The sequence below is a fragment of the Rhipicephalus sanguineus genome, chromosome 8 (assembly GCF_013339695.2).
Source record: "Rhipicephalus sanguineus isolate Rsan-2018 chromosome 8, BIME_Rsan_1.4, whole genome shotgun sequence".
In the NCBI taxonomy this organism is placed as follows: domain Eukaryota; kingdom Metazoa; phylum Arthropoda; class Arachnida; order Ixodida; family Ixodidae; genus Rhipicephalus; species Rhipicephalus sanguineus.
The window spans coordinates 85,358,378-85,430,466 of record NC_051183.1 but is presented as its reverse complement, the minus strand read 5'-3'; the positions used below and the strand labels follow the sequence as shown (position 1 = coordinate 85,430,466).

Here is a 72,089-nt window from a genome sequence, read left to right as displayed (position 1 = left end):
TGAAAAAAAAGAAAACTTGGATTGGACGCTCACCATTCATTAACGACCGATGCTGCCTACAAGGCTTTCATTTGTGGTTTCAAACGTAAATATTTCGGGCATTTTAAAGAAAAAATGTCGCCAAAATGTAACAAAGCCGGAAACCATGGAACAAGCGCGAGTGTCTACACATAATAAAAAAGAAAGCAAGATTGTTACAAAAATTTCGTAAGACCAGGTCACCAGAGGATCTCGATATTTACAAAAAATACCGCAATAAGCTTCACACTTTTCTAAAAAAGTGAAAAGCGCTGTTTTGTGCACAATCAGTTTAGTAAAGAGAAATGTAAGGACAGTGCCCAGATGTGGTATAAGCTCAACAGTTTGCTAAATCGCACGCCAGTCTCGCCAGCAGTCCCGGAGCTAAACCATCAAGGACCTCATATTGAGGGCTTCGAGCTTGCTCAACAATTTAATAAGCTTTTCAGAGATGTTGTGTCAGGTCCGCGAAGGTCAAGTAGCACAAATCATGCTATAAACAGGAACCGTTCGAGCATGTATCTCGAACCAACCAATGAGGCCGAAACATATGCTATATCTAACTCATTTAAAACCAGCAATACACGTGATATTGATGACATAGAGATAATTCCGGTTAAACATGTGGTTAAACTAATAGCACCAGTATTGGCTTTTGTATATAACTTTTCAATATCTTCAGGTTGCTTTCCAAAACTGATGCAAGTAGCTAAAGTCAGTATGCTTTTTAATGGTGGTGACAGAATTAACGTGGCCAACTATAGGCCAATTTCGAATCTGCCCATTTTTTCCAAGGGCTTGGAGAAGATAATTTATAAAAGGCTAATGAAATTCTGCATGAAATTTAGCTTGATTACTTCTTCATAGTATGGATTCCTACGTAAATGGTCCACAGAAACAGCTCTCCTAAAGCAAAAAAGAAATAATTGTTGAATCAATTGAATACAAGGAATGGTGCATCGGTGTATTTGTAGACTACTCGAAGGCGTTCGATCGAATCAATCATTAAATTCTTTTGGAAAAACTGGAATTATATGGTAGTCGTGGAAACGCAACTCTTCTCCTAAAAACTTATCTACAGTATTGATGCTAGCGTGTGGCGATAGGAAACCACGTGTCTACTTGCCAGAGTATCACCATAGGAGTCCCCCAGGCAAGCAACTATTAGCAACGATCCAAGTTATATTTTGTATGCGGATGACAAAAGCCTCCTATTTAAAAACAGCGACATAGAGCACCCCACCTTGGTGATCAACGAAACAATGGAAGAACTTAGTATATGGAGCGCTGCAAACTGTTTGTTAATAAATTCCAAAAAAAAAGCTCTTCTGCTGCATGCGCGTCAAAGTTCGCCTATTTTAGAACCAATATTAAAGTTCGACAAGGGTAACACTGAAATAGTGGATACTGTAAAAAGGCTAGCAATGCTTTTCAATAAAACATGAGCTGGGATCCCCATGTTAGCTCAGCCATATCTCACCTAACATGTGTGTAGGTGTTCTAGCGAAATTTCGCTCATACCTTCCCGTACCCGTAAAATCGGTAATCTGTAACACAATCTTCTTTTCGGACATCTATTATTTTCTGGTTTGGCCAATAACCACATCTTCTAACATTAGCAAACTACATGTGCTACAAAAGAAGTCGTTACGTCATATATCTAATGCTGATTACAATGTACACACTGCTGAACTGTTTAGCCGGTTTAAAATTGTTCCCGTGCCTAAACTTTACGAGTTTTTTTTATGTATGGGCTACAAAGATCCCTGTAAAATTGCGAGCATGCATTTCTTGGCGTATCGTCGCTGAAAACGAATACCTCTGTGTATCCCTTTCGCAGAAAAGGGTATTGGTTAGTTCCATTTTGTCGTACTCAGCATGAACAGCAAATGTTACGTCATGCACTTGCAGTTCTGTTGCACAAACTGATTTTCCAAGACATTCATATGGAAAAGTGCAGGATACGTAATATACGAAAGTGTTTCATTATATCATGTCAGTGGTTTGGTCTTCCAGTAATGTTAGTGTTTTTGTGTATTTGTAATTATTGTCAAGCTGTTAGAGTTATATAATATAACAATAGAGGTTGACTTGTAATGTTAAACCGTTAAAATTTCTTGTTAGTGTATATTGTAGCCCTTTTTGTGTGCCTTGTATATGGGGGCTGAGGCGCTTCTCAAGTGAACTGATTTTCACTTTTTGCCCGAACATTCCTGCATTATGACGATGAAAATAAATTTCATCTTCAACTTCAAATTCAATAGAGTAGTTTTCTGAAATCGTCATTCATTTGTGCGCTGTGCACTTCTTGCGCTGATGTTTCAGCCTAATGAAACACCAACTAGCCCACTCCCACACTCCTTCTTCAAGGGCAAGCTGTGGGGTGAGCGGAATGTTGACTGGCTTCCAAAAGACATGTCTACGCTACACTTGGGAAACAATATTTGATGATACAATAGAGATTTCAAATCAGCTATTCTTTTTAGGAGCGGAGCTCCTTATAGCATCACCTTGTCCGTCGTCGCTCATTCCGGCGTGCCCTCGCCGTCGCGTCTCCCGTATCATTCAATAGATGGCGCTGTCCCATTAGAGATGCATGCAAACTGCAGTTGGGTGACGATATACTAGATGGCGCTGTCCCATAGAGACAGAAAAATAAAATAAAAATAAAAATAAAATACAAATCAAGAAAAAATAAAAATATAAAAAATAAAAAATAAAACATAAATAAAAATAAAGAACCAAGAAGGAGAAATAATCAAAACGGCGTATCGCTTTCATTATTGCTGGGCGAAACCACTGAACATTTCAGGGTGTAACCATTATTGCTTCAGGAGCTTCGCCCAAGCTCTTCATCATTCACCCGAGGATATGCTGTAATTTTTAAATTTCAAGCCTGCTCGGCTGGATTCATCGAAAAATATTTCGTCTCTTTGTTCGTAGTGTTCCAACAACTAGGCCTATCCTGTTGGCAAGGCGATGGCAAAATACCTCTCACAAAACATTTCATCTCCGGACACTTCCTTCCTTACAAAACAGCTCCACGGAATTGATTCAAAAAGAGCGCAGGATGGCAGAAAAACTATACTGACACGCGCGCTGCTTTTGTTATTTCATGTCACTAGTTCGTTGCGCGCGTAGCCGCTGCCTTGCCAAGCCGCGCCCTAATGCCTGGGAACTTTTTAGGTTATTTTGAATTCTTCTGTTATGCTTGAGCGCGCAAACAAGAGATGTCTATCTTATTCTGGAACTCATGCGGCCACCAGCGATAAAGCTCAAATGTTCGATGCCACATGTATAAATGCCGACGAGCCTTACCGCAGATCAGATTTTCGACGGCCGACGCTCTGTTCGCCGCTATAAGTGTAAGCGTGTATCTCATGTAGTTTGAATTCTCGTTTGCTGGGCATAGGTTAGCTCAAATAAAAAGTTCAGTCTTAAAAAACGCCAGGCCTGCGCTGAAACCGCAGCACAGTCGCAGCGAAAGCTGGAAGAGCGGTGTTTCTAGAGCCCGTTGTGAGCTCTCTTGGGGCTAAAATACAAGTACACTAGAAAGATACCCACTACGCCATAAATCACAATTTTTGTGAAGTTGGGAAGCACCTATTAAGCCATTACTCGTCATTCTGCGGAGAAGCGAGGCACCAGCTACACGTCTGTAAGGCATTATGTGCACTTTGTTGACGCGACGACTGATGACGATGAAGAATTATGGCTCAGCCATTTGTAATGAGTTGGAAGTTTTAAACGGCCCACCAGTTATGTAATTTGCATTGGGTAACGTCGTGTCGCTATTTCCCTCTCCCGTCATGCTGTATAACATACGTTGATGTGGAAGAGAGACGGGGGGGGGGCGAAGAACTTTACTGAGACCCCGAAGAAATGGATCATGCGCTTATGGCCTTCGTTGGCAACCAATACAAGTGCACTTGCGAGGAACCCACTACGCTATCAATCATTCTAATTTTACTGAGACCCCGAGGAAATGGATCATGCGCTTACGGGCTTCCTTGGCAACCAATACAAGTGTACTTGCGAGGAACCCACTACGCTCTAAATCATAGTAATTTTACTGAGACCCCGATTAAATGGATCATGCGCATTATGGGCTTCCTTGGCAACCAGTACAACTGCACTTGCGAAGAACCCACTGCGCTATAAATAATTGTAATTTTTGAGAAGTAGGGCAGCAGGCACTGTGCCATTTTTCGTCATTCTACGGAGAGCCGTGGTACCTGCTTAACGCATGTGAGGCATTATGCGCACTTTGTAGGTGCTGTGCCTGATGACGACGAAGAGTTATGGCAGATCCCTTTGCAATGGGTTGGAAGCATTCAACAACCTACTCGTTGCGCAATTCGCATTGTGTGACGCCTGGTTACAGAATTCGCGTTGTGCGACGCTTGGGGCTTACTCTTCTACCACGATATATTGCATATGCTAATGTGGTTCCTTCCCGACATGATGCCTGTATAGGACCTTTTTGCAAAGCAGTTTCAAGCACCGGCATGGCTCAGAGGTTGAATACTGGGCTCCCACGCAGAGGGCCCAGGTTCGAACCTCGTTCTATCCTGGAATTGTTTTCTTATTTCGAGCGATACTGGTTACGGGCACCGGCGGCGGCGGCGGGCAACTACGGCGCCAAAAACGGCCGGTGAAATGATCTCATAACAGCTTTCGCTGTAAAAAAGATGATTACTACCTTCGTCTACGTCACGACCTTGTGGCAATACTATATGTAAGAGCACATGTGCGTTTAGCCCACCTATGCTCATAATGTGCGGCGAGACTGTGAGAGTTTTTCAAGCCTACCATACGTAATCATATTGGGCATTAGCGGCTAGGGTTGCCGAGCATTGCTTACTGTGATTCCATTCTGGCTATCTTTGGCCAATATTGTGTACAGGAGGTTAAATACGGGCTGTTAAGTACTGTTGGCGAACTGCACAAAGCGTTGCCATCCATTGCTCGCATTATCTAACTATAAGTAATCCCTAGGCACAGTGTGAGAATGCGCCAAACAAAAGCTTCTTCCACCTTGTCATTGAGCAGACATTGCGATGTTTGAGTCGTCGTTTATTTCTGATCGTACGACAGGCGTAACACAAAAAATTTCAAAATATGTGATCAGCCCTTGCTGCAGTGTATTTCTGGAGCATAGAATGCAAATTGAACCAAACAGCGTCAGTCAATGTGCTGAAGATAGGTTGCGCTGCTTTAAATTATTGTAACAATATTTTTCAAACTTGCCCACAGTTGGCGTACTGTGCAAATGACTAATGTATCGCTGCCTATGCGACCTCACGTGATGAGTGCAGAAATCGCAGTACAACACTAATGACCAATTGGTCATCACTATATCTTACGCAATACCAACTTCAACATGGAATTTCACACTGCCGATGCCATTGTGCTGAGGCATAAACGAAATTTTCTGGTTATCAAAATACCACGGCTGTTACTAGCTGTACACCGCACCCCATAGTCTCCATTACTGCAATTGCATTTTCCGACCCACGCACTATAGCATAGAATTTTGTTTCTACAGCATTTGACTGTTTTCAATTATTATGGTTACTCTGCTGCATCTCCTCAGTGACATTATTCGCTGCGTTTATGGAAGTGGTGAAAGAAGGAGTAAGTTTATTAAGGTTTTGAGTGCGCAGCACTTTAGGGGCCCGGCTTGTCGTGCATCCACAGATCTCATGTGGTGTGATCACGCTCAACATCAAGTGGTCAGTACATGCACAAAACAAGGCTAGCAGTACTCCGACAAACAAGGTCTAAAATATTAAATTGAACAGTAATAACCAAGAAGTAATCGCAACAATTAACTTCAAATGAGTAGAAACCCTGCGGAAACATGTGGCTGACACTCGCATCGCGCAAACGAGGGCACCTCCATCTCGCCAAGCACGAAACTGCTCTTCCTACCGGTGCGTCTCCGGCGCCTTCGCCGTACGTCTGAAGTGGGAAACAACCTCACGGAACACGTACCTTAACTGTCGTAACAAGTAGAAAGTTGATGAAGCACATAAAAAAGCGGCGCTCATTTCGCACACCGAGTTTGCGAATCTCCTTAACAAGGTTCTCCTGGTGCCGGGAAAGCCTACTTGCTTACCACAAACGTTCACGTCACCGACGATTTGGTAACGGGAACAGGAGGAACTCTACGAACGCGAATTGCTGGCTGCCCATGCTATGCACTTCTTCAGGTTTCAGAAACGTGGAGCTGCATTTAGAGCATAATATAGAACTACATCAATCGTTACATTAAATTGGTGTGCCCTCGAGCGAAACTGACATATAACGATTGGGCGAGTGATGGCACTCGGTTATTCGAACATTTTTCTATTGAAAATAACGCAATATTCATAATATGATAGAAACCATGGCAAAACACTCTGCTATCCCATGAACGATTCGAAAGACAAGTGCTTGACAGACTTAGAGCCCGCGACTATACTGAACAGCATCTAATCAACATTGTAGCAGACGTGACCCTCTGTTTTAGAAATCAGTTAAACTAAGTAGGTGGGCCTTATCTTGAAGAAAGTTTAAAACTTCTTCAGACATCATGGTGTTATAAATGGTTAATAGGCAAAATAATCACTCAATCATAGTAGTACAGTAATATTTCAAATCTTTTAAGTGGATATATTATCGATAGCAACGCCTTGGGGAAAAACAATCAGGCAAACTGTGGGCGCGAAATGCGACTGCACTGAGATGTTCTGAAACTACGCGATGGCGTAACGCCTTTTCAGCATATGTTTATTTATTTTTATTTATTTATTTACATATACTGCCGTCTCATTACGAGACATTGCAGGGGTGGGTACAGAAGTTGGTTGCAAATCAGACATAACATAAAAGAAATTAGCATACAAATGGACGCTAAACTGCGTGATTTAAGAAGCACAGAGAAAAGCAAGTTATACAAATGCGCGGATAACAAATCAACATTGCATCGAATAACACTTGTGAGATGGTAGAAAAGCACAAATATACAAAAAGGGCACCGCGCATTTGGAACTCGAGAGGTACATGTCGAGGAATTTCTTCCGCAAATTGTGGGGAGATAACTGGCGAAGTGCGCCGTCAAGACCATTCCATAGTTCTACTGTGGATAGGAATGAGTATTTCAAACTATATACTTGGGCGGAATGACATAAGATTAAGGGGGTGATAGCTTCGAGTAGCACGAATAGCACGCTTTATAAACGAAACTGGTGCTGCGATAACCGATGATTCATGTACAATCTTATGTAGAGTGAAAAGGCGTTCGCACGTGCGTCGGTGCGCTAGTGTTTATTGCGATAAGTTATGTGCGTGCGATGAAGGAAAAAAGTGGTGATCGTATTTGCAAGATATACACCTTATGGCTTTCCCTTGAAAAGGTTCCAACTTGGCTACGTCACAAGAGAAGTAGGGGGACCAGACAACCGGCGCGTACTCCAAGATTGGCATGATTGGGTTTTTATATGCAATTAGTTTGCAGTCCTTGGTAGCATCCTTCAATGTACCATTTCAGTAGAACAGTTTGCGAAGGGCCTTCGAGTGAATGCGGTCTATATGTGTTTTTGCCATGTCAAATTATGCATGAAAATCACCCCAAGGTAACTCATCTACGTGTGTAATGTTAGTTCCACTGTGACCATCAGAAAAACGTTACGGCTCAAACTTATTACAGAAAGTCATAGAGACTGTATTCGCTAGATTAGTAGATAGTTGCCAGGAATCGCTCCAGGTACAGAACCTGAAAGAAAACCTAATTTATTAGGAACTGGTCAGCACTCTTGGAAATTAGTTGGTCTAAAATGTTTGTACTTTACAAAAATCTCATTTCAGGGCGGTGTGGAACGGCAAGAAGCAGGTGGGGCATTAATGCCACGCCCGCTTCTTGTTTTATTTTGATGTATTCGGGTTTGACCAGCAAGGACGGTTATCAACGCTCGACGCTGACCGCGCCGCAGTGTTCGAGAAGCTTCGCGATTGTAGTAGATCGCTTTGTTAAGATTGCGCGCAAAACGCGAATAGTCTAGATTATTACAGAGTTTGCGCAACCACCAGTGACAAGACTGGAAAGTTCGATGCGTGATGTATAAAAGACAGCGCGCCCCAGCCATAAGCAGTTTTTCGACGACCGATGCCCTGTTCGCCGCTATCAGTGTACAGCGTGTATTGCTGTAGTTTGAGTTTTCATTTCCCGGCCGCAAGTTGGGCCAAATAATCAGTTTCATCTTGAACACGCCGGCTGCTGTCTTCGTCGAGGTCACGACTACGTGGCAATATCTAAGCACTTGTGTGGCTTGTTCAATAAAATATTTGTAACGTGAGCACGATGCACCATCGAAGAGGATTTCCTCTAGGTAACAATCACGAATATGAAAGGCTAAGCTTCGTTGTTAGAGCACGAGATCCAATAACAATAGACGTAAGCACGTAATTGATGCCATCTTTAACAAACCCTGCACTGTTCAACCTACAACTATTCCTTCGTGCTTCGGCTGTGTTCTGGATGAGGTAAATGCACGTCACCGCTTGCTCATTGTTTCGTACAAGCGGCGCCAGCTAGGCAATAGAACGACTGCATCTAGGCAATGTAATGACTCCCGAAGTTTTTCTTCTGTGTAGTGAGATCGAAACTGGGACTGGTAGTTGTAATCCATGCTTACACAGCGGCGCGCTCGCACATCGGCAAAAGAAACGACATTTTTCCAGTAGGAACACTTGGCATTTGTAAGTGTCTCGGCTTCTTAAATTGGGTGAGTATTCTTTAAATATTGAAGACCTTGCTGTTAATCTACTAGGACGAACTAAACTCGTATTTTTTAAATGAGAACGTATGATCTTTTCAATTGCTTAGCTTGGATGTAGACCTGTTTATACAGCAGAACTCTTATGGTCGAGGTCTCCCGAGGGTCGTAGACAGAAAATGTTGGTCATCATATAGTGGCACGCGCTCGGTCACCGCCCAAGCAACTGGTGCAGGTGGTACCATGAGAAGGTGAAACATGCGGCCCATAATTGGCGTTCACCGCCCGTTCTTTCTCTTGATAATTTATAGTGGACCATTGTGGTGATCAGTGGAATTTGCCCAATTTCAGTGGCACATACGCGATATAAGAATTTTACAGCAGAGCTGTATTCGTCATGGTTTGCCTACATGCATATAAAAAACATGGCTGATCCCTCCGTCATAGAAATCGGTGTAACACGAAAGTGAAACGTGTCTTTACAGAAGTAGTGCTTATTATGTAGTGATATATGAGAGCTTGTACAATGTATATTCGTGTTTGGCAGCTGCAGCACCGTTTTGACGTGGATGCACCCATGTCGACGGCATGTCTCCATCGCGACGCCTAACGCCCATGATCATGATTAAACCGTTGTGGTAGCTGGCGTTGTGAACATATATTTCGACACAGCGAATCGTGAATCCCGCGTAAGGATGATATCAGCTAGCTCATAATCAACATTGGTACCCGGTATGCCTTTCTTCAAGGCGTCGTCAATTAAGGAGAGAAACGGCACGGTGTGCGCTTTCTAGCAATGGGTGACCGACGCCTGCGCTCATGCATACACTAACACACACTACGCTTCAGCAACACGGGGGGTAGAGTTTCGTAGCCTGAGCCGCAAACGCGCGCGTCCCGCTGGCCTCTGTCTCGCAGGCGCTAGTCTCGCTCCACCAAGGCACGACATTCGCCCGTCGAAATCGCGTCCTTTCTGCAACGCGTATTGCAGCAGTTATGTTAGTCGGTGCTCTCGCAATCGAAGCAGTCGGCTGCAGAGAAATCCCGTTGGTGCATGTGGAAGCTGCACTACTCCGATGAGCCGACGCACGCTAACACGAAGCGAAAGGCAAAGAACGTAACCAACGTAACTGCGTCAAGGGTGCCTCCGCGACGCCAGCGCGGCCAGTGTACCTCGCTGGCATCGAGGCGCTTTAACCATGACCTCCGATATCACGTGCGATCTCGGAGTAAGCGCTAGTAAGTGTTGATCGTGAAGCATCTTATTTTCACCTCTCACAGACGGCGGCACCGCACCGCTCCGCCCCGCCTACCTACACCGCTGACAGAGAGCACCGTGCGAAAGAGAATGTGTGAAAGATATAAGGCGCGTTCCCGCCGTGTCCAGCATCTGCCGATTAGCTTAGTCCGTAGGGCGTTCGGCCCTTCCCGTCGCGGCCGCAAGGTCGTGGGTTCGATTCCCAATAGGGGATCTTGTTTTTTTTTCTTTCTCGCTTGTTGGCGTCCATTTTATCAACGTCATATCCGTAACGGATGCACTTGGTAGAACCCGGCATAAAACACTTTCGTGTTAAAAAGAGATATAGAGACACATACCATAAAAAGATAAAGAGAGAGCAAGCATGGCCATGTATATTATAGTAAAGCAAGAGGTGAGAGAGAAAACATGTGAGAGCGTAAAAGAGTAGCGAAGCCGGGAAAAGCTAACTACCTACCAGGTCTGCTGTAATTTTAGCAGATTTGTGCCAGCTGCGTTATTTTTTTTTCCATTCCGCAAGACAACAAGAATGAATGTGTGAAGTTGTGCAGGTCCAAACGATACTGATTATTCGAAAGCCCTTTAAAAGGGCGGCATTATCTGCTGACAGTTTTTACCACGTAAAGTGTCATAACATCCCAAAACCTCTCGAATATTGGTAGCAATGAAGTCCACCATCGCCGGGGCCTGTGTCAGCTATCGCGCACAAGAAAAATTAGGATACATTATATTAACTAGGGGTTATCTAGCAAACCCATGACGCGGCGTGGAGGCAGGGTCTCCGGACCTCCAAGGGTGTGGCTAGGGACCGGCCACGATTGTGCTAGAGTTCGGCAGTAAGGTTGTCACCACCATTAAACTCTGTCAAGGCGGGTGTAGCTATACAGCATACGACACAGAGATCAGATATAATTTCGAACTATAGCCGATCGCACATCCTGGAACTAATTCTGAAATATCTGCCACGAAATGCTCATTAGAAGTGAGCGCGTGGTGCTTGAATGTTTTTCATTTGAGGAGTATGTGCCTTTTAACGGCGGTGGAGCTGTTAGGCTCGGAGTAAGGCCGGCATTGTAAAACACTCGGCCGGGTATGCGTCACAGAAATTGTGCAAGCTCTACTAGGGAGTACAACAGGTGCGAGGGAAAGCAAAGACAGTGGAGGGAGCAAGCGGAGAGAAGGAAAGTGAGGGAGAGTGGTGGGGTAGGAGGGCGCAGCCTGGGTTGAGAAACAGCGAAACCTAGTAAAATGTGTTGTGCTGTGGCAAGGAGCTGGGAGTAGTGATGCGAGTATTAACGGAAAACTGTGCTCGGGAAAGTGGAGAGTAGAAAGGAAAGGAGGAGGACAGGAGAATATAAGCAGAGAGGAGAATTAAGTCAACCGAAGTAACATTTCGGTTAGAGCCGGGATTCGAACCCGGGTACGCATGATCTGAAGGCGACCGTCGTAACCACTTGGCTAACCAAGCACGCTAGCCGAAGAAATATTTATGGCAGCCATGTGATTGCGTTGCTTTGGGACGTGATCACTAGAGAAAGAATGTTGTGAATAAAAGAAAGTAAAGAAGGAGAGGAATAAAGCGATACAGAGAGAGTCGAAGAGCATCAACTTGGCTTTCCTGGGCTCCACCTGGCTTTCTCAGGCCTAACCGCCACTCCCTGTGTTGGTGCGGCATTATCTAGGTTTAGCTGGCTGTCTCTATGTTAGGCTTTTCTGATACGCGAAGGAAGGCCGCCCAGCTCCCCTGTTCGCCCAGGCATGGCGCCACCAGGGGAAAGCTGCCCTGAATTTTATTTTTATTTTTGTACCACGAAAGTGTTTTATGCCGGGGTCCACTACGGCTCCGCTGACGCATTTCCATCACGGATATGACGTTGTAAAATATAAAGACAACATATGGCAAAGAAAGAGCTAGAAGAAAAAGTTCCGTCACCGGGAGTCGAAATGCGACCCCTCGATCCCCAGCGCGAAACGATTCCGCCACAGACGGCACGTTCTTCGTCATACAAATGGCGTGCTATTTATATACACCATTTGCCTGTGGCGGTACTCAGAGATTCGTGGTACATCAGCTTGTTTTCGTTATCACTAGCGCGAAGGGCCCGAAGAGCGCGCTTTAAAAGTCGCCGCTCCACGCGTCGCGATGAGCGCGCGCGTCTACAGGGCATGGTCACCCGTGCGCGCGCGCTTATCTGTTATGGCGGTGGTTTGTACGTCTTGTACTCTCACCGCAAGCTTACGTTAAAGCTACAGAGAGCACGAAAGCCACGTCGCTCACTGCAGCGGCCGCTTTTGCGAAAGGAGAGCACTGCTCACAAACAAATAAGGTACAACTGTCACAGTTCGCGCTCATCCTGTGTATACTTGTGCGCTCGTTTCGTGCGTCCTCCTTTGTATTTGACCAACGCGCTTTAACTGTAGTGCAGTGAATGTTGTTAGTTCGCGCTCATCATGTGTATGTTCGTTCCGTGCGTCCTTTCTGCTTGAGCAGCGCGTTGCTGCTCAAGCGACGTTTCGAGCTGCTTGCCGGTGTTCGCGTGACATTACAACTTGTTGCTATAGCATTCATTCTTTCGCCCTCGGGGCGAAGCAATGCACAGCAAACGCTCAACTACGTCTGTGAAGACACGTTTACTTTCGTGTAATACCGATTCCTATGACAGAGGGATCAGCCATGTTTTTTTTTTTTGAAAGCCTGCCCAGTGAGTGGCATGAGAGTCCGTGGATCCACCAATAAAGGTCGCGCGGCGGACCAGGCCTGAAACATCTTGCACAGAGATTGCAATGAAAGCTTAAATGCAGGCCTGTAAAGCCCACAGCAAGTGTGTTGCAGTTATATTGCGGATAGGAAAATCGCAAAGTGGCCGCGATACACCATATAGACTGCGGTAACGTTGCAGGCAGAGAGTGGCCAAGATGAGCTTTTTTTTACCGGGAGAGTCGTCGTCTTGACTTTTGTGCGGCACATACGTTGGTGCTTCACGCCCGTGTGTTCCATTCGTCATTATAAGTGCACTTGTGTTGAGTAGTGGTGTTTATCCAATTCTGTGGCACATACTCATTTGCCCTGCAACACTTCTTCCTATTAGGTGACCAGCGGTGAGTAGTTGTGTCAGCTTCATTTTCTCGGCGCACACGTCTGTGCTCGCTAGCATGCTGGATGGTTAGAGGTAGGACATCTTTTATTAGGGTCCTTTAGGCTGCGCTTCAGGACGCAGAGGGCCTAGCCAAATACAGCTTCGCCCCTAAAAAGCCAGGGTTCAAAACTGAATCACCTCTAGTAGAAGTTAAGTAATCCCCCACAACGCCACGCCAGTGCTGGAAACTGCTTCGGAAGAATAGCAGATGCGTCATTTCGGGAGAGGAGTTAGGTTATCAGGTACACAAACATTGTGTGGCAGGAAAGTAGATTCTTATTTGGCGACAAAGCATGGGAACTGCTAACGAATAGGTCGCTTAAAGCTGCCTACTCACTACAAAGGACTGAGCCATAATTTATCATTATTATGATCAGTCGCACCATCAGAAAAGTGTGTACCTAGGTAGGGGCATACATTCCTTTACGTTCTGATAGTGGCTCCTTCGCGGCTCCACAAAATGACGATAAGAAATGGCATATTCGTACTGTGTCTATACAGTGGCTGGTAGCACCCTAAGCGAGTTGAATACAGGCTCACTACAAGGTAGAAGTCGCACTACAAGCTTGCGCTCAGACTGCTGCTTCTTCCGCACAGGCCTGGTGTTTGTGGAAATATGTTTAAGCAAAATAATCGTGTGCTTATGAAACGAAAAAGGGGACCTTTGGCGACAATGAAAATTGTACCAAGAATTGTGCCTATGAGGGCGAGCGGCGCGTTGACTTTGTATTTCTGGTGTTTGCGCGATTAGGGAAAGCGGCGTTTGCATGACTCTCACTTCTTTGCGGAAGGGTGAAGCAGAGGCGATAAAAATACAGACAGAGAAGCCGACTGCCTTCCTATGGCTTTTGCCTTAAAGTAGCCTTAGGGAAATACATAAGGGACCATGTAACTTTCTTGTTACCTGCAGAATATCTTGCTTAGCAGGCTAGCGGAATCGTTCCTGCACACATCTAGGCATCACACACGCTCTGAGTGGCGTCATTTTTAGGCTAAACTTGAGCACAACGCCAGGGTTAAGAAGAATTCTCTGTGGAGTCATAAATATATCGGCACGCTGACGATTTCTTGGTCATTTTCTAAACAGATAGTTTGTGTCATGTTGTCGCCTATCACAGGTCAGCATGTTTCAACGATATATACGCTACATATAGAAAATTGATACTGAATTCTAGTTCTGGTTATTCAGAGTATAACAAGCGTCATCTTCATGGCACGAATATTCCTGTATTGAATGGTATGAGCAAATAGCGGTAGGCACCTGTTGGAAAAGAGATGCCTAACGAAAACAGTCACCGTTCCTTAGGCTCATCGCTAATCGCGTGACTGAGAACAAATGCGGGCAGGTTGCACGAATTTGAGCCAAGCATGGCCCAGCCAAGCATTGGCGGAGGTTACAGGCACGTCGGCGCTCGTACTCCCCGTCGACCGACACGACTAGCTTCGAGATGCACGGCTTCCTTATCGGCAGTACGCAGCCAGGCTACGCACTGTAGGACGGAGGTTGCGTGCGCACGACGTCTATGCCGGTGGGCGTGGCTCAGCCTAATCCGCATGCGCGGCTTGGCCAGGTTGGTGCGGCCTCTGGTCGCTCGATGACGCAATGCTTACTTCCTCTTTATATTTTTTTCACTCCGTCTACTTCTTTCGCTGTCTTTCGTTGATGTTCTCTCTACATCGCTCTTTTTCTTTCTGCGTTTCTTTCCCTTTACTTGTCTCTTCCGCATTCTTTCTGTGCTACGCTCTACTCTCTCCCCTTCTCATTTTCTTCCTCCTCACCATCACAATTCTCCTCACACTCATTTCCCTTTGCCATCCCCTTGATACTCTATACCATACAAGGCAATGCTATGTTCTGCGAGCATGCCTGTATAGCGGAGTGGTTAGCACGCTCGCTTTCGAATCGACGGTACGACGGTACGCAAGTAGTTTTCTCTTTCTATTTCCCTCTCTCCCCTCTTTATTTCTCTCTCTCTGCACCTGTCCTCTCCCCCATCATGTTATCGCATCCATCGCCAGGTGGTGCAGCATCTCGTCGCTAAGCGGTGCTTGCTTCGTTTTTCTTTATGTCTTTCTTTCGCTTTCCGTCTCACGGTTTGCTTTGCTCTTTCTTTCGCTCTCTCTCGCTGTACTCGTCCTCAGGGTTATTGCCGGCCATGACAAAGCGCTGAGTAGTGGGGCATAGCACAAATGCTGTGGCACATACCCGTTCAAGACGATATTTTTCGGGCATGGTCACACACTGCGTACGCTCTGAGCCCAGCTAGAACAGTTTCACTGTTAAAAAAGCTCTGGCAGATCCCAGGCGTTCTGGGAGTCCATTGTATGCGACACAGAGAGAAAACATCTTTATTAAGCAAGTAAAACAAGAACCATGGGAGGAACCCCTAGTCCGGGGTCCCTAGGACGAATCGGCGACGTGTCGAGCCCGTTGTATGATGGCTCGCAGGACCTCGGGAGGTCCGTCGCGGAGGGCGTCGTCCCACAGCTCTTTTTTTTGCGTAGCGGGCAGAGGAGGGGTGGTAATGGAGGGAAAAGGTTTGCCGTGCACTCGATAGTGACGTGGAGATGGATGGTGACTTGCCGCAGCCCGGACAATCGTCGGCATAACAGTGTGGCCACAATTTTGTTCAGGGAGACAAGATTAGGAAAAGTGTCGGTTTGCAACGACGTAGTGCCACTGCTTCCTCTCTCGAGAAGGAGGGTGGTGGCGCACGGTGAGTGCAGCGAATGCGTCTATAATGACGGAGAATGTCTCCGTAACGCAGCAAGGGATCCCCCCACCCTGAACTGGTCGTTTCACCACGCCGGGCCGCCCGGAGGGAAATATCCCGGGCAACTGCATGTGCGCGTTCATTGCCCGGCAGCGAGGCATGGCCAGGGGTCCACATTAGGTGGATGCGGGAAGGTGTGATTGAATCATTTTGCGGGATCTGTTGGAGAATTTGTTGTGCAACTCTCGGAATGCCATGTCCTGATAGGAACGCCCGGCATGCCTGTTGCAAGTCCGTAAGTATATACATTTCCCCTGGAACACGAACGGCGTGTCGAATGGCGAGAGAAACGCCGAGAATTTCTCCGTACGCGACATTAGTGCCACGCATTGCAACACAATCTTTCAGGGATTCAGAGCCATCCAACACTACGGAGGTATAGCCCTCTTGAGTGCTTGAGTGCTTGGAGCTAAACGTTGAGTGTATCGCATTGTTTTTGTACTTTGTAAAAGCTGTACGCATATCGTAGGCTTTGTAAAAACTGTACGCGACACGTACGCGTATCGATTACACTACAGGGTAGCTTACAGTCCAGGTAGCTACAGGGTAGCTTACAGTCCGACGTAATGTCGCCTTTTAAGTTTTAGCACAGGCGTCACGTTTATCCAAACGCAGTGTACAATACAGAGCAATGATGTTCATATTGTGAGACAACGTTAAGGCGGCCAGACTTCCTTATTGACCCTTGAGCCTGAGCCTTGCTGCTAAGACTCAAGCGCTGATGATGGGTACTTACTGGTGCGGAGACAAAGCGTGTAAATATTGCTCATACTAATTTCCCCACACGCTGAATCGCGCAGCCTAGCCGCGACTTAGACTGGGGAGAGACGTCGAATGAAGGGCTTCAGACGCCAAACGTGGACTATCCCTGAACCCCGGCCGCGACGGTCGGGAGAAAGCTCAATGGGAGTGACACGATAATATACAGGGGATGTTTGCTCATTATTATGTAGGGTCCAAGAAATCGCGACTGAAACGTTTCACACAAGCTGGGAACACGTGTAGGCATCTAAAGGAGGACTTCGTCGCCAGGACAGAAAGATACGCCACGGATCTGTCATACCGATCCTTGCGATTGTGTCGACTGCCTTCAGTTGTGAGCCGATCATGTTTGCGACATTTTTCGAGTCTCTAAAACGAACAGTTCGGGTGGAGTTCGAGAATTGTCGGTTGAAGTGCGCAAGAATGAAGCGTCAATCGGGAATTTCACCGAACGGCCGTAAACGAGGTAGAACGGTGAGTACCCACTATTGCGTCGGACGGCGGTATTATGATCAAACGTCTTAAATGGTACGATTGTATCCCAGCTGTGAGTTGGCACAACATACATGAATGTCATATCAATTATGTGAGGTGGAATTGTGCTGTTCTACCATTGGTTTCAGGGCGGTATGCTAATGTCTTGTGAACTTTGCCGCAAGTTTTAAGGGTTTATTAATTTACTGCGGATAGAAAAGCCTTGCCGCGATTGCCTAATAGGAGTAACCTGGTATTAGGTGGTGGAGACCTTCCGCAGAGGCGTTGAACAATGTCCGCAAAGGCGTTGAACAATGCGACGACAGTATGGATCTTCTGTTGACAGGAGGCCAACTGAGTGTAGCGATTGGAACGAAGCAGGCCAGCAACCGCTAGTTCCGATCACGTAAGTGTACCCGTAACCTCATCATCATGGTACAAGGAATGAAGAGGCTTGCTCGGAAAAGATGGTAGCGGGAGAGGGCACCGGGAGAGGCCGTCGGTATCTTGGTGTTTTTTCTGAGATTTTAAAGAACGTCCAATGTGTACTCTTGTAGCCGGAACACGTAGTGGTTGAGGCGTCCAGAGAAATGTCTTAGTGATGAAAACTAGCATAACGCGTGGTGGTCTGTAATTACAGTATAATGGCGTCCGTAAAGATACGGGCGAAATTTCTGGGCGGCCGAAATAACAGCCAGGCATTAATGTTCGGTGATGCAGTAGTTTTGTTCAGCATTAGTGAGTGCGCGGCTGGCGTAGGCGACGACTCTATCTCGGCCAGTCGTATCACGCTGTAGGAGGACGGCACCAATGTCATGGCCGCTAGCGTTGGTGTGCAGGCGAGTAGAAGCATGCTCATCGCAGCGACAGAGGACGGGGTGAGAGGTCAGAACGGCTTGAGGGTGTCAAAAGCGATGTCGCAATCGTTTGTTCAAGTGAAGGCTGTGCCTTACGGCAGGAGCTTGTGCAGCGGCGACGTGATGGAGGCGAAGTCGCAGGTGAAGCGGCGAAAATAAGACGCGATGCCCAGAAAACTTCGTCACTGCTTTTGATTTTCGGCGAGAGGGGAGCGTGTCAGGATCCGGTCGAACGCCATCCTCGCTAACAAGGTGACCTATAAAATGCAATGTTCGTTCTGGAAAAGCGGATTTCTTTTTGGTATTGAGAATAAGCGCGGCGTTAGAAATGCACGTCAAAACGTCATCCAATCGCTAAAAATGCTGATGGAAAGTGGTACAAAAAATAACGATGTCATCCAGGTAACATAGGCTGGTTTTCCTCTTAAGGCCACGAAAAACGGTGTCTATCATACGCTCAAACGTTGGTGGAGCGCTGCATAAAGCGACGGGCATTACACTGAACTCATAGAGGTTATCGACTGTTGCCAATGCCGTCTTGTCCCTATCCGCTTCATGCGTAGGTATTTGCCAATACCCTGATGGGTGATTGAGACTTGCGAAATATTCAGCGCCCTTGAGGGGGTCAAGGACATCTTCAATTCACGGCATCGGATATATATTCTTACGCGTGATCTTATTAAATGCTCGTTACTCGACGGAAAATCGTACCGAGCCGTCCCTCTTCCGGACCAGCACAACAGGCGAAGAACAAGAACTCGACAATGGCTGAATGATATCACGCTTCAGCATATCAGTATCGTTGTCCTCTATCATTTTGCGCTCTATGGAAGAGACGCGGTATGGTCGTCGGTGAACAATCGAATTACCCTCGGTTTCGATGCGGTGCACGGCGACGGAAGTGCGCCCTAGAAGCTTGGAGTGGATGTCAAAAGAAGCATTGTATTTTTGAAGTAGTACCTTAGTACTAACAGCTCTTCCTTTTGCGCCGCTGAGAGATCAGGATAGATGGTGGCAGTTAAAGCTGTTGCATGGTAGTCATTGCCATTAGGTGACAGTGGTGCATCAGGATGAATAGGCATAAGGGTAAGAGGTTCTGTGTCAGCAAAGCAAGCCGCAACAGTTGTATGAGCAAAACAAGTGGCGAAGGTGTGGACTTTCGTGCGGTGATCAATTCTCTGCTGTCATGATACCTGACCAAGCTAGGCGTAGTTACGATTCTACCGGATATCCAGCGATCGCATGGAGCGATAAACACATCACCATTAACGATGGTATCGGATGTTAACGTCAGAACGTTCTCGTTGCCAGGTGTAATGAAAAAATCGGCCGCAGGGAGGAAACGCTATTTGTGAGCAGCGTCATCAGATTAAAACTTCGTCTCCACCGTATAAACGACTCGCTGAGGACAATATATCACGGCCGACGCCGAAGAAAGTCCTATCCTTAAATACATGCGTGGGTACATAGCGACAGCACGAGAAACTGAATGTAATGAAGTGTGCCGCCGATAAAAACTAGCGCTGTGCACACACCAACGGGCCAAACATGCACTGTATTGGCATACCGAATGGAAGGTCCAGTACACGGCGTTTGCACTTTTTGCAAGCGAGAACACAGTTCAATACCTATGACTGAAAGCACTGCACCCGTGTCTAACAACGCTTCAGTCGATAAACCTTCAACACATACAAGAGTACAATTGAGGGCCGCTGCGGAGGAGATTGAATTAGCCCGAAATATGCAGCTTTCCCTCCCGAAGCTGCGCTATATAGTTTTCCGGGGTATGGCCCGGGGTCGAAGTAACTGGTCGAAGGGTGGAAGAGGAGCGGCGCATCGGTGACGGACAGTGGAGACGAGGGAAACGGGAAGCACCGGCTCCATCGAGGCTCGGAATGGTGAGCGACGCATTAACGTGGGTAGGAGCGACTGCGTAGTCGAACCGGAGCAAGAAGCTAGCCCCTTCCATAGTTCTCGTAACCCCGTGTTTCGTCCTGTTGACAGTGTGGGTAAAACCTGGAAATATGGCCACGGACTCCACAATAGTAGCACACAGGTCGAGGTGGGCGCCAGGTGTTCGGAGGCCGAAGCAACGTTCGTGGTGACAGAACATTCACCGAACCGTGCATTGTGGGCGCGTCGCATGGTGTCTGTTGAAGACTGCGCTAGGGCCGCATCCTGAGCGTAAGTTGCTGTCGGTACCGTGTCATACCTGGGAATTTCCGCACACCACATGGCAACCAGTTCATCCCTGACGATGTCGCGAAGGCTGCTGCCAGGAGACGTCGCCTGGAGTTGAAGAGGGCAAGACGTGCCTGGTGCTTGGAGTTCCTCTCGTATGATGGAATGAATCAACGCGCGCAGATGGAGTTCATCAAGGTGGTGACACGTGGTGACGATTTCTGAGACTGTGGTGGGGCTACGCACTGCAAGGACGTTGAATGCCGCAGCGCCAATGTCTTTGAGCAGGTGGCGCACCCTTTCAGTCTGCGTCATTGAGCTGTTCACGCGGCGACAAAGGTCGAGGATATCTCCCATGTAAGAAGTGTAGGACTCGCCGGTTTGCTGGGCACGCTCCGCTAGCTTGTTTCTCGCGACGTCTGAGTGTATTGAGGGGTTTGCAAAAATATGTCGTAACTTGTGCTTGAATGCGTTTTTATCCACGAAATCCAGCTCGTGGTTGAAAAACCAGGTCTTGGCGACACCTGTCAGGTAGAAGTCGACGAGAGCGAGTTTGGCAGAATTGTCCCAGTGGTTAAGTCCACTCACGCGGTCGTACTGCTCTAACCAGTCTTCAACGTCGTCCCCACGAAGGCCAGCGAAGACCGGTGGATCCTTCTCAGGGTTGGAGACCAAACAGGAAGAGTCCCCGCTGGGGCTGGCGTCGTGGACGCTCCTGCGTCGGAGCGATCGTATTGCGACATTTCCGTGGTCTGTTGGTCCAAACGGCGATCTGAACGGCGCTTCAGGTGTGTAATGTAGTGAAAGTGTAAAGGCACCGGTAGAGCTAGAAGACTGAGGCACAGTACAACAGTATCCACCACCTGTGAGGCAACATTCAGGCTGCAAGTTTCTTCTTGATTATCACCAAGCGGTGATGATGAGTATTTAGAAGTGAGAAGATGAAGCTTATGAATAATGGTCACAGGAAAGGGAAAATAGACAACCACCCATTTGTAGCACGAAGCCACAAGGAAATCCATACGAATTTCTCAGAAATAAAGCCCCTAAGCTGCCGATAAATTCGTCCTGGTGCGGGGTCTGTTCCACAGAAAAGATTTGCAATAATGGTCACAACAAAATAAGTAGTGACGGTCGGAATATTTCTCCAAGGCCGAGTAACGCTTGAACACAGCTTCTTGTGTCATAGGGGTGGGTTTGGGTTGTTTCTCGCATTAACGTGCGAGTGGATAGCCAACACTCGAACAACATTGACGTTGTCCTGACGTACAGCCTGTACAAGGTCTTCTTCAGAAGAAGGTTTGTGCACCTGTGCGTCTTCGGTGGCTCTGCGGTAGATATAAGTGACTGTCGCGCAGAATGACAGAGTTGCAGTATAGTTTGAACCGAACATTTCATTCCTGGCGTTTATATGATTTTTCTTTAACCCAAAACGCTGCCGAATCGGCACCAAAGTTTCAGCGGCTCGGGCTCGTTAGGTCTAGCGTTCAGATTTACGTAGTGTGTTCTCGCCATTTCCGGCCTCATCTGGGCGAATCATGTATTGAATAACATGTAGAATCACGTGTGGTTGCGCATTTCAGCCCTTCGCGTGCCATGTTCTGCGATTACGCGTCAGATGTGACTGAGATAAATTTTTCATGATGTACGCGACAGGCATGCCACGTCATTCACGACACGTCAGTCTTGTTTGGCGAAATGCCGAGGTGGCAGTGACAGTTCCGAGACATCATAGATAGATAGAGAGATAGATAGATAGATAGATAGATAGATAGATAGATAGATAGATAGATAGATAGATAGATAGATAGATAGATAGATAGATAGATAGATAGATAGATAGATAGATAGATAGATAGATAGAAACCGCCAAAGTATATTCGGTACATTCTGAAATCTAGAGTTCCTACTCAAGCATAATCAAGGAAAACGGAAGACAGAATATAGCGCAGACTACCAACAGTATATTTTTATATAAAGAAGCCAATATATGCAGGTCTTTTTTTTAAAAGTAATGTCATTGATTATATTGAAATGTGTATATACCGCACAAGATCCAAGAACTGGCTGATATTAGTGTAGGGGGAAGTTAGCTTACACACACGCACTCGCACTGTCGTCTGATACCATTTGGACAGTCAGGACACACTTTTCCGTGAAAGTCATTTTCATTTCCCATACAAGCCACAATGCAGCCCACGTTGTAACAAATCATTGCTAGCAAGTTTTCTGTGGACCTCGGCGAGTCCGTTTTCGAAACTTTTGCTACGATAAATGTGGCCTTCGTGATAATTGTTCGTCAGAACGAAAAGTGTGCCGGTGGTACAAGGCCTTTTTAAAAGGTCGTGAAGAGGTCAGTGGGGAAGCCCGCACTGGACGGCCGTCAACGACCATCAAGACGAAATTGTGATGTGTCAGAAAGACGTTTGGAACTCAGACTGTCGTTTGGGTGTCCGTTTGACGACACATAGATTAATCATTCGGAAAAGCACCATTCACGAGATTTTTACGAATAGCATGGAGATGCGAAAAGTGTGTGCCATTATTATGGCCGAAGTGTCGTACACACGACTGAAAATCGCGCAGAGTTGAAACGTGACAATAACTTTTCGACTTGTGTGAAACTAACCCCTACTTTCTAGACAACTTCATAACAGGCGACCAGCATTGCGTGCCTAAATACGACACGGAAACAAAGAGTCAAAGTTCCAAGCGGCGCGCCTCAGAGTCTCCTCTCCCCAACTAGCTGATATTGAGCTAGTCAAAGGTCAAGACCGTGCTCAGTGTGCTCTTTGACATGAGGGGTTCGTACACCATATTTTTGTACCACATGACCCAACCGTTAACCGCAAATTTTATCTGGAAGTGCTGAAGCGAGTAAAACAAAGGGTTGATCGCGTCCGGCCTTCGATTGCGGAAGATTGAAAACTTCGCCATGTCAACGCGCCAGTCAACAGCGCCTTCGTCACGACCCGCTTCCTGGTTGAGTCAAGGGTGCAAAGGGTTCCCAAGCCACCCGACTGTCATGAACTGGCTCCCCCAGGCTTCTTTTTGTTTCCGCGATTGAAAACTCTCATGAAGAGATATTGTTTCTGGGCAGTTGACAAAGTCACAGAGGCTTGCCCCAAGTCTGGAAAGGTAATTCCGGAGGAGGCCTACCGTGACGCATTCTATGCCTAGAAATCTCGATAAAACCGATGTATCGGCGCGGTAGCAGCAAATTTTCAAACATTTTAACGTGTTAGACTGATCTGATCAATACAACTATTTCACGGACTCAGTTATATTAGTTTTCGGACGTACGCTCAAGGCATGCATCGCACAGTACCATCAGAATTCGCATAAAAGCAAACTTTGTTTTCACAAGGCTGTCGCCTCCTTTTTTTGTTCTTTCTGCTAGCGCAGCAAGCCTAGATTTCATTATGAACGAACTAGTTTGCAAAGAAGTATTGCTACCTTCTGTTCGCTAAGAAATGCTTCGCATTTAAAATGCGCGCGCGAGGTACGGCATAAATTTTGCCTTGTGAGCGCCTATCAATCAAGGGATTCAAAATTCAAAACAAGAAGAGTACCGTGTAATCAATGCGGGGAGGAGGAGGGGCAGATACGACTTCTAGCACGTGAGGGAGTTATATAAGACAAAAGGGTCCGTACGTTATCTGGCTTCTCCAAATAAAAAAAATCTGGCGCGAGTTAGTGCTGTCTTTTTGTGGTCTTACTCGTTGTATGTAGGTGCGATGATGTTTAAATATTTTAAGAGACTGTAATGCTTGGCGAATTACTGTACATGCTTGGCGAGTCGCGCACAACGTGCGCACAAAAACGGGGTGGTGGCAGCAAAAAAGAAGTCGCGGCACCAAAAGCGCTAAAAAGTGCTCACCTCGTCGCCTCTCCTTTTCTGTTCCCCGTTTTTGAGGACGCTGTTTCTGCCAAACGGTTTATATATGCTCCCTTTTTGCTGAGCCAGAATGAACAAGATAAGTTGGTGAATACCACTGCTCTGGCGAAGCCCTCGGACAGGGCAGCTAATTATACGAAACGCCTACAGCAAGTTAAAATTGGGCTTGGCTATTTCTGCGACAAGAGCTACATTTTTTTAAATCGAAATCTTTTTGTTTACGAATTAGTTTTCGCTACGAAATTAGAGAGTGTTTGGTGAGGAAAAGTTCGTTATGTATGCCCCAACAATCTAAAGTTAAGGCATATTATTGCTTTATGTGCTAGCAGCTCTTTACACAGACGCAATACAATGCTCTGTTAGGGGAAGATAATGCGAGAGCTTGCCTTTAAGTTATTAGGCGCCATCCTCTAGATATTGAAGTTCCTCCACTGCTTAGCAAACATATTATCTCTTCGTAATGACAAACAAGACAGGCAGAACGAACGTAAGAAGGTGGAGCACGTTGCGACAACAAAAAATTCAAATGTGTCAGTTGAATACATATGATCTGTACACGGCATTAGGGATTGCGAACATAATCATTTGCTGACACGATTTTCAGGTGGCGCATTGTGATGCAGGCACCTCGTCCAAATGTTCTATATTTGCTTGCCTCACTTTTTCTTGTGTCCACGCTACTGCAAGGGCCAACGTACATCCTTGCGGTAAAGGGCAAACAAGGCACGTATTTTACTTCTTTTGCTGTTGACACCATATTTTAAATAGCGCCAGTTTGCAGATGCCGCAATACGAAAATGTGTACCCGTGAGCCCTGCAAAACAGCCAGCTCGGGGCCGTAATGTACGAGTCAGACTCATTGAAATTACTGGATTTCTATTCTATGTGTGATAGACACATGTATATGGCATAGACGTATAAAACCTTTTTAACACGAAAGTGTTTTATGCCGGGGTCCACCAAGAGTTCAGTGACGTATTTCCGTCACGGAAATGACGTGGAAAAAATATACAGGCATCGCACCCACCGCCGCTGGGTCCACAACAGATGCCGGGCACGCTATCCACTGCGCCACGGTCACAGACTCTGGAGGCTTTACAAACGCGCCTTTTATATATACCACTCTACCGGTCGGCTGGATGGCGTTGACCTCTGGGAGTAGTAGGGTGAAGTAATTCGTCGTTGCTGCAGCCTCCGCGATTAGCACCTGCAACGCGTTACACATCCGTCCTATTCGGCGAGTTTTCAATAGAAGTTGAATTTTGTCAATGTCTTAACACACCGCGAGGTGGTGACCTTTGCCTAAGCGTAGTAAAAGCGTCGGCCTCGCTCATAGCATCACGCTAATACAAACCAAAAATAACTCTGCGACGTGCGCCTGCCACACCTGGCTGTAACACCGCGTTCCACGCTTACGTGCTCGCACTGAGAAAAATCGTGGCCGGGCTACCGAGGCGGCACGACGCGCTTTGCGTTTCCCTCTAGTGCGGCCGTGGTGTTCAATCGCATTTTAATATGCCGCGGGATGGCGACCAAGTTCTGCGTCCAATATTCGACGCTCTTCTGGCTATCCCACCTCGTTCTCCGATTACGCTTTCACCGTTAACTACTACAGCTACCACAAGGGTTTGTTTAAATCATTTAACATGGACGTTAGTCGTCCGGATGGAGGTGTACTACCAATCATCAAAGTGGGTGCATACACGTTAAACGGTGCCATTAGCTGCCAGACATCAATATATATTGTGCAAACTATCTTATATCAATGTAAGTAAGCATTCAGTTACTTCTGTAAGGGCACGCTTTATTTTCGTGTTATTCCGATTCCTATGACGGAGAGATTAACCATGTTTTTCAAGCCACATCACTCTTAGTAAGCTCTACGTCACGAAGAACGTTATGGATAGGATGATACCGTGAAAGCATTTATTTACACTATGTTTTCGGCAAATCTTCCATACTGTGCCGCCTGGCTGTGTGCGTGCAAATCAGCAAGCCAAGTATGTAGCAAAATGTATACGGGCTTTCCTTATTGTCATATGTGATACGTATGCATTGCTATACCATCTTACCTGGTGCTTGCTTAGGTTGGGTTACGAGTACAAAAGAGTTGCAAATGATTTGAAAACCAGAAGAATAGATCAAAATAGCGCCACTATAAGCAAGTTTCTTTCAGACGGAAGCAAGCTTATAATGTGACAACAGTTGACAGTAAAGCTGGAAAAGGCTAAGACTGGAAGCAAAAAAGTATAATTTTCTCAGGTTTCCCGAAATGGCGGTAGCTGTCAATCGTGGATGTCGATGCAGCAGCAGCCGCGTCCTCGATCCACAAGTGCACCCAGACGTCTAAAGGCAATGTCTAACAATATATCAGAATTGACAAAATGACGATTAAAGATGGTATAAAAGAACCCTTTACAATGTGGTCCCTGAATTTACACGTTCGTATGGGCAGGACTAGATTAAGTAGAACCGCAAAGAATGTATTGTATACATTCGTATCATTGAACCGGTGCATAATGTTAACCAATCACGTGCCACATAAATCAGCCAGCGTCGTGTAACGTTCTTCTTTCCAACATCTGACTCGATGAGATGTGCAAGCAACCTTTTTTCGCAAAGCCGGTCTCATAAACAAAAGGGAAAATACGTTAGGAAACGCCATGCAATTTTCGCATACATGTCGTTTGTTAAAGAATGTAAAACACTCCTAATGCGAAAAAGCGGTGCTTCAATGCTGTGATGATGACAAAATATGATGCAACTCTTTCGTCCAGACATCTTACTGATTTAAGAATTTTTTTTTTTATTTCTTGTCCATGTTAGTAAGGGATCCGCTTTTCAAACATCCGGCACTCACGGTACAAAGACGGATGACGACACCTGTCCCTCTTTCTCCGATACTTGAGGAAGGTACGTGTTTCCTTGATTTTCTTACTTGCATCGCAAAAGAATTGTGTGGGCGTATATACATATGCACTCACGTATTCTTGTAATATGAAGCAGTAAAGTCATCTGAAGAGCACACGTAATAATTACACCGACAAAAGAAATAGTAAACTTCAGTCATGTGGGGTAGACGTCATGCATGCGGATTGGCTATATAAAGCTTTTCTAATGAAGGAAACTCAGTCAAAATAAGGTGTTGAGAGGACAAGGATTTCGCTTAAAAATTTTGAAGAGCTTCATCGGTGATAGGCTCAAACTCGTACGAGCAAGTAATTATGTTTAGCACAGTCCGTCGACAGAAACATCAACTACTAAAATATTATCTGCCTACGGGTGTGCTAAAGGTTCGTGCGCGCAAGTCATTCAAAAAATTTTCGTGCTACAAGTCATTTTGACTTGGGGTTAGACCAGTGCAGTACTGCTGCTTATGCGGAATAATATAGCATCGCTCATATTGCATTCGCGTTCTAAAGCAACGTTTTTTTTTTGTTCCATTGTCTTTACATGCATATCTCATTTGCGTTCACACGGCATATTCACCGAACGTTCTTCAACAAGTTCCTTGTACTTCAGGGAATACGCGAGAGAGAAAACTTTCGTGTATATAACGTGGTGAGAATGCGTTCTTGGTTCATGTTCACAAACTATTCAATTCTTTGTACAGCTTTGTTCTTGTCGAGTCCCGGAGCTGTCACCGCAGCAAGCGCAAAGGCACGGTGTACTGAATGCAGCCAGTGCCTATGGTGATGGCGGCACAAAAAAAAATCTCTTTCAGCCGCCCTTCGTCTTCGCAAATGTGCCGTACTTTTGTTTCTCGGCAATCATTCGCTGGCTTTGACCTTGGATGAGCTTGAAGATAAGATTCATGCCTGAAGATATTTTTGTATTTGTACCGGGATGAGTAGGGCTATTGCTCTAAAACAATCAGCACTTTGGCACTGTACGCACCATGGTACCTTAGCAGACAATGTGTCACACTGTTAAGCTCGAAGACATGGTTCCTATGCCCTACCACACCAGCCGCATCGGATGTAGATCAAATGCGAGAACGCCCATGTACAATGCTTATTTTCGCGTAAAAGAACCGCAGTTCCTCCAAATAAATAAACAGGTTTACCACGGCGCTCCTCATAAACATATGGAGAATGTGTCCAAAACACACCATGCAATATTAACTTCACTTTCATGCTGCCGCATGACAGCAGTGTAGTTCCTAAACAGAAAACAGTAAGCGTATTTTCACGCTTACTGCTTCACGCTTAAGAAACACTGCGTCTTTTTTATTAAAACGCATGATTCTGTAGCACATGAACGGATGTAGACAACACAGCTATGTTCAGAAAATGAATATTGGATGTAAAGAATGTAAGAATAGCGTGAGCAGTGAAAATCGATTGTGTGCAGCAATTCTTCTTGAAATAAAGTCCTTAGAGAAAACGTTTGTGTTCTGCATTTACTGACCGACATACAGACAACAAATATATAACAAATATTATGCTAAAATGTTTAGAAGACAGGGGATACCAAGTCTAGCGATGTATTTCAGCTTAAATTTACATTGCGCTTTTTGGAGTTCAGATAGTAGTTCTGTTCGTGCTGTGTAGGTTACCTACAAAACAACACATTATTGCCTAGCCCCATGTCTAAATGTGTTTGTTGGTTGGCCAAACGTAAATTCCCATAACACAAACACATCTTAAAGATGGGATAGAAGTGCGTCAGCAAGAGCGCTAACATGCAGAGTGATCAAAATCGGTAAGCCATTGGCTGCGGATAAGTAGGACAGAGAACACGACCTACGGCTTCTATTTACGTGAGGGTAGTGGGAGCAGTAAGACATGTACTCCTCGCATCCGTACATGTCTCCCCCGTTTGTGCACTACCGTGTAAGTCAAAAACCAGGAGGTCAGCTCAGGTGGTTTGAAAAAAAGCGCAGTACCAGGTACTGCATTGAGCACGGATTGTTAATCAAATCGTGGCGATTGCTAATAGAACGCGTATTGTAGGCGAATAGCTATTCTTCGTGCGTCTCAAAAAGTTACACTTTTCGGTTTCGTGGAAGCTAATTATGCCGAAAGAAATTGTTCACCGGTGACCTTCTTTTGCTGTCGAACCTTGTTTCTTTCACATGTACCTATGGGGGGGAATATTCTCAAACTCTGCAAAAAGACCGAAGTCTAAAAGACCATTGGACTAAATTTTCGTCACTAAACTCTTTTTGGCAAGGGACTATTTTGACATGGACGCTCTATGAGCCCCAAGGCCAGGGCTTAAAGTCTTCATTCATGGGAGGGGGGGGGGGGGGCATTCAGAGGGCGGCGACCTATATGCATGCATACACACATACATAAAAACCCTGCTTAAGAAATGGAGGGGGGGGGGCTGGTCCCACCGAGCCCCCCCCCCCTGGACCTTAAGTCCTGCCCAAGGCTGAGCATTTCTAGCGATAGTAATGAGTTTAACCACAACACATCTGTATAATATATGCCAAAGACACAGTCACTTGCTAAATGAATTACCAAGAATAGCTGCACGCACTTATGAAAATATTGAAAAGGATCTCGCACAATGTCTCCGGAAAGCTGCTATCGCAACCCTGGCCTGTTGAACAGTCAGCACAAGTGAATAGAGGCAAAGCAACGCCCATACATGAGACAGACAGGGCACGCTTTAGATATGATAGCTGGCGAATGCGAAAAAATGGTGTTTTTTGGTAAAAAAAACCTTGTGATGCATATTTTCACGCGAAAATATACTTATTTGTTCGCTTGTTTCTTCATTATTCTTCTCTTCCCATTAGAAAGTGGACCCGCAAGATCGAGGGATGGGTGGGATCAGCTAATGGCAAATCCAAATGTTGCAGGAATAGGAGATCCGCCTATTACTGCATTTTTTTATCATCGTAAGTATATCTTTTTTTTGCGATAGAAATTGAATGAACACTCTCGACGGCACACTTTTGCCGTCGCCGTCATGTTCCCTAAAGTCAAAATCGGTAACATCACCCGCGCATCGTATGTTTTATCCGCGGGTAAAAGCGCACGAGCGGCGTCCACGAACGCGGCTGAAGCAGAGATGACACGAGCCGCCCCATCTCCGTCGCACGGAGGACGCATGCAATAACGTCTCCTGCACGCGAGGCCTCCGTCCATTACTCAGGAAGAGAGGAAACGCCGCGGCCGCCTAGAAGGAGCACATAGGTACGCTGGGGAAATGGGGGTGCTATGTCACTCGGGTGGCTACTGTGAACTTTGATTATAAGGGCATGGTCACGATCGCTGGCGTGGGCGCTATCTCGGCAGGCATTAGCAAACCGCTCGTATACCCTTTTACGTGCTGTACTGTTAGCGCGTAGAGACTGGACGAAAACTACTTCTCGCGCTGGGGCGGCCGAATGATCCTGCAGCATCCTTTTGCAGAGTTGCTCGAGATAGGATCCAAAAGAGTCAGCGACAAGCCTTACTTGGTGTAACAATACAATTTGATGCTGTCACATTAATTGCTTCGCCCTTGTGGTGCAACTGTGATTTTATGCAATCATCCCTGCCAATATCTCACAACCGCAGTTGACACCATGCACATGAGTATGCCTAGCTACCGACAAAGCGTGTTGACAAAGCGCCCGGTAACAAGCCGCTACACACGGTTTCCAGATATGTGCCGTTAGTCACACGTTATGTATGTACGTGTGATACGCAATGTAATGATGTGAATGCGTGTGGGGCCACTTAAAACCGCATGCACGTCACGTAATTCTCTTTACTCTGTTCTCACTGTCTCATGTATTTATGGACATAGGAAAAGCAATACCACAATCGCTGGTGCACGTGCTACAGGCATCAGTAAACGGCTCGTACACTCACCTATGCACTGTGAGCTCAAAGCGAAGAGACTGCACGAAAACCGCTTCTATCCCTGGAGCGGCCGTATTCTCATACATCAGTGTTTTGTCTAGTTACACCAGGTCGAATCCAAAATACTTAGCTGCTAGCCTTACTTCGTACAACATTACAGTTTGTTGCTATCTCATTGCTGGCTTCGCCCTTACGGTTGAATTTTGATTTTTAACAAAATATAGTTAAAGAGCTCGATCGCTGAAATTCTAGCGTCAGCGTCCTCGTCGTTGCTTGTCAGCGAAAAGTAATCATTACCCGTTTCTTAAAGATGGAAATAGATGCGAATAAATAAAAAGAAATAATCCGCCCGAGCGGCAATCGAACCGAGGCATCCTGCGTTGCAAGCAGGTGTTCTTCCACAGCGCCACGCCTGTGCTGGAAATGGTTTCCGGGAAAAAACACTATATGAATGTTAGTAGTGTGAGGAGTGTCAACACGTGCAGTATGGTGTGGCGGAAGCGTAAAATTTCACCACGCGACAAAATATATGAGTTGCGCGACGAGTGGCTGGTTTGAAGATCTACCCATAACAAAGCGCTCCGGCATAATTATTCATCATCATCAACAACAGCACCAACAATGTGGGCAAATTAGCAGGTGCGCATGTTCCCTTACGAACGCGTAGTGGGTACTTTGCGAATTTGTAAAGAGAAGACTTATTGCGCAGTGGACAATTAGCAGATGTGCTTGCATTGGGCATTGTCGGATAGTTTATCCACTGACAGTCTTCGAGTTCCAGCGCCATCCTGGACGGAGCCCCCGGCTAGCGAGGTCCTCGCGTCCTCACGGCCTCCCGTTAGCCTCGTTCAGATATGATCAATAAATCATTCTCTCTCTCTAGGATAGTTTGAAAAAGCCTATGTTACCTGCACAGACGTTCCTTTCCTTGCGGCATGGAGGTGCCCACCAGAAACGAGGCCTGGCTAACTATTGAGAAGGCTATCCGACCGGGGCTCGATTACGCTATCGCGGCCTACTTTTGAGGGCGAAGGGGACTTTTTTAAAATTTTCACTCTACAGAAGAGCTGAATGTACACGTGCTTATTCACCGATGTTGTAATGTTAGGCACATCACAGGGCTGCGAGCGCAAGGCCATGTTATCCAACAGCGATGGAAAAAGGACACCGAAACAACGAATACCGCAGCGAAAATTATATAAGTCCCTAAGAAAATACCTCAGAAAAATGCTTCCGAAGCGCAAGATCGAACCAGCGAGCTCTCGCTCCGCACCGCGTGGCGCTAACCACTACGCCACAAAACGCAGACCCTTCAGGTAGCTAACGGCGAGCGTTATATGCACACCCTCTACCGATGGCACGACTCAGAGACGGCAGGCGCTTATAAGCGTTCCTGCATTACCAGCGAGATGGTGCGAGAAGCGCAACGGGCGCATTTAAAAGTCGTCGGCCAGCTCGCTCGCTTCTTCTAATATTTGCGCAGGGAGAAACTTGCCCTTCCGCTGTCTTCTCAGGCGGTAGTTGCTGCACAGCGCGTCCATCACGGGTCGCTTTTCTTGCTATCGCGTTCATTGCTTCGCCCTTGCGGCGAAGCTGTGAATTTTTTGAAAAAAACGAATACATGCACTCTTCTTGCAATGGTCCGCTAAATGGCTACCATATCCATTAGCAGGCAGTAGCGTTAGGCCAGTTGGTGCATAGCTTAAGGAAAGATTTGTGGCGCAAACAGTTAATAAGAAAAAAAGTTGGCTAAGCTTGCACCAAGCCGCGCAAGGCATCACACAGCAAAACTGGACGATTCTGAAGACTAAGCTGGGTGCTTCTAGGTTGTTTCTAGGTCTTTGCTAGGTGATGATGGTTCTTTAAGCGTTGCTTCTTCGTCGTTCCTTGGCTTTATCTAGGTGATGCTTAGGCTGTTTCTATGTTGAGTTTCACCGCAGAGAGCTTCGAGTTAAACCACAGTCACAGACACGACACGGATGTCCATACTCCAGAGGCAGAAATTAGTGATGAAACCAAGCATTCGCAGCTTTCATACATCTACCGGCATGTCGTCCTTCGCGTAAGCCTTCTATCGCTTCGTGGTCTTCTCGCAGCCGTCATTGCCATTCCCGTTCCCTCGTGTTGGGCTAACTGTTAATTATTATTTTTAAGGGACCAGTGGTGAGTAGTGCGATTTGCCCAATTCCTGTGACACATACCTGCTAGGTCACACAGGGCAAACCACGCATGATAGGCTGCACAAGTTACGGCTGCCTTAAACAACTTCGCGGTTAAAGCAGTGGAATAGAGGATCGGGTGCCATTCCGGTTTCCCCTTTTTTTTTGTTCTCAGTGTGCGTCGCAGATCTTTCGTTAAGCATGTCCTTTATTTATATTATTGCGAAGGTGATGGACACGATCATTCAAACATTTCCTCCTTTAGTATATATAAACTTTTGAGCAACTCATTAGTACCTGATAAAGCACATTATGCGCGCATTCTGTTAAACCGGTCCTATGATTATTTGTTAGCAGCGACCGGCTTTTTGAGCGTTTTCAATGCTTTCTTTCATGGAGAGAGAGAGCTTACGTGGTGCATTGTTGGTTGGTTGTTTGGTTGGTTGATAAAAGTTTATTCATGGCCCTGCGACGCGCCTAGCACGCAGTGGGCTTCTCCCACGTTGGGACTGAAAAATGAATTCTTATTACTCCTATTCAAAACTTCATTTTGTTGGACAGTTTGTGCACAAACGCTGCCATGCCCAAAAATCTCTTGTCTGTCACCTTCCGTTTATAAAATATTTAGCTCAAGTATTTTCGTAAGGACAGCACTGGCAATGTGTTTGCGGCACTTAATTTGACAGGTCTTCTATTCTGATTGCGCGATAGTCTTAAGGACAAAGTCGGGCAATCTGCATAAGCTTTGTACATTATCGTTAGAAGGAGATATCTTCGGGTGCTTTGGCAATGTGGACCTGATACCGAAGTTGGTTGTGCCAAACGAGACGTGTTGAGGAGGTATGCCGGAGCTACTTGTAAGAGCTGTAAGGACACAATTACGACTCTACGGCGAGTAGACCACAAATTGTAATTACTTATGGCAGCAGTCAAGGAAGCCGTAGCCGCCGATAATTCCAAGCATCTTACCATCGTGAAGTCGAAAGTCGGTGAACCATCCGCTCATACTCCGGCGTATACTTTAACTGACCGAGCACTCACTGCCACACTAAAAGGCAGCGTAAGGGTGGAAACAGGAAACCTAACGCGTTCGGAAGCCGCCCAGGGGCAGCAGTTCGGAAAGCACCTGACGGAAACTTTTTGGAAACGATGGATCAACGAATACGTACTCCATGCTCGATGAGTGGACTCCTCTGACTAACGGGGAAACAATAATTTAAGGAAGGTGATACCTCATTCGTACGCGCTGAAATCCGACCCAGTCAGATGTGATAACTCTCAAGAACTATCGAAATCTACGGAGGAAAAGGCAGACACGCTTTCATTTTTAAAACCAAGCGACAAGACGGCTGTGTCAAAAAAAAGGCCAATTCAAAGGCGCAATGCGCCTCAACTACAGGCGTGACATCTGGTGGCAGCCAGAGAAATGTTGAATTATTTTGTGTTGCTTTTACAAAAAAAAGAAAACAAGCAAAACATTTTATCGGCAAGTGCACGTGCACGTTCGAGCGACATTCGGAAGCCGCCCGAACGCTCTAAATTCAGATGAGCGCTGATATGTCTTGGTCGGTGTTTCCATTTCCCATACATGCAGTACTGCCACATACTGCTGCTGAACCTTCTGTTTTTTAGGGGCGAAGCTCCTTAGGGTGCGGGTCTGTCCCTACTCCGTAGTATGTAGTAGTAGTAGTAGTAGGTAGCCACCTCTAGGTCTTGGAGTTTTCACTAGATGGCGCTGTCGTTGCCACCTCTAGTTCTCAAAAAGATCCCTAGGTGGCGCGGAGGCGCTCGCTGCGTTGCAGATGCTTGCTCTAGTCCTCCCCCCCCTCTCTCGCCTCGCGAGGCCGACGCAGGCAGCGTCTGCTAGAGAGTTTCTTGATTGAAAAAACTGACTGCTCGTGCTGCACAACCGTTCACTGACCACCCCGTATATATAGGCACTAGATGTTGACCTCGAAGATAGTGCCTGTATGAGATTTCTCCTGTGCGTGATTAAACAATAAAAAATTCACAGCGTACATGTAAAATTAAAGTGAGCGGCACGTCGCCATGACTCTCATCTTTAGTATTAACGCGCCCGATCTCACGTCGTTGATGATATACTGGGCAGAATTCACGGAAGATTCACAGATAATAATAATATTATATGGAGTTTAACGTCCCCAAATCACGATATGATTACGAGAGACGCCGTAGTGGAGGGCTCCGGAAATTTAGACCACCTGGGGTTCTTTAACGTGCACCTAAATCTAAGTACACGAGCCTCAGACATTTTCGCCTCAGAAGATCCACATATGGCGCGTGTCATTGGTGGCAGGCAATCGTTCGATTTAGTGCGGCGACGTACGCTAGGGGGACAGTTATAATGAAGGGACCACGTAAACCAACAGTACAATAAAAGTTTGATGTTTATTACATACACGGTGTTTCTCACGTGTATACTTGATCATATACTGGCCGATTTACTCGGCGTATTGATAGTTTACCGATGATTTCCTCCGGAGCTTCGCCCCACTCATCATCATTCACCCCGTGGATATGCTGTGAATAGCGAGTTTTAGTATAGCGGGAAACGCTTACGTTAGCGTTAGCGTGCGTCTCAACGCTAACGCTAAAACGGAACGCGCTGCGTGTCAACTGGTGGTCTTTTAGTACAGCGGAAGGCATTCCCGCTAACGCTAACGCAAGCACATACAGTGCCATCTAGACATAAAACCACTAAATGCACTGTAGAATCCACAAAAGCGCCACCGAGTCGAGCTGATCCAAAGTCACCACTGTTGCGTCTCCATGTCGCGTTTGCAGAAGTGTTGAGTTCTGACACATTGGTTTCTGTCGACATGCCGCGTTCGAGAATTCTTCAATACCCCTATTACCTCGCCTTTTTAAGCTGGGACGCATCACGAGTCACATTCATGCACTGCCGCGAAAGGCATGAAGGGAAACGACGCCTGACATGTATCTGCTTGACTTGTGGCCGTATCTTGGAAAGAGGCGACTAAAGAGAGCGTCGCCATCTCTGCGCTGCTACAGAAAACATGAGCGAACCTTGCCAACAAATCTTGCTAAGCCTTCTGCAGCGCAAATCCACTTTGTATCTCAAAAAACGGAGCTATTTTATCGGCGGTACACGGTTGGCGAAGCCTCATTACTCAAATCTAAATCAAATACGAACATTACTAGGGAATGAATGAGTTTAATAATGCAGGACGACGGCTACAAAGATTCGAAGTGGACGGCTCTCACTTCAACAGGCACCGCCATCTTGCCCTACGTACGGGATCTCTTGCGTGCGTTAGCGTTGAACGCTATATTCCAGAAATAGCGTTCGTACGTAAGAGCTCGGGCTACGTTTACGTTCTGCTCATGCGCGGTTAAGAGCACGCAACGCTAACGCTAACGCTAAATCCTTGCGTTTGCTGTTATCCGCTATACTAAAACTCGCTATTGTTTCCTCTTAACTAGTGCGGAGACCCCCAGAAAATTTTTGTGACTAAACATAGCATTGACTAACGTCTTACAGAAATATAAGAGTTCTGCTGAAAAGAAAAGACAGTGCTCACACGACAAGTACAACTTACTATGAGGCCAAAGTGATCGACACGCGCAATGAATCATCTGTTAGCATGGCTTCCATAGACCTGCTCAAGAAAGAGCATGATTGTCTAGACCACCGAATGTAATCCACGCGCATGTACTAGTAAGAGAGCTGTGATCGTATCTTTTTGTTCATTTTAGTTTTTAGAGAGTATATATTCTCCTGTGGCGAAATAAAAAGTCGTTGTTGTCAGTCAGCGCTTGGTCCTGTCCCTTCTTTGTCCCGTTGTAGCTCTCTTTACCCGTAGTTAAGTTACCGTTCGCAGCGTTACCTGTTTTAAGGCAAAATCACTTAATGCCTTATACTCACGGTGTCCGTCGTCCGTCCATCCGTGCCCTGGCGCGGTGCTATTTGTAGCCTCTCCCCCCTACACTCTTTCAGCAATCACGTGATGGCACAGCGGCGCATAGCAACAGTCGCTCGTGGTCTTCCCAGCGCGCGTTGCGGAACTGTTGTGCAACGCGGCGGCGGCGTCCGTCCTTCAACGCGCAACAGTTGTGCCTTGCTCCTTCCTAAGCGCGTTGCGCAAAGCAGCGTTGAAGAAGCGCCCCAAGAACGTGGATTCCCGCGATACCAAGGCATAGTCAGGCGCATGGCCACAGGCTTTCGCCGAACACACTTCGAAATTTACAAAGTGTTCTTCCATTTTTAAAATGAAGTAAACACCCGCTTCCTTATGAACTGCCTACTTTGTTTCATTCGCGCACAAACACACACAAGCCCATGTGACTCAACGACACCCAACACTGGATTTTTCTTCGTTGGCATGTAAGCTGCACAAACAGAAGCGAGTGAATACAGTGTGTTTTTTTTGCATTCGGATTTTTTTGCCTTCGGAGTTCGAATATCAAGCGGATCAAAATGGCTCGTGCACTACAAACCATCTCGACTCGCTAAGCGTTTATACTCGAATCCACATCCCAGGAAGACAGCTTGCGCGACGCTGTCCTTAGGCGCTGCGCTTCGCGCTGACTATGGCAAAGGCGCTTTAATGTGGCGTTTTATGATACACATATTAGGTGACTAACAAATAGGAAATAGAGTGTTCAGATTTCATCTGTTATCTCCAGGTGAACACCTACGATCCACAAAAACATCCAAGTACAAGTCTCTCAAGCTGTTCCTCAAGCTCTTGAAGTTGGTTTCTTTCCAGCAGAAAATAAAAAAAGTACAGCTTGCCTAGAATACCGCCAAAATGCATAAACGCCTCACGAGGTGCCTGCCCCTGTAAAACAAAAATCCTACCGAAATGACACAATGCTCTGTGATATTATGAACATGCCTATGGATGAACAAGGAAATAAGCATAAGGTCGATTCCACGAAAGATCGAAAAACGGTGTATATTTGATGTTTCCGATTTTCCTGATAATTTTGTATGTTGTGCACATAAGACTGCACAGCGCGAAATCGCAGTTCGTTTTCAAATAAAAAATTTTTTCATCACAGGAAAATTCGACAAGTGTCGCCGGTTGACGACGACTATTTTACGAAGAGTGCGTTTTTGTAAATTCGCAATCATGCTGGCAGCTACTGAAGCTATATATTACAAATATCTTTCTTTTTGGCGGAAGTAGAAGTAAAGAGGAAATAGCTCTTATGATTTCATGGAATTCTGAGCGAATTATGTATTTTTAAAAATTCACGAAAAACGCTGCGTTTTTGAAAATCAGTCAACTTTGGGACGCTATCGCTCCTTCTGTGAACATCTCAGCTTGTTCATATTTGCAGTATGAATAGGCCTTTATGTGAATAATGAACCTCTGCATTTGTATTTCTCTAATAATTTTCAAAGTAGTAAATTTTTATGCTCGAAACACCAAAAAGAGAAAAGTGCTCCTCGATTAAAAAATCTGTAATAAAAAAAACCCAATCTCAATTTTGTTCAAAGTCCTCCAAAATGTTCTCAAAGGACTGCAGAATGATATTATGAAAAAACATGTTGCATCATTTTGATTAGGACAAAAGCAGAAAATGTCAAACATTGTGTTTCCAGAGCGTTGTGGCTACTGTGTGAAGGACATCTCTAGTAACAAGAAAATACACTAACACGTCTTTTTTCTTCTCTGAGCTTCGCTAAACAACAGTAATGATCTATTGTCGGAAAGTGGGAACTGTTTTGTAAAGAAAAAAAGATCGTTCCAATTAAATGCCTTTGCGTGGTTTGCGACTTCACGCCAGTGTTAGACATCCCTCAGTCCACAGTAGGCACTTTCAGTTGTAGCCTCCTTTTCTTTCATCTATATCAGTAGAGTATAATTCATATCTTGAGTGCTAAAGAACGCATTCCCTCCGTGCGTCTCTTATGATGATGTGGTGCGCCAGAATTGAGAGACTGGTATAAAAGCCAAGGTCTCTTCATGAATGGAAATGAATTTCTGGAGAGCGGTCGCCAAGAGGTGTGGTTTTTGTTGGCCCAAATGTGTACGTTGTCAAACCTTATGTGATCAATGCAGAGTTTAAAAAGAATCGATTACGTGAAGATTGGTGGCAGCAGTTTTGGCCACGGACAAAACACGTTTTGTTTGCATTGCATCTGCTTTGTTTTGCATCTCCTTGTATGTCTTGAAGCAGTGCTGGCAGATCTGGTCTCCCTCTTGAATTGAGCGCGCATCCTACTTCATGACCCTCCGCAAAAGAGACTCGATACGATATCTTCTACATAACGAAAATTCCGCTGCAGCGGAATTTTCTTTTTTTTGCACCATGAGGCAGTCCGTATAAAATCTCGGTCATGGCTATAACGCCTACCCGTAGCCACCTTCAGAGCGTAGGACAGTGATCGCATCAAGGTGAAGCACAATTTGGATGCTTAACTTCTATCTCAGGTGGTGTTTGGCTGACTGGCACAGCCGTGCTCGTTGCTGTCGCCTGCTCAGGCGGGCGTCTATCGGGCCGCCCTTTGCACCTGTCCGCCTAATGCATGCTACTTTACACGAAGGCGTGTAGCGCAGGCCACTCGATCCGCCACACGATCCGCACGGTGCGGATCCAGAGACCGGGCGGGAGAGCGACGAGCGGTGAAAAATGTATCGTGTAACCAACGCAATCGACACCCCAGCATTTTCTCGTGCAGAGCGACAAAGCCTAGCAAACAATGTGTGGCTGCTGTGCTTAAGTTGCACTGCGGTACTCGCCGTTCACCACTGTCGCTATTTGCGATTTCTCACATTCTTACAATGCATGCTCGACTCAGCTACACAAATTTCGCGTTTAGCTTCGTTGCTTTTATATAGGTAAGCGCATTTACTCAAAAAAAAAATTATCCAGAGGAATGAAAATGTCCGTGCTGCCCGTCGACGAGGAATATAAGTGGTGTCGCAAATGCATTTAATTGGAACGATCTTTTTTTCTTTACAAAACAGTTCCCACTTTCCGACAATAGATCATTACTGTTGTTTAGCGAAGCTCAGAGAAGAAAAAAGACGTGTTACTGTATTTTCTTGTTACTACAGATGTCCTTCACGCAGTAGCCACCACGCTCTGGAAACACAATGTTTGACATTTTCTGCTTTTGTCCTAATCAAAATGATGCAACATGTTTTTTCATAATATCATTCCGCAGCCCTTTGAGAACATTTTGGGGGACTTTGAACAAAACTGAGATTGGGTTTTTTTATTATAGATTTTTGAATCAAGGAGCACTTTTCTCTTTTTGGTGTTTCGAGCATGAAAATTTGCTTTGAAAATAATTAGAGAAATACAAATGCAGAGGTTCCCTATTCACATAAAGGCCTATTCATGCTGCAAATATGAACAAGCTAAGATGTTCACAGAAGTAGCTATAGCGTCCCAAATTTGACTGATTTTCAGAAACGCAGCGTTTTTCGTGAATTTTTAAAAATACGTAATTTGCTCAGAATTCCATGAAATCATAAGAGCTATTTCCTCTTTACTTCTACTTCCGCCAAAAAGAAAGATATTTGTAATATATAGCTTCAGTAGCTGCCAGCATGATCGCGAATTTACGAAAACGCACTCTTCGTAAACTGGTCGTCGTCAACCGACGACACTTGTCGAATTTTCCTGTTATGAAAAAAAATTTTTATTTGAAGACGAACTGCGATTTCGTGCTGTGCAGTCATACGTGCACAACATACAAAATTATCAGGAAAATCGGAAACATCAAATATACACACTTTTTTGATCTTTCGTGGAATCGACCATAAATGAGTTACTACATGCAAGCCGCATGTATATAAGAAAACCAAACAGATGCTCGAATTGGCCCAGGCAATGAAATCAAGATGTAATATATGTGATGAACAACTGGCACAATGTTTATAGAGAAGATATCGAAACCTAAATGTGATTTACATGACTTGACTGACAGCTTTACGGCCTCCAGTTACTCTCACCTCTCTAGGGGCAGTTACCCGACCTGATCCACCGTCACTTCAGACTCCCCTTCCCATACACTCACACTGAGGGATGAGCTGGGGGATGAGCCCATCGCTCACACTGCCTGCCTACACTCTAAGGCAAAAAGGTGTTAAAAGGGTGTGCGGTTTGTCCCTTTGGGAACTAATGGGGCTTCCAGAACCATTATTCCCTTTAAGGAATAACGGCACCGGGTCTAACAGTTGGTCCCCACAATGGACTAACATTTAGACCTCACATTTACACCTTACCGGGCAACTGTTAGTCCCCACATATCACCTCAATGAACTAACATTTGGTCCTCACATCTACACCTTACCGGGCCACCGTTAGTCCTCGCAGGTGCACCTCCCCGGACCAACGGTCGGTCCACTCAAACGCTCCATTCGGATGAACTATTTATCCCAGGGATGATTTTCTACTCTTACTCTGCAAGACTTAATACATTTTTCGCGTGTTTCTTTCTGCGGTGAGCAACAAATGCCGCGGAAAAAAACACGCAAAAGAATATTTAGTCACGCGTGTGTCACTGCTTTCGCATTCAATGCGACAACGAAAGACAACAGTGAGACAATGAAACGTTTTACTTTTCTATACATATGAAGTTCCTGCTTTCTCTCACTGAATTAATTACAAAATGTCCAATACAGGTCCAGCCGCGTTGTCATATCTCCTCCAGTCCTTTCTGTGAAGCTGCTCCAACGGAAGCGATAGGTGACAGGCGTTGTACGCGCCAGGGCACATATCACTCTGCTCGTTGTGGGCAACGGCTGCATCCTGCAAAGCACAAAATATTGCAAACATTTAATCACGTGACAGCGAGGGTGAAGACGCACGCACTGTGCAAATGCGTGCAAGGTGAACTAAAACACGTCTAAAACATGGCACGCAAATAATTTCACCCCTGCGAAGCGCAATATTATTGGAAATAGTCTGCGACACGTCACAGAGGGGATGACGACGCACGTACATGGCAAATATGTGAAAGGTGAAATAAAAACACACGTCGAAAATATGGCATGTAAATAATTTCACCGTGATGTCATACGCCATTAAAGACGCATTTCAAGGCACACAGCGCAACAAACACTCCAAGTGCGGCAGCCGCAGCCATCACGCCGAGGCGCCGCCAACCATCGTTGGCCAACGAGGCGTCGCCAACGAGCCGGCGAGTTTTTTTGCGAGCGGCGTCGTACAGCTCGAGCAAGCCCGTCAGGCGCCGCAGTCGCCAGCTGAACTCGAGCATAACAGCGCGCAAACGCGAAGCGCCACGAACGGCGCCAGGCTGCCTGCGAGCAAGCGAAGGGGAAGCCGACGATAACGGCGTCCGATTTCCACCAAATTCCTCGAGCGAGCACCAGTACAGCGAGCGAAAGCGCGGTTGACGCCACGAACGGCGGAGAACTGCTTGCGAGTGAGCGCCGAAGAAGCCGAAGGTAATGGCGACCAATTTCCGCAGAGTTCCGAAGCGCAGCTAAAGTCGGCTAGCTGAAGCACCCGCCAACCCATGCCGGTGCATTTCAAGTGCGCGGCATACAATCGACCTCGTTGCTACCGCACAGCGTTTTGGACGAGTCGCAAAACAGCGGCGAGGCAACTGCCTAATATTGCTAATATCGCGAGCTCGCAGCTCATCACCACGGCGAATCATCGGAGAGCGAACATCCGGGCAGGCGACGACAATGGCGGCCAATATCCAGGCTGTCACAAAGCACAGGCGAGCTCACGCCCAAGCCGGCCCTCGCGGTACATTTCGTGCGCGCGATATACAACACTATTGAGTCCGTTACCGATAATCGCGATTAGTTTCGCGCACGCGATAGGTACGGCATAATAAAGAGCGATCACTTAATTTGTAAGAATCGAGCGCCTATTTGTGTCCCGAGTCAGATTGAAGTCATGGATTCGATAGGCATACTGTCTTCTCGGCCGCCATTCCCAGCCGGTGGCGACGCAGTGCCGTGACTACGCCGGAGATATAGAGCGCGGCGTCGCGACGTGTCGAGAGCAGCTCCAGACTTCATGGGTGCGGCGAAACGTAAAAGCAGCGCGACACATTCAACCACGCATACGTGTATATCAAAGGCAACGATCCGTAGTTCCTAGATCGGCGAACTCTCCGAGCGCGACACAACCGGCAACACGCCAGCTCGAACACAAGTTGGAAGACTGACCCCAGCGAGGAGGACGGTTAGTTCCATTGACAACGGCTTGCACACGTAACGCATCCATGCACACAGCCTGCATCTCCCGCGCGGTTCATCCCTTTGCAGACTAACTGGTTTGCACACAGCACGCATCCCTCTCCGCTTGCTCCTACGACGGTCTATCCGTTCATTGCATCCCTCTCCGCTTGCTCCTACGACGGCTCCGTTACTCCTCTTTCGGGTAAATTTGCCTTAGAGTGAACCGCACTGCCAGAAAGCGATACGACGCCAGCTGGCGCGTAGAGCGCTTACCAACAAGCAGGCGCGGGTTATTGGTCAAGCGCTGGATGTCCCAAATGATCCTGTTGATGCAGCAGATACAGAGCCCCGCGGCGTACCGCCCGCGTGGTTTCGCCTGTTCCTGCAGGAGTAGAGGCGTCGTACTGTTAGGCCTGCTCATAAGTAGCTTTCCGGCGATGAATGACGAGCAGAAAAAAAAAACATACCTCGAAGATAAAGCTATGGCGGCAGCGCTCGTGGTTCGACCTGCTGTGCAAGAGCAAGATACGCTTGATCAAGCCGAGAAACTGTTAACTTCTCTCGGAGATCGCGACGTGGAGTATAACAAGAACAAATAATAAGATGAGATAGAATGCTACTCGTGACAACACTCGTTGGGCATCACATAGGACTTGTCGAAAAGGATGGCGTGCTCACTAAAAATTCACCCCAACTCCCCGAAGGGAATCGTGAGGAAATGCGAATGCATTTCTTTGGGCGCGAGTGTGTGGCGAAGTAATTATATGATGAATGACGAGACGGTGATTTGTAGGGTAACCATTTATTTAACACTTGTTTGTGTTATCGTTGCACTTGACGGCCACGATCACTGCATTGTGGTCGGTAAAGTGCACGGTCAGAGGGTCTTTGAGAAGCATGCGGGCGTCACAGTTTCGCGTAAAGACTAGATCAATTGCAAGTACCGTGAATAGTTGTGGGGCAGACTTCGGATGCGGTAGAGGCACACTGCATAGAGTGTTTGGTGCGCATGTACTCCACAAGCAACTGTCCACTCGTATTTCGCACGTCAACGTTAAAGTCACCAACCAAGACAACGGGGTCAGAGCTTTTGGAGCGCGCACAGACACTTTCTATGGCCGCATCGAGCTGCGCGGCAACGGCGTCTCGGGCGAGGTTGGGCGCGAGGTACACGGTCACCTCAAAGACTCCGCCTCCAGTGTAGGCGAGCATGTACATGTCCTCGTACGGAGACGCGTCTCGCACGGGCGAGGTGGCAACGGCGTGCGATATCATGTTGCCGTACACATTCGACACGAGATTGACGCCGCAGACCTCGCCGTTCTTGTCGCTTCTGGCAAAGTAGTACGGGTCATCGGCGTCGTCACCACCGACGCTAGGGCAGACTCGGCGATCGAGGACGAGAAGCGAGGTCTGGGATTGCCGGCGCAGTTTGCGAGCGAGCGAACAGGAGAGTGGGGCGCCCGCCGAGAGGAAAAGCGCCGAAGCACGCACCTACCCAGGCGCTGAGCCGTGCTCCCATTTAAGGCTCTGATATACTCCAGCGTAACGTCGACGCGCGCGTGCGCGCGTCACGGCGACGTTACGTCAACAAAACACAGCCCTCTATAGTCCGGCGTCGGCTGACCGCCGACGCAGCCGACGGCTGCTGGCGCGCTCCGGCGTCGCTCGGCTCCGAATAGATCCTGCTGCATTTCGAGCCAGACGCGCCGGACTCGCATGCACAGGAACCTGCATCGCGGGCTGTTTTGTCGGTTACCGACAGGTGGCGCGGCGCGTTCTTCGCTTTACTGCGCATGCGCTCCTCTAGATGCCATCGCACCGGCACGTTGGAGCCGGCTCGACTGTAGCAGAGACCGATTTGCGCCTGTCGTAGCGTCGCCGGCTTGGCGTGACGAAACGAAACTTCCTCGAGGGCGCTCGCGCCGGACGTCGGAGTATAATAGCGCCTTTAGGGTTGCAGAAGCTGCGCCTTTTCCTTTGCTCAACCCCTCCTCTCTTCTCTCGCCCACACTCTCCTACACACGCGGGAGCTCCGCCTCACGCGCCCGAGGGCGCTCCTCCTCTCCACTCACTCTCCGCTGATCCGCCCGCACCACCTGCTCCGGTTGCTAGGGGCGAGGAGGAGCGCGCGCTCGCAGCTGTTGCTATGGGAGAGGCGGTGGTGCGGAGAGATCGCGGACGCCGCACGGCGCCTTTAGGGCCCTCTCACGCTAGCGGCACGGCAGCTCGCCGTTTGCCGTTTGACGTTCTCAGGCTGCCGTGCGCAAGCGATTTCGTTCGCGCACGTCAGCCGTCCTTTGCCGTTCGCAGAATAGGTCCGAGACCCTTTTTCTCGCCGTCCTCCGTCTGCCGCAGAGCGACGTGGCCAATCAGCGACGGAGGAGTGGTTGCCATGACTACGGCGCGCCGCGTCGTCTGCTTTCGGCTTTCCGCGTCATGTGCGTCTGCTGCGGGACGCTTCGAGCTGCTTGCTTTCTGCTCCGCGTTTTTCACGCTAAAAATGCGTATGTCATCCGTGTCGTTGCCAGGCATGGTTTCAGCAGTCAATAAAGCGTTTTAGTCTGCCCAGCATTAAAGAAAGTGTCGCGTGAAACCTTATAAAGTGTCCTCAAGCTGGTGCCAGGTCAAGTGGCGCCAGCTATGGAGGACTAGAAACAACTAACAAACGCCTAATCCATGTCCTCCGAGCATTGGGAAGCGCCCATCTCGACTCGCTAAGCCTACAGTATCGATTATTTGAGTATCGATTATTTGAGTAAGCCCAAAAAATGCATTAAAATGGCAAGATAAGCTGGTTTGTAGTTGAACATACTTTTGCTGTGTGGGCAGCCCTTTTCTTTCTTTCACACATGTCGGTAATAAAAAGGGATCACATCACACGTGCACATCATGACAGGGTGACGTTTGATTACTGTCTTTAAAAGCTGCACTTCCTTATCATGCAAAGTGATAAAGGTCTCGCTGACGTACACCTCTTGCTTCAGGTCCATGTGGTAAGCTTTCATATTCTCGCGATTCATTTGGTACAGCACCCCTGTCCGACAAAACATCTGTTCGCAGTGGCACATTTTCAATGCGCCGCGAGATTCGCACTACCACAGTTCTTGACAGTGGCAGTGTCTGTTCAAGGAATCGTCCTCATGGTGCTTCTCAATTCGGGAGCCGCCGTAGATGCAATTCCCGCCAAACATTGCCTTGCCATAAGAAAGGTCCTCTCCAAATGCGTGGGCACGGGCGAAACGGGGGGGGGGGGGGCTGCTGCGCTCACTCTTTTATTCACCTGATGGCACAAATTTTGCCACATACTCTTAGTTAATCGTACCTGTCCCGTCATTGTTCAAAGACCAGGGTTATGGCCACGCCAGTTTTTGGCGATAAAGGCGGGAAACGACGCCTGGTCATGAGCCCCAAGAAGTGTTTACTTCCCATCTTTACTCCGCAACGTGCCAGGGAACAAATACAGATAGTTGTGAGAAGCGCGTCCTCGCTTCATTTTCGTGTTTTCATCCATTGTGAGGGTCAGAAGAGTGGTAAGTTGGGCTAGTTGGTAATGATCCATGATTATTGCAACTGCGCAAAAAACGGACGGAAACACGAAGGGCGAGAAAAGGACAAACAAGCGCAGACTATCAACTGAAGTTTTATTACAAGAACGAGGCAATATAAAGGGCAGGAAAAAGCGAGAGAGGGCAAAAAAAAGAAGGAGACAAAAGGCACGAGGGACCAAATAAAAAACTTTGGCCACATCAGGTATGGCACACCCGTCATACAAAACCAAGATAGCTCGCCCTTCGTGTTTCCGTCCGTTTTTTGCGCAGTTGCAATAATCATTGTGAGGGATGTTCTCTTTAGCACTACCAACCCAGGGGCGGGGAGGCTACGATGGACCGATGGAACTGTGCTAACCCCTCCCCTCTACTGAGAGAACCTCTATGTTCCTAACGCAATTATCCAGCCTGTCCCTTCGAAGGACTAATGCACAATCCACAATAAAATATATGTCGCTGTCTGAGCTAATTACGCCGTTATTGGTCGATCTCGCGCGCAACAAAAGCTTTCCTCAGATTTTCACGTTGCGCCTGTCTTAAGCAGCCATCTACAGTGAAACCTCGGTGATACGATCACAGCTCATACGAATTTCGGGGTGATACGAATGTTTCGTTGGTCCCGGCCAAGGCCCATTGGCCTGCAGTGTAATGGAGTACGGTTGTTGCGAACCAATTTTCACCCAGTGACGTTTGATACGAACGTACGCTACCGTCCAGGTACGAAGAGGGGCTGTCCGTGCTGTCGCCGAAGACGCGCCAAGCCCGTGCGAGTGCGGGAACGCAAGCGTGGGCATGCGCGCCGCACCGCCAAATCGTCAGAATCACGGTGTAAGAAAAACACTTTTCTAAAGGTGGACAGCACCGAAAGAAGGCGAGGACGGTCTTGGCGTAGTAGTCAGGTCTCACAACGTGAACATGCGTGACCGTTGAGGTTGCACTTGTGCAACCTAAATCTCCCAAAAAACATCTCTGACACCTCCGCGATAACAAAATCATAACACAAGGCCGTGGTTCTCCAATTTGTGGCCTTGATCCATCGCGTCAAAGCGCTTCTTTCGTTATTTTCGCTGCAGTACTCTGTTGTCAAAAAAAAGGCGTACTAAAATTTCGAAGGGGCTACTGCTGTCGCGGGTCACAACGCACCTGGTTCATCAATTAAATGCGCGCGTACGCACAGTATATTACGAGTGCTGGTATGATTGCCGACATCTAAAAACTTAACTGACAATCATTCAGGGTTCTTCCTGACGCTGCTGCGGCCCTGAAAAACAATACATGAAAATGTGCGGCAGCTTTCTTTTGTCGCATGATAATTTTTCATGCTTTCTGGTGATGCAAATGTCGGATGATACGAATATATTTGGTGGTCCCGTGAGATTGGTATCACTGAGGTTTCGCTGTATGTGATAGTCCTTGTATGCGATGCCATCGCCGCTATTTTGCGATCTTTGCTCGTCTCTCGTATGTCTTATGCGGCTATTTTTGAGGACGTCGTTCGCTTTATTCCCTCAGAAATGTCCATTCTCCGCAATTGTCAATGTCCCGAGAAGCGTCGCGAAGACCATTGTCGACAACGCACTGACAAAACCAATCCATGGCTAATGCTTCCACCCCATTGAGCCGATCAACAACTTTTATACGATTGATGATCCTGGCGCTTCGACTTTCAACGGCCTTAGCGCACTTACTTGTGATCCTGGTTTAGATCAGCCAACTCCTTGGGGCGATCCATCGCTGCATTCATGGCGATACATCTGCTTAAGAACGAAGAGAGTTAATCGCCATCTTGCGGAATTCCCAGGATTCTTTTGACAGCAGCGCTTCTAGTTCGCTTCGGACAACGAACGTTCGCAAGAGAAATACAAAAGAAGCCATGCATAGTTATGCAACATCCTTATCTTGTGTAGATCATGAGGTGCAGCGTTCTGGACCGCTAGGTTTCTGCCTGTTGTTTGACGACTGGGTTGCTGCCATGCGCCAGCGCGGCGTTTTCAGGAACGCCGCGCAAACCTTTCTTGGTGACACCACCACTCGTTCTTAAGAGAAAAGATCAATTAATTCACTTATGTCATTAGTATGTCATTGGCCATGCAAACCACACTCTGGAAAAAAGCCGACATTAGTGACCTAATTACTCGGAAAGAGTCCTCAAAAACATTTGCGCTCATTCGCATGGTCACCACTTCGATGCCGAGTTCCTCGCATACTTTTCAAGGCTCCAGAGTACGACATCAAGATACCTGGATATATTGATCTGTAATTTCCTATGCATTATTTATGATGGCTCCAACTCTCCCGCTTTTGCTGTTTGCCGCAACACTACTCACTTTTGCATTAGCGGTTACCTTGTTTAAAGTTCAAAAGAAGGACTTTGCAGTAAACATGACGTACCAGCCGTTGCCGCACTGCAGTTGGCCTCACATCGCCTGTTTGACAGGTACCAAGGCTACACTCTCGTGTACACTGATGGCTCCGTGAACAAAGACACTGCGACAGCAGCATTTATCATTCCGGAGTTACGTGAAGAGTATGCATGTCGGCTGGGTCATCTTTCCTCTTCAACAACATCGGGGCTTGTAGCCATTTCGCTAGCCGTCAGCTTTATTAAACTCTCCACGACACCCAGAAGGTGGCTTGTAATCACGGATTCCCTGGCGGCTCTTGTGTATGTGGAAAATGCCATTTCAAGAAGAATAGGAATACGTATAGTATGCGCGATCCTGAAAGAGCTTTCAGAAGCTACGAAGTCAGGTCATCACGTGGTATTTCAGTGGGTTCGCAGTCACTGCAGAATCAAAGGAAATAAAATGGCAGATGAGTTGGCGAAAGCCGCTCATCATTACACACACACCCGCCTCATTCCTATATCCCAATGCGACATACACCGAATTTTATGAAGAGCAAAACGTGAATTATGCATATCCCCGTGGTCCCCAGACAGCACAAAGGAATCGATCTTGTACGCTGTTGACCCTAACCTTTAGTGCCAATTAGACCCCCTGCTCCCAAGACATATCGACACACTCATTCACCGCCTAAGACTCCGAACTGCCTACACAAAGCACTTCTTATTTCGGATTCAACGTGCATCATCGTCAACATGTTCGTGCGTCCACGACGACGAGGTTGTGCATCATCTGTTGCTCGACTGTCCCAAACATGACACAAATAGACAGCGACTCGAACAGGAGCTTCACACGCTGGACTCTGAGCGAACGTTTTCGTTTGCGAAAATACTAGGCCCATGGGCGTCTAGGATAAAGCTCAAAGCAATGAAAGAGCTCCAACGTTTTTTTGAAGACAGCAATGTGTCCGATAAATACTCAGCGGACTATATGGAAGGACTGCGCCGCGACGGTATGTGTGCTGTGTTGAAACAAGAGTTATTGAACTTGTAGGACGGTAATATATATATCTATATCTATATATATATATATATATATATATTTGTTTCTTCTTTTTTACCCTAACAACTATGTGGAAAGGGGTAGCCGTCACCAATCAATGATGACAACTCCCTCATTTATTTTCTATTTCAATAAAAAAAAACACGGAAACTACTTAAAAGCGAGTGAATGCGAGCCAGTTCGTAAGAATCCATGGTTAAAAACAGCGCGAAGACGCGGACAAGCAAGAACACAGGACTAGCGCTGACCGCCAACTGATGGTTTATTGTAAAACGCGCAAATATACACAGAAGCGGAAAAAAACGGGGCAGGGAAACATAAGATAGCTTTTAGCGGCGCATGCGTCCAGCGGCACATTATGGTTTAGTCATAGGTGATTAGTTACGGAGATAGCAACACTACTTGTCTGTTAGATTATATTGTTTCCCGTCCCCGTTTTTTTCCCCGTTTCTGTGTATATTTGCGCGTTTTACAATAAACAATCAGTTGGCAGTCAGCGCTAGTCCTGTGTTCTTTCTTGTCCGCGTCTTCTTCGCGCTCTTTTAACCACGGAAACATACCTTTCAAATGTTACGAGTGGTTTGTTGTGGAGCCTTTCAAAATCCCTGTCATTATGTGCGACGGTTTCCACGCAGACCAAAAATGCGCGCATTCCCCCCTCTTCGATACCCAAGCTTGAGTACGTCACTGCTTAAAGTCACACAGCATGTAGAACTACGTGCGGAAGTTATTTCGCTCCTGTACTCAGCGTCGACTCCCGAAATCCCTCTCGCACACGCTCACCAGTAGGAACCCCTTTCCTGCTTTTTCGCCAGGATGGCGCTTTTTAAACATCGAAGCTATTCTTAGTCGAGGCTTTCATGCCCGGGGTTGTGGTAGCAGTGGTCACGTGTCCTCGCAGTGGGGCGAGTAAGGCTCCGTAGGAAGGGGAGGGCTGTGTGTGCTGTTAGAGGCAAGGGCAAGAGCGGTGGATGTCGAGAGGTGAACCGTCGAGAAACACGTCAAGATGGGGTGATGATGAGCGGCAGGGGAGTGTAAAATAACGTGTCAGTATAGGTGTTCAGGAGTTTGCGCTTTGATAACGGCCAACATTTCTCAATCTCCCTATGAAGAAGCCGCCCGATGTGAGCGTCAGCGAGAATGGAAGCGAGGACGTCGCCTAGCCAACCGCGATGTTCGCGCAAGAGAGGCCGTAACTAATCACCAATGAACGGAAGACTTAAGGACTTCAAAAACAAAGGAGTACAATATGGCCTGATGAAGGATAGGCAAAAGCTTCAATATTTCAACAGTGTTCGCGAAGTGTAGCTGGCTAGATTTTTTTTCTACAATAGAACACAGCAATGAAGAGTGCCTTGTGCATCAGCGGCATCGCCACTAGTAAGTGGTAGCATGCAGTAAGTAGCATGCTCAATATAATGACAATTGTTGTATTTTACATCCTAAAACCACGATATGATTAAGAGGTACGCCGCGGTGGAGGGCTCCGAAAATTTTGACCATCTGGTGTTCTTTAATGTGCACCTAAATCTACGTAAACGGTCATCTAGGATTTCTTCTTCGCTGAAAAGTTGATGATGACATGATATTGACGTTTCACTCTTTAACATTCATCAATGGAACCTACACAACCTAAAATCTGGCATAAAAACTTAGGTGAGGCCAGCTGCCCGTCCAGGCTTCTTTGTTCATATAAAGATGGTGCACCTAATTTATGATGGCGTTTTAGTGTCATGTATTCCTTGCTCCAGCTGGACTTTTGATTTATGACTAATCGTCATGCAGCACGCGCTTTGTTTCGGGGCCTTCCACTCCTTGGGCCTCCGCCACGTGGGCCTCTACCCCGTGGCCCAGCAGCGCCGGGTCCGCTGCAGCGTCCGCCGTTACCCCCTCCTCCTCAACGCCCTGCTCCTCCACCTCCTGGGCCGCCACCTCATGCACCAAACCGCAATGGGAGTAAGTATCGCGTCTCCGTCCGATACTGTTTAAGCGCAGCACCAAATAGAATATTGGACGATCACATAATTCATACGGCGATATCTAAGAAGTACGAAGATATGAACCTCGGCTTAGCCATTCTCATTCAGGCAGTGTTTGCATTTGTTGGGCATAGAGCCACATCCGTTATCTGAAGCACGCATTCTGTCTGATCTAAATGCAATCACCAAGATAATGCAGCAATTGTGAAAATAGAGCCGAACGTTTAGCACTCTTAGCGATGTAAATTCCGTCTTTTAGCAGATTACAAACATGATGTCTGCCCTTTCCAGCTGAAATGTTTTATTGCCACTAAACTTGTAGCGAGTTCGCAAAATGCCAATTGTATTGTTACGAAACAAAGGAGACATAGCAGTCTAAAGCTATTACACCTCAATCAGCTCAGTTTCGCTGTGATAAAAGTATTTAAGATGGCCATTTCAGCAGCATAAGAGAAGCACTTCAGCCACTCTGGGGAGCAAGGCGGTTTCAAAAAAAAAAACATCTACGATTCACCACGCGATGTTGTCAACCAGATAATTGACAAATCTGTTAAATATAAGAAACCAGTTTTTTTTGTTTTCATCGACTCAGTAGAGGTATCAGCAGTTTTGAGTGCACTAAGTCACCAAGGCGAACCAAGAAGCCTTACTTAAGTACCCTAGCGGACATCTGCAAATAATGCAACACTGCGTCACTCCTACAAATAGAAGCAAGAAAACTGTGTTATAAAGAGGGGTCAGACAGTAAATATGCCCCCAATGATGTTGATTGCGCGCATAATAGTATTTAGATATCTGGACTCCGCAGAACTCTGGACAAAAAAACGAAGTAAGTATCTTAGCAGCTTCCGGTTTCAAAAAAAAATTATCGAGTACTCATAACGAGACGATAATAAAGTAGGGCTAAAAATGAATATTTTCAAGAAGAAGATAATGACCAGTCTGCAAATGAGCTACAGTTCACGATTACAAATCACCAACTATAGTCTGTAAAAGATGTATACCCAGAATATTTGCTATCAAGGAAGCCTGCTCACTAAAGGGAAGTTCACCGAAGTATTTTATGCATAAAGTACAATCACCGCATACTGCCTGTTTCAACATATGAGTCTGAAACTTGGAGGTCAATAAAGAGAGTAGGAAATGATGTTAACGACTACGATATCTGCAACAAAACACAAAATCGAAGGTGTTCCATTGAGAGATTGCAAGATGGAAGAATAATGCGGGAACCAGAAATGGGCAGGAGATATTCAGGTGACATCAAGAATAAGCAATGTGCGAGGACCGGCCATGCGTAAGCGTAGGAAAAAAACGGGGATCACTTAGAACCACAGAATGGTTAGCAAACAGTGGAAAATCAAGTAGAGGAAACAACGACTTAGATCGACTGACGAAATAAAGTTCGCGGGGATATAAGGAAATGGACGCGCACGTTGCACAGCATCAAATGTGGCTAGAAACTTGCAGGGAGAGTACACACACGCAGACACAAGATATATGTATATATATATATATATATATATATATATATATATATATATATATATATATATATATATATATATATGCATGTATGTATGCATGTACGTATGTATGTATATCTTGTGAGACGACGTCAGGTACGACGAAACGATTGTTGCGTTTACAACAAAGGCGCGCGAGCCGAAAACCGATGAAGATGATTACGATTATTTGTATGCACAAATGTAGATGAACTACACAGTCAGAGCTCACAATATATAAAACCGTTCGCGGCGATCGTTCAGCCATTTTTTACTACAGTAGTGCACCCAGGTACTTCTTCGGTCGTGTTAAAACTATCATCACCGTACACACAATAACTCGTCCGGCACCCTCTCCTCGTCTTTCCATTCATCGTCTGCTTCGCTTCCACAGCAAGTGCGCCGATTTGTCCGACGTGAGATCCAATTACTTGAATGGGCAAGAAAAACCAGTACAGAGAGAGAAAAAGAATAAGAGAAAGACAAAGCAGGATACAAATAGAGAGAAAGAGAATGAACAGACAGAGAAAGAAATACAGAGACAAGAAAGATAAACAGACAGAGAAAGAAATATGCGGCGAGAGAAAGAGAAAGGAAGTGAGTTAGAAAGAGCGAGAAAAATGGAGAAGCAAGAATGGCCACACAGCTTCATATTCCTTGAGGCTTTGCACCAATAGTGCGAAGATACCTTATTTTTTATTACCTTCAAGTGACCACATTAAATGACATTTTACAGTGTTAACGCATTCCAGTGTGAAAAACATTCAAAGCAGATTGCCTTTCGTTTGTACAAGAAATATTCAAAAACATGCAAGAATATCAACTCCTGTACGCTTAATTTGTCTTCTCCAAATCATTGAGACCATCTTACGTAATTTCGCTCTTGTATGCAAATCAGTTACTTGTTTTCAACGTTATAACTTCCAATTCTGCGGCCAGTCAATGTACTAGTGAATGATATACCACCTTATTGCATGTAAGCATGAGGTGGAAAAAATGCTTCAACAGAGAATGTCGATGGAGCCAGAGTTTTGACAGGCATTGCCGGAACGTCGACTCCAGAGACATTTCCTTTTCAAGGAATTTGTCAATATTTTCAAGCCTGCAGTTTCCCTTAAACTTGTGTGCTGTTTAGATTTCTGCGCTCAACCAAGCACGATACTATCAATTTTCTCACATTCTTTCAGGCGGAGATTTGTGCTTGTGAATGCAACGAAAGTGTTGTAACGTGTCTTAGAAATGTCCCCTTTTTATTGTTTGCGATTTTACGTCCTAATACCTTCTTTACAGGACATGGGATTTTCGGTGCACTGAATCGTTTCTTCCGTAGACAGCGTAAGTACCCTGCTTTCACTTGATCCAACTGAAAGGCAGCTGCCGTGGTAGTATATTTGTTACAGCGCCCAGCTGCTGGCCGAAGACACGTGCATTCGAACCCGGAGCGGTGGTCGCATTTCGATGAAACCGAAATGCAACTGGTCCATGCACTCATATTTAAGCACACGTTGAAGAACCTCAGGTGCTCGATATTTCCGAAGCCGTCTAGTGCGGCGTGCGTCACTATCATATGGTGGTTTTGGTTGTTCAACATCCCGCAATTAATAATTGAATTTCTTACTAGCAGCATCACCGCGATGTTTTTGAAAGCTGTTTACTAAGTTCGCGCGACTGTATATTAAAAATAGAGTGAACACTAGTGAACATGTCCTAATTTACGAAGTGTTAATCCCAGCACTTATTACCTGCGCAGCTCTATCATCCAGGTTTATGCGAGGTTCCCTTCAGATATAAGTACAAATAGCGAGCTGCATGCGCGAACTACGACGCCAGCTGTCCAGATCTGCGTATACAATGTTTGCGTAACTTTTCTAAATATACCTAATGTTACCATCTCCGCCTTCTTCTTCGTCGTACATAATGCCTGCATGCTGAGCCGAAATATCTTTTTTTCTCTGGCTGGCAAGCGTTCCTCATCAAATTACTGCGGGTCTTCGAGGCCACACTAGAAGCCGTAACTATGTTCGCTTCACCACAAGTATATGTTCAAAGAAATTCATTTACCATGTCGGTGCTTCAAAAAGCCTAACCCACTGTTGCACGAATTATGACATCATAAGGGAAGTTTTTATTTTTTTTCCTGCGCAATCGCACATGGCATCAAGGAAAGCTCTCAGTAGATGGCACTACGTCTTTTAAAACAGATCGAAGGCTATGCGCAACGTACTGAGTGTCCCAGTTTCTCAGCAAGCTTTCAAGCAAAAGCTTAAAAAATTAGAGTCACTATGTACCAAATTTAGCATACTCTGAAATAGAGGGCTAAATTTAGACAGGATGGAGAGCGCACGACAGGACCTAACACTCTGGAGCAAAATATTTACTGGTATTACGTTTGCTTTTTGATCATCCATTCAGTATGGTCAATCATTCATCCTGGAACCAGACTGAATCGATAGTAGAAAGCAGTTTTGTAGTTTAGCATAAAATGTTTAGGCTGTTTAGATAACTGGTGAAACACGCGCCTATTTTTAGTTAGAAAATAGGCAATAAAGTAAAAAACAAACTACGAGATGAGGAAAACACAGATACCTTGACTTCGTGTGTTGTCCTTTTCTGTTCCGCAATTGCACTGATTATTTGCACATATATTAGCCTTTTACATTGCCTCATGTATGAGACCAAGTAACATAGTGTAATGTCTGAGGAACAAGAACACAAATCTAGGAATTTACTGTCAGAAAGGACTTTTCCCAACTTTATGCTTCATTGAATTTTGTCTTTTTTGGACAGGGTAATTGCGACGAACACGTTATCTGTGTGCAGCGCAGAGGAAGCTAAAGTAAGTTTCGGCGATGCAGAGATTGACGGCCAGCTGACCGCAGTTTTCGTCACGAGTAGCATGGTACTACATGGTGCTCAGATGAGGGGCCATCGAAGTGGTAGGGAGTAATAGTGTAATGAATGGTCATATCATGTGCTCGCTAAGCTATCATCAGTCAGAACAGAGGAAGAGACTGAAAAAACTGCAGCTTCAGCAGGCCTGCATTCAGCAGTCCTGGAATCCAGGCCTGGAAACAATTGCAACAGAATGCTGACTATATTATTTACTGGCATTTCGTATATCTTCAATAAAGACGTTTGTGATTGGGTTAGTGTGAGTCTGCATTTCATGATGTGGGTTTTCACACTATTGTGACAAAATACTTGCCTGCCCTATGGCACTTTCGCGCTAATAAACAATTGTCAATACTATTTTTGACAAATGTTTACGTTTTTTTCACGCCACTGAGCGCGGAGGACTTTTATGGCAACCAATTTCAAGTAAGTTGTCAACCCACCTGCGCATGTTCCTGAGGTAGATAGCATAATGTGCCGTTACGTGGCCTTACAGGAAAAGCAGTGCTCGGAAAAGACTTATCAATGCAGTAACGATCTGGAAGGGGCATGACAGATGGGGTGCTGTCATTAAGACTTCCACCTAATTACGAAGATATTATCTGGTCATTTACTTCGTGAGCAGGAGAAGTATGAAGCCTCACAAATGTAGTGTAATTGTGGTAAGCTTGTGTACGTGCAGTTCTATACCGGCATGTGACACGTGAATTGAGATGTCGCACTAATAGTTGTGATGCTTCTGTCAATTTGTCCTTATTTTTATGCTAGCGCAATAGAGTCGTCGATACAGAAACAATAGATCAATACATCAGTTCCTGGTTTAACGCTACCATTACATGGTTGCTAACCATTCGCCTAAACACCATCATAAGACATAGTTGCAACCAGCGGCGGTATTGACACACAGTGAACGAGCTCGAGGTGCACGCCGAATAGACTTTCAAATTGTAGGTGGTTGTTTTCCTTGTGTTCCGCACACAAGGAGTTATTTGAGCGTTATAGACACGTTCCATAGCACGTTGCTAAGCGTGGAGATAGGAAAGACGCTCTCATCTTTAGGATGCGAAACCGTTTTCTACACGTTCAAGCAAGTGTACCCCGTTTCGATAAGTGGTCCTCATCGGTCTAACATCTTTTCAACGAGCGCTACAGCACCTTTTCCAATGCATCCCATAGGATCCTCGCCAACCTCCTTTAGGCTCTAGAAAGGCCGCTCTTCCCGCTTTAGCTGTTACTGTGCTGGGCAGTCTGCGCTGGCCGAGTGTTTTAAATGCGAAGCATATCTTAGCTAACCAAAGTCACTTTGAGCGTTTCTATCTATTTATCTATCTATCTATCTATCTATCTATCTATCTATCTATCTATCTATCTATCTATCTATCTATCTATCTATCTATCTATCTATCTATCTATCTATCTATCTATCTATCTATCTATCTATCTATCTATCTATCTATCTATCTATCTATCTATCTATCTATCTATCTATCTACATCTGGGTGCTCTCGTGATCGCCTCCTTAACCTGGTGTAGACCAAAATTGGTATGAGAAGCTAACAGTGAAGGATATGACTGTCTGGTCATTACATGAATAACCTGAAAATCCTGTCACGTACGTCCTCAAACCATTTCCCCCAGATACATTTGGCACATACCTGGAGACCTCGGGCCGCGGTGCGCGGGTATGCTCCACAAGTGAATGATAGTTTATATCTACACATGAACGACGAGAACAGATATTAGTAATATAAATGCGAGAGCGTTAAGAAAATGATACATCGCCAGCGTTGGCCCGACGAGTGCGAACAAGAAAAATCAGCAACCCGGCAGTAATCAAACCCAAGCATTCCGTATGGCATTCCTGCATTCTACCACAGACCCACGCCATCTTGAAAGTGCTTTGGAAAAAGACCCTGTGCAGGTGCAATATCGGTGGAACGTCAATTGTGGTTGTGATACTGGCCGTCCAAATTTATAACCAAGAAAGAAACATTACATATGTACCCCTATGATACAAGTGTCATGTCGCGCTAACGTGTATAGCGTTCCAGTGTTGGCTCCGCTTTCACAGCAGTCTGTAAGCATTGTATTTGTATTCCTCTGATTAAGCCAGATATATTCAAGCGTCGCTCGACCCCGGATGAATACCGTAACGAAAGTTCAGTATGATATTCACACCATCGCACCGTAAAGTGTGCTTCGTTTCGATCATTCTGACGTCTGTGCTATAAAGTGAGTACTGACGTTCCGTCAGATCATAATTTACCTTTTAAACGCCAATGTCGTGGACGTTTTAGGTAAGCCCAAGATGTGCACACAACTACTACGCTCACGCAAACACGTCGATTCATCTCGTAACGCTTGGCTCAAAGTAAAAAAAAATGCAGCTTAGACAATTACTCGCCGACTGCTTCACATAAAACTGATTCTCACAAGGCGTGGGATCTGCCGATTTTTTTTAAGATTTGTTACATCTTTGAGGGTAACAACTGCCTTTCTGACCAAGTATATTATATGCGCAATGCACACTCTCTGTCGGCATGAAATGTATAGGGGAAACACACACAATGTGCGACGACGAAGAACCATGAATGGGTAGTAAGGGTCATTGCGTATTGAGAGGTGTCTGTTATAAATGGAGGTTGGGTGGGTTACAGCAGCACTTTTATACGCTAGTCTCCAGCAGATAGTTGCCTGCATAGACTGAATACTCCAGCGCCTTCAAGGGACCAGTGGTTTATTTTGGAGCATTGAAGTGCAACCTTTCGCGCCCTCTATTGAGCGGCGGAAGAAACTCGTGCACTATAAAAACACCTCCCAATAAAGAATGAATAAACAAAACTTGGAGGACGCTTTGGCTTCGCCTTCAAGAGTAGAACGTGATATCGTAATTGGTCCCCGCTTGCACTGGCTTCTCAATCACTAGCCTAGCTTCGTTTCTCTATGGACACCTCAACGATGCCGCAAAGAAAGGAAATTATGTGCGTGTGTAAAGTGGCCGCTTCAAACTGTCCTATAATGCCTACTGCGAGTACAGTTGCGAAGTGCATACTTCGGCATAGTTCTTTCTTTCGAGAATGTTTGGGGCGTTAAACCCCAGGTATTATTATAAAGTTAGTTTGAGAATTGGCGAAGTGCTCACTACGCGTCGATAAGGCAACACGCGCAGCTGTCCACGTCGTTGATGTAGTTGCCGATAATGATGATTAAGTATGCATGTGTGCATTGTAATTGGTGAGCCTTTAGGCCAACCACTCGTCGCGCACTTCAGATGCTTTGACGCCTGCTTCTATGCTGCGAATTTGGCACGCAGTATCACATGTGTTAATGGCACTGCTCACACTACATAACACTCATGTAATGTTTTTATCTGGAACAATTTCAAGCACGGGCGTGGCTCTCCGGTAGAACATATTGTTGCCATGACAAAGTCGTGGGTCCGATTGTTACAGGAACCGAATTTTTTGTTGTTCCTTTATTGGCACCTGTCACGGATTTTTCGCTCACAACCAGAAACACTGACGCGCCCGCACACTCTGAAAGCTAGTGTCTTCACAACGAGGCTGCTAATTGGATTATTGCAGCAAGAGCTTCGCTATCCTTTGTTGGCGTCTGAAGTGTTACGTGACGCGTGGTTAGGTGAAGTCTAATTAGGACAGACAGGGTGGACAAATCACGGTTCCAAAGGTTCTGCAATCTACTACGGCTGCACGCCCAGTACGTTAGCACCCTGCCTTAGTGTTGCGTTACTTCAGCTAATCCTCACTTGGGGTTAATGGACAGATAACATTTTAGGTGACAGATCAGCGCAAAGCAGGGCACAGCACAAATGAGGAATGAGGAAAGCAATGTTGCTGTAAGGTGACAACTTCAACGTAAACCATCACAGAGGGCAAACAAGAAACGAGGTATCGCTGATTTTCACGCTCGGTAGCACCCGATCATGCATACCCGGGTACCCAATGTTTACACAAGAATGAGTCAACGTTATTTAGGTCAACGACATACTTATTGCAAGAGCCAATGAGAATATATCTGGCAAGCTCAGAGTTTTAGGTGCGCGGTACTTCAGGGGCCTGGCTTGTCGCCCATCCATAGATATCATGGGGCGTGAGCGTGCTCAAAATCAAGTGGTAAATAGATGTGTAATACAAGGCTATCAAATCCAATGCTCACAGCAGGTTTAAATTTATTGAAGAAGATCTGAAATAACTAACAGCGATAACCAAGAACTGATTGCAACAATTGACTTAAAATTGCTAAAAACATTGAAAACATGCGGCTAACTCTGGCGATGTGCAAGAAAAATCACGGTTCCGTAGGTCCTGCAATGTCGAACTGCATGTTGCCAACCCCGCCACCACCACGCTAAGTTGCCAACTGCTTCTCCTACCGGTTCTACTACGATGTTACATCTGAAGGGGCAACAAACCTGATTGAACTCGCTGCAGGCAACAGGTATCCCAACTGCCGTAGCAAGCAGGAAGTCAGTAAAGCGCAGCATTTTGTAGCGCGTGTCGCACGCCGACTTTCTGAATCTTCCTAACAAGATTCTAGTCGCGCCGACAAATCCAACATGCTTACCTCAATCATTGATGACACCGACGGTTTGGTAAATGAAGCAGTGGGAACCCTACAAACAGGAGTCACTGGTTGCCCGTGCTACGCACTTCCTCAGGTTTCACGTTAGTGGAGCTGCTTTTAACGCAGTATTTTGCACTACAACAATCTCTATGCTGGAACAAATTGTTTGCCAGGTCATTGAACACCGGTTGTCTCAATGAATTATCACCTGAATTACCACCACAACTCAGGCAGCCAGTCAACTTTATTTGACTCCCAGGAGCTTCTGCTGGGAACCTGCGGCCGCGTCGGAAACATGTCAGCAGTCGCTTTATAAGGAATGTGCTTTCATGCCTGCTAACGTTGCCCAGTGTTGTATAAATTAGGATACTGTTGACTAATCCTGCCATATATTGCTTTCGTGTTACCAATACAACTAGTCCTCCTTACGCACGGCTTCACAATAGCTTCGGAGTGAAGTCTCTGCGAAATTGTCAATGAGATCACATTCTGGCGGTTGGACTCGCCGTTCGTTCTTCTCGTGCGAAATAGACAATATATAAATGTACGAACACACTTTCGCTGATATTTTTTGCGGCATACAATGCAGATACATCAAGCAGCATCAACGAGAGGTCTGCAGACGGGTTTTGCTTCTTCGTTTTATTGTTAGACTTTCTGATAATGCCCAGAGAAGGCTTGCTCTGTAAATGTCAAACGTATCGCCGCATATGCGATATCACATGTCAGAATTAGAATTGACACTGCAAAGAAAAGAACCGATCAATTACCAAGATGCCTTAACCGATACCAACTGCAACATATCATTCTTCGATTGCCCGATCTCATTGTACTGTCTGAGAGGGAAAAAATATGTTTTGCGTTTAGAAGGCGTGTTACTATGAACCGAGCGCGGTGCATCTTATCCCCACTGATGTGACTGCATGTTGCCAACCCCACACTTTGTCATATGTTTTCGGTCTGTCCACAACTTGCATCTGTTGCTATTGTCATGGTTACTGTACCGCTTCTACTTACTTGAGATTATCTGCTGCGTTCTTGGCAGCGATCAAGGAAGAGTAAGTTTAATGTTTTTGTACGCGAAATAGTGCGGTATATATTATATGTTGGAAATGGTTGAAAATCACTGACGTTGTGTTATTTCTTTTTTTAAGCGATAAATCAGCCTTTTGAAATACCAACGGTGGACCTAGCTAGAGCGCGTGACCATTTTGAATAAATGTTATTCTGCGAGCACGCTATCTCGTGAGACTATTTGCTCCAAAAATCAATAAACGTTTAGCACGTTTAATTGACGTTAACAAAAGATAGATAGATAGATAGATAGATAGATAGATAGATAGATAGATAGATAGATAGATAGATAGATAGATAGATAGATAGATAGATAGATAGATAGATAGATAGATAGATAGATAGATAGATAGATAGATAGATAGATAGATAGATAGATAGATAGATAGATAGATAGATTGATTCAGCAGGTGCACGTGTTGTGGAAATCGGTTTCATGTGAAGCAGTCAGCGAGTACTTCTATGCTGCATTTTATGATTTGAGCCAAGCGTTACGAGGTGGATCGACGTGTTTCTGCAAGTTTAGTAGCTGTGGGCACATCGTGGGCTTACCGGGCACGTCGGCAACACTGGCGTTTAAAGGGTAACTTATGGTGCGACGGAACATCAGCCCTCACGTTAGAGTACATACATCAGTATCATCGAAACTAAGTGCACTTTACGGTACAGTCATCTGAATAATATATGTTACTTTCGTTAATGTATTCCTCCGGGGGTCGAGCAATGATTCCATTTATCTTGCTGAATCATAGGAATGCAAATGTATTGTTTATTAGACTGCTGTATAAGCGGACTAAACACTCGAACCACGGACGTTCATTTGATATGACGCCTGTATCGTCTGACGCGTGACGTCTGGCGTGACGTGACGTGACGCGTGGCGTCTGTCGTCTGACACCTGCAACGAGCGCCAGTGTGTCGGAGCGGAACGGAAACCGAAAACAAAAAAAAAACATATTTCTGACCGGAACGAAAACGTAACCGAAACTCTACCTGTTATTTCGTGCTGGAGTGAAACCGAAATTTGTTCGATCGTTTTTCGGGTCACGAGAAAACCTGACAATCCGGAGCAACTGAGCTCATGCTACGTGAGCAGTTATGCATATCTCAGGGCACAGTATTAGCGCGTACCTAAGGGAGGAATTTGAATGCAAAGATATCTTGAAATTTTGCGAAAAACGAAAACAGTGGCAACCACAGATGCTTATAATAACGCAAGTGGACTTTTGCGCGCCTGTCACGCAGCCCAAATTGGAGAGGGCATTGTGGCGCTGAAATTTGTTACAGCGAAAGCTATTATGAGATCACAACAGCAGATTTTGGCGCCATAGTTGTCCGCCACCGCCGGTGTCCATGACCGCTATCGCGCGAAATAAGAAAAAAATGAAATCAGAAAGAAATATGTACGAACGCATGGGATTGTAACCCGCGCCCTTCACGTGACAGTTGAGTCTTTCACAACAGCGCCAAGCGGGTGCTTGTAAATACTTCGCAAAAATACTCTATACAGGCTTCATGTCGGGCAAGGAATCGTGTTAACATACTGTTACGAGATGCACCAGGGTCTCGTAGGTAGCATGACACGAGGGCCAAAGGACTGGGCTGGGAAGATCCAGGCAGTGACAAGGCAAAAGGTAGCCAACGAAAAAAAACGTTTAATACATGACGAGGACAAAGCACACACAACGCATGTGGAAGAAGAAGCCCCCGACGCTCGATGCGCCGACCTTTTATGAGCCGTCAGACGCTAAGAGGAGGAGGGCGCAGCCCGCTGTTCGGATGCGTCCGGCGTCTCCGAGAAACGCGTCCAGTGTCTCTGAGAGGGACGCGAGCAAGGAAGAGAGCACTGCACAGGGGTCGCGCGTTCTTCACCTTAATGCAGCTCGGTTCTTAGGCACTTGCCCAGGTAGTCGTGCTCGGGGTCTAGCCTGTGGGAGCCTTTACGGTGGTGGGTCGTAGCGCGATCGTAACAGCTTCTCCGCCGGGGCATCGTTGTCCCGATGGACAAGGGTCAGCAACCACTGTCCAGAGGGATACTTTGCGGAAATCTGAAGTGCGCGTTGCTGGCGACGCTTGGACTCGCTGTCGTTCGCGGCACAATTGTCGTCCTGGAAAGTGCACCACGATAAGGCGACACAGCAACACCCATTACACACACCGCTGTATGTATGGCTTCCCTTTGGTGCGTCGGTTGTGAAATCTCAAAACAGTTTTGGCCTTGTTGTACGTTTTCAGAAGTGCGATCTTGATGGTGGCTTCACTAGAAGTACCTCGGTGATAGCAGCCCAGAAGCGCCAGACAATTCACCCAAAGACCTACCAGGCTCAGTTTAAAACAATAAATAATGTTGGCAGGCGACAGGAACAAAAATCCAATGCCCAACGCATTAGCCAGTACCTCAATTCTCAAAGTGAAAGGAACACATTTTTTTTAAAAAACAAATAATTACATTTTGCTAGACACTGCAGACGCGAGTTTGCAATACATTCAGGCACACTTGTTATTCGAAGCAGCCACTTAAGCGCTCTGCATTACCGCTCATTTTTCTTTTTTTTCGCCGAAGACGACGTCTCGCCTTTCTCTATATTGCCGGAACAAAATGCCATTGCTCTTTGGGACAGCCACATTTTTCCACGGTAGCTTGCCCTTGCGCCTCCGGAAACGCGGCATCTGTTCTAGCAACGGTTCTAGCGTCTAGATCGGCAACGCTTTCTGGAGTTGGGCCATCCGCGTTCGGCTGTGGCGCTTCGCAAGCGTCTATCAAGGCAGGTGGATCATAGTCCGGCTGCCTAGAAAGTTTTTATGCTTTTGAGCGGGTAAGCGGGCAAACCTCCCCCTGTTCAAAACAAGTTCCCATTTTCCTCAGAAACATTTCTGATTTATTCGAAAATAAGTAGGAATACTGTGGCGGAAGTCTGGCCGAAACCGCAGCTTCAGTAGTGAACGTTCCAAAGAGCCCCTCGATACGGACGCGCGCGAGTGGAAGACAAACGCTGGGCTCCTGCACCACCTGTCGTATCCATGCACACTCGCCAGTGAAGTCGTTGGCGCTGACATAAGATGGATGAACGACATCCATGGTGGCTGCGGAATCTCTAAGTACCCTGCAGCGCTTTCCGTTCACCGTACACTCTTTCATGAACGGCTTAGGTAGCTCTAAGTTCTCATCGTCGGCACTGACATACGAGAATACAAGACTCTGATTTCGGCATCCTGAGGCAAGGTGCCCCGGTTGATGGCACTTATAGCATGTTATCGGCTTCTGCGCTTCAAACTGCTTGTTCTTCTCGTCTTTAAATGCAGCTTTAGGTAACGTCTGCTCAATTTCCTTCTCTGGATCTGGGCCTTTCGCGTTACCGTTGCGTCTGAAAAGCTTTGGGGATCCATTCTCCGCGCCTTGCTTCGGAAACGCGTCGAGCGTCCGCCCTTCACTTTGCTGCGATGCATGACGCGACGCGTATTCCTCCGCGAGCTCTGCCGCTTTTTCAACTGTGGTCACGTCGGGCCTGTCGAGGATCCATAACCGCATTCGGTCAGGAATTGTGTTGTAAAACTGCTCTAGGCACAGGCACTCGACAACCTTCGCCATGTCTCCGTAAACTTCCGCACTTCTTAGCCATTCAACGAAGTTGAGCTTTAAGTTGTATCCGAACTCAACGCACGACTCGTTTTTCAACTTAGTGGCTTTTCGAAAGCGCTGCCGAAACGCTTCTGGAGACAGGCGGTACCTCCTAAGAAGACTGGATTTTACAATATCGTAGTCCTCATACTGCTCTGCGCTAAGTCTCCCCATAGCGTCCGCTACCTGGCACGGCAAAACGGTTAACAGGCGCTGTGGCCGTGACGCCTTAGAGAACTTCATTCTTTGGCAAGTCCGTTCAAAGTTCACGAGAAACATTCCAATGTCCTCTCCTACTTGGAAAGGCTGCATTAAATCCTTCATACTAAAATTTTCTCGCGCTTCTGCGACTGGCAGGTGCGCTTCGACGCTAGCCGCCTTCGCGTTCTGCAGTTCCAGCTCTAAGCGCTTTAATTCGAGCTCGAGCAATAGTCTCTCTTTCTCATCAGCACGCCTCTTTTCATCGTTTGCCTGACGCTCTTTCTCATCAGCCCGGCTCTTCTCTTCGTTTACCTGGCGCTCTTTGACAATTTCCCAACATTCTAGAAGCTCGCTGTCGTCTGCTTCCAAGGCAAGCAAAGCCTGAATAATTTGCGGCTTCCGCATGGCGTTTCCCGCTTCCACTCCCAATTCTGCGCATAGCAACAACAATTCAGGCTTGCGTAGAGAATTGAGATCCATGACCAGCTCAGACGCTGAACCCCTCTCCCTATCCATTCTTTATCAGCTACCGCCAAGTGCGATAACGCAAAGGGACCTGCCAGCTTCAAGCTTCAAAGCTATTCTTAAAAGCCTGGCAAATCTCAAAGGAGAAAAGTCCGACACTCACATAGCTGCAGTCACGGGCTTCGTTGTGATGTCCACGGTTCAGCTGGCACAAGTTGCAAGGTCCACTGCAATCCCGCCTCTGCCATCCAGTTGTTACGAGATGCACCAGGGTCTCGTAGGTAGCATGACACGAGGGCCAAAGGACTGGGCTGGGAAGATCCAGGCAGTGGCAAGGCGAAAGGTAGCCAACGAAAAAAAACGTTTAATACATGACGAGGACAAAGCACACACAACGCATGTGGAAGAAGAAGCCCCCGACGCTCGATGCGCCGGCCTTTTATGAGCCCTCAGACGCTATGAGGAGGAGGGCGCAGCCCGCTGTTCGGACGCGTCCGGCGTCTCCGAGAAACGCGTCCAGTGTCTCTGAGAGGGACGCGAGCAAGGAAGAGAGCACTGCACAGGGGTCGCGCGTTCTTCACCTTAATGCAGCTCGGTTCTTAGGCACTTGCCCAGGTAGTCGTGCTCGGGGTCTAGCCTGTGGGAGCCTTTAGGGCTCATTCACACTGAGGAATCCGCCCGCCACAGCGACCGGAATTCGCGCGCCGCCGAAATTCCACATTGTTCACACTACTTAGCAACCGCACCGCCGAAACTAGGGGGTCTAGTTGTCATCGTCGCTTCGCGCGAAGGAACGCTGGCATCGACGCGCTCGGCGTTGTGTGCGCGTTGCGTCATGGCGAAGCGCATAAACAGGAGCAGGGTCGTCGAACTGCTGGGCTTGCTGGAAAGGAACTTTCTGGCGACGTCTGACGAGGAGAAACATGCATTCGCCGAACAAGAAACGACGCAAGCAGTTGTGGGTGGTTCGTCCTGATTTGCAAGACGCGAGAAGCTTGGTCGAGCCCAGGTAATGCTACCCGTTTTGCGAGATCGCGATGAGGTATTGCAAAGATGCTATTCGCGACAACATTTGGCAGTTGTCGACAGCTACAGGAGGATTACGAAAGACATCGCTGTTGCTGCGGGCTTCGACGACTGCGATATCACAAGCGCGCCGCCATTTTTCAAATGTTCCACTCGCGTTCCGATTGGTTCGCGGTGAAGGAATCCGGCGCCAGCTGCCGCAAAAATCGGTCCAGGACCGATCGGCGCGGAATGGGCTTTTCCGGCGGATCTCGCTGCCGCCGAAGCGGATTCCGCGCACTCTCGCCGCCGAATCTCTCAATGTGAACGCACCTTTACGGTGGTGGGTCGTAGCGCGATCGTAACAATACGTAATACAGCGTGCCACAAGAGTAAACTAACAACCAGTCATCACAAAATGGTAATTGCACAAAGAATGTGTTGTTAAATGCTTCCCCCCACTGGAAAGTGCTGAGCCATCATTCTTCGTCGTCATCAGCCACAGGAGCAAGTGCACATAATGCCTTACAGATGTGTAGTGGGTACCACGATTCTCCGGAGAATGATGAAAAATGGCATAGTGAGAGCTTCTCTACTTCAGAAAAATGACAATGATCTATGGCGTAGTGAGTATCTTGCATGTGTACTTGTACTAGTTGCCCCAAGACACTTTACAACTGGCTCTACAAAGGCCGCTGTTCTAGCTTTCGTTGCGACTGTGCTGCGTGTTCCGCGCCGGCCTGGTGATTTTTTTATCAGAACAACGCTCTCGCACACCAGGGAGTAAACACAATGACGTGCTTCTGCTGAGATCGTGCGCACACCCTTGACAGAAAGAATTGCGTCCGCTAAAAAAATTGTTAATGATTTTTTAGAAAGTAAATGCCATGACTTTGAAGGGTATACTGGTTTGTGATAGTTGGTAGAAATTCGTGGTAGTTACTTCCGCTTCTCTGAAGAACGTGCTTTGCCCCTGTCCCACTTTCTTAAGAGGAGGGCAAGTAACTACATCACAAATCTAATGTTTTTTTTTATATTTACTTTAACCACAAACTTTTGCATACAAAAAAAAGTTACGAACCGTAACGGAACATTTTTTGTTCGTTCGGGAACAGGAACGGAAAGGAACTTTTTGCCATCAAACGAAACTAAAACCGAAACGAAAAAATTCGGCAGATCCCACGCAATGCAGGAATCGGCTTCATGCGAAGCAGTCAACGAGTACTTCCATAGACGTCAGACTCTGCCCAGGCGGCGCTGCGAAAAACACCGCCACCAGCGCCCTCATCGTAGCCCTGGCACTAACTGGGTAGTGCAACGAGAGCCGCCCGCAAGCGAATGTGCATAGGCCGCAATATAATCTTCCTCTTTCGTTGGTGTCGAGGCGCGGTTTCCTGAAAATCGAGGACCTGGAAAGCTTCTTCCGCCAATCCACGCTTCAGAAACAAAGGAAGCTGATCAAAGCGAACTGCGAGTACAATGCAAAATAAGTTTTAGTTATTCCCGCGCGCTGCAACGCGCAAGTACAAGCAAGCATCACACGACACCAAGTTCGTGCAAGCCCCCCGACAACCGTTCTCTAGAGCCTAAATGCGTTAAAATCGGGTATATACGTATGCCACGGCGATAAAGTACCTACATACAAGATCAATTTACTTAGCTATGCATCTTACGATCAGTGGTACAAAACTCGGTTCATCAGGGGCGAATGGCTCCGGCGATTTTCGCCTTTTCAGTTGCATTCTCCCTTAATTCATCTCTCGCTTCCTGTGCATTGGAGTGTTTTATTACGCATCCTCAAATAGTCTTTTGATGGTTCGTCTTCCGTTTGTATGTACTGCAAATGGGGATACGTGCGTGTCCACTTTCGCGGGGTACAACCAAAGGCAAAACCGTGGCCTCCGAGATAGCTACGGCAACCGCGGAGGACACGGGCGAAACAAACCTGAAGGGGGCCACGACCAACATTCTGCGATTTACTTGTATGACGCACGTGGTGTTAGCTAGTTAGAACCAGAACTCTGAGCCTTCAAAACGTACATACGTCCGCGATGCTGTGTTGTGACGACCAACCCGTCGCGGTGTGCGTATCACGCGTCTCCAGTCTGCCTCTAGCTGCTCACTTCGTGATACACGACAAGCATCGCGGTCAGAGCCTCTGCTGAGCTTCATAGTCACCCTAGCAAAAATTCCCAATAAAATACCAATAGCCTATTGGGTTATTGACACCTATTGGTCTATTGGTTCTATAGGTCTATTGGAACTGTATTCGGCTATTGGTCTATTGGTTCTATATCAGGCTACTGGACCTATATTGGTGTATTGGTTCTCTATTAGCCAATTGGAATTATACTGGCCTATTGGTTCTATATTTGCCTGCTGGCATTGTATTAGTTTTGTATTTGCCCACTTAGCCCCATTAGAATTAGTCTTGCGCAAGTGTTTTATGGGTGTCTTGTCGTCATGCAGAAGGCCCACACTGTGGCAGCGCCCCTGCAGTGATAATCACAGTGGATGAATGAGGCATATGTTCAAATATATTCTCAAAATCAAAACTACAAGTGCTTCTTCTGGCCCTTGATGATGTTGCCGATCTTGCGGGCGACTATATTGCCAAGGCAACTATGTCTTGTGTCAATTTCTTCTGGACTGCCTCATCCGCACTCGAGGAAGTGCCTGAAAGATTCTGTAGATAAACAGAGCCATGAAACCAGAAAACAGTAACACATGTTTAATTAAAGTTTGCCTTCGAAGCAACGTATAGAAAGTAGGCGGCACAGTGAGAAATTATCTAGACCTTAATTCACTGCACATGTTCACAATGTTGCAGGAGCTGAACTGTAGCAAAAAACTGAGTGAAATATTACACACCCAACTGTGGCTTATTGCGTGGAAGAAAACAGTATATCGGCAAAATTTTGCGGCAAGGAAGGAAGGAAAAGAAAGGGGCAAATTTTTTTTAAAAAATTAAGCAGCACCTTATCCCGTTTACACGCTTGCGTCCTGTGTTTTTTGAGCTGTACCCAAGAATGAACTGCAAACTCGTCCTTAAATTACAGCAAACTCAATAAAGCAAAGAAGATGACTCTTAAGGGCTCGTTTTCTTTGTTAGACACAATATTAATGAGAACTAACTCATTAATATTGTGTCTAACAAAGAAAACGAGCCCTTAAGAGTCATCTTCTTTCCTTCATTCATAGCAAGGGTCTCGCTCTGGCAGACTTGATGCCTTCAGGTAGTATGCGAGGGATTATTGGTCAGCTGCCAGCTCGTAATAAGATCACGTGCTACGTGACGCCAGAAAGGCAGAAAAAGAGTGTTCCACACTCGCCGCCATGGCTGCGACTGGCGCTGACTAACACTCCAAGGTTTAAATGCACATATATACCCCATAAAGTGGACGGGAGGATGACCGCCGCCGTAGCTCAGTGGTAGAGCATCGGACGCGTTATTCGAAGGTCGCAGGTTCGGTCCCTGCCGGCGGCAGGTTATCTTTTCGTCCACTTTACTTTCTTCACATTTATATTCTAAATACTACAGATAACACCCCCTATACTTTCCTTGGCGTTATTGTCTGTTAGTTCTCATTAATATTGTGTCTAACAAAGAAAACGAGCCCTTAAGAGTCATCTTCTTTCCTTCATTCATAGCAAGGGTCTCGCTCTGGCAGACTTGATGCCTTCAGGTAGTATGCGAGGGATTATTGGTCAGCTGCCAGCTCGTAATAAGATCACGTGCTACGTGACGCCAGAAAGGCAGAAAAAGAGTGTTCCACACTCGCCGCCATGGCTGCGACTGGCGCTGACTAACACTCCAAGGTTTAAATGCACATATATACCCCATAAAGTGGACGGGAGGATAACCGCCGCCGTAGCTCAGTGGTAGAGCATCAGACGCGTTATTCGAAGGTCGCAGGTTCGGTCCCTGCCGGCGGCAGGTTATCTTTTCGTCCACTTTACTTTCTTCACAATTATATTCTAAATACTACAGATAACACCCCCTATACTTTCCTTGGCGTTATTGTCTGTTAGTTCTCATTAATATTGTGTCTAACAAAGAAAACGAGCCCTTAAGAGTCATCTTCTTTCCTTCATTCATAGCAAGGGTCTCGCTCTGGCAGACTTGATGCCTTCAGGTAGTATGCGAGGGATTATTGGTCAGCTGCCAGCTCGTAATAAGATCACGTGCTATGTGACGCCAGAAAGGCAGAAAAAGAGTGTTCCACACTCGCCGCCATGGCTGCGACTGGCGCTGACTAACACTCCAAGGTTTAAATGCACATATATACCCCATAAAGTGGACGGGAGGATGACCGCCGCCGTAGCTCAGTGGTAGAGCATCGGACGCGTTATTCGAAGGTCGCAAGTTCGGTCCCTGCCGGCGGCAGGTTATCTTTTCGTCCACTTTACTTTCTTCACATTTATATTCTAAATACTACAGATAACACCCCCTATACTTTCCTTGGCGTTATTGTCTGTTAGTTCTCATTAATATTGTGTCTAACAAAGAAAACGAGCCCTTAAGAGTCATCTTCTTTCCTTCATTCATAGCAAGGGTCTCGCT

At 46.5% G+C, this 72,089-nt stretch overlaps 2 protein-coding genes across 2 annotated transcripts in view; one reads left to right on the top strand and one right to left on the bottom strand.

Annotated features, from left to right (window-relative positions):
• Positions 1 to 26,951: 26,951 nt before the first annotated feature.
• Positions 26,952 to 56,771, top strand: LOC119402873 (proline-rich protein 2). The gene is made up of 5 exons (XM_037669919.2): positions 26,952 to 27,031; positions 29,868 to 29,969; positions 51,987 to 52,157; positions 54,976 to 55,020; positions 56,473 to 56,771. The coding sequence occupies exons 1-5, from the start codon at positions 26,992 to 26,994 to the stop codon at positions 56,475 to 56,477; spliced, it is 363 nt and encodes a 120-aa protein (XP_037525847.1). The 5' UTR covers positions 26,952 to 26,991; the 3' UTR covers positions 56,478 to 56,771.
• A 7,404-nt stretch (positions 56,772 to 64,175) lies between these two features.
• LOC119403358 (basic proline-rich protein-like) overlaps positions 64,176 to 72,089 on the bottom strand; it is a 44,307-nt gene continuing 36,393 nt past the window's right edge. Inside the window, exons 5-6 of the mRNA XM_037670300.2 lie at positions 66,368 to 66,486; positions 64,176 to 64,343 (exon numbers count right to left, since the gene is read on the bottom strand). Coding sequence (XP_037526228.2) covers positions 64,176 to 64,343; positions 66,368 to 66,486 — 287 coding nt within the window. The remainder of the gene's footprint in view (positions 64,344 to 66,367; positions 66,487 to 72,089) is intronic.

Coding starts and splice junctions, on each gene's coding strand:
- LOC119402873 (XM_037669919.2), top strand. CDS start 26,992: ATGACGACACCTGTCCCTCTTTCTCCGATACTTGAGGAAG. Junction 27,032..29,867: donor TTCTCCGATACTTGAGGAAG/GTACGTGTTTCC, acceptor TCTTCCCATTAG/AAAGTGGACCCGCAAGATCG. Junction 52,158..54,975: donor TGCACCAAACCGCAATGGGA/GTAAGTATCGCG, acceptor CCTTCTTTACAG/GACATGGGATTTTCGGTGCA.